Source organism: Platichthys flesus, chromosome 13 (genome assembly GCF_949316205.1).
Source record: "Platichthys flesus chromosome 13, fPlaFle2.1, whole genome shotgun sequence".
NCBI lineage: Eukaryota > Metazoa > Chordata > Actinopteri > Pleuronectiformes > Pleuronectidae > Platichthys > Platichthys flesus.
In genome coordinates, this window is record NC_084957.1 from 17,910,188 (window position 1) to 17,982,276 (window position 72,089).

The window sequence follows — 72,089 nt, forward strand, 5'->3', positions numbered from 1 at the left end:
TGAAACAACCTTTAAACATGTTCATTAAAGACATGCTTTCTTTAAAAAAAAAAAAGAAAAAGAAATGAGCTCATAAATATTTCTCTCAAGCAAATCTCGACACAACTACCGCCCCCCCCCCCCCCCCCCCATCCCACCCATCTGCATTCTCTTCTCCCAGTCAAGTGGTGCGTGTGAGGGGAAGGAGAGAGACAGTGCCTCAGCAACCTTGACTGGAGACAAGCAGGATCGACTTCGCCTGTGATGGCTGTTAGCTAGCTTTCCTCCAGAAGCCGAGCCACCCGCCTGCCTGCCTGCCTGCCTGCCTGCCTGCCTGCTGATGTGCTATTACTCGCTCTGGAAGAGATGCTTGTGTGGAGGATGACACATTATTATCCTTTAATCTCGGTCTCAGCTTGTTGAGCATCAAATTGAAATATCCTGAACAGATGTAAAAACACATGTGAGCCCGGGCGCACAAGCTGTGCTGTGCTTTGTTTCATCTATCCGTGATGTGAGCCTTAAGGAGAAGCTTTTTAAAATTTCATCACTATTCAAAAGGATAATTAATACGTACCCCCAGGCTTTGATTATGCGATACCCAGTGTGTAGTGCTGGTGTTGCCATAATGAGCCACTCATCAGTGCTCTGCCTGTACCTCCCCAACAAACATACAGTTTGCATAAGGTACTTAAGATTCTGCTAAGGTACCATCATGCCTGTGTGTGTGCTTATACGTGAATGCACCTGCATATATTTATATGCAGGTGCTTGTATATGTGCATGCATGGGAGGTGTGGTCACCTTCTAATTTGCAGTGCAATGCTATAGTTAGATCCCACTGGTTGTTGCAGTTTGTTTACAAGCGGACCCCTGTCAGATTGTCAGCCGAAAGCATGGGCTCTTTCTACAACGCCTGCCAGTGCCCCCACCTGCACCTGCACGTGCACACACATACACACACGCACGCTTCCTCTCTGCGGCTCGTTCCAAGCCCAAAAGTCGGTTAGGAGATGGTTGTCAGTGAGCGGGTGCCGGGGTGTTGCAGCCGTGAGATGGACAGGCAGGTGGAGACTGACAGGCCGCGGAATCCGAAGGGGAATATTGGGAGTTCACACATAATGAGACCTGTCAATTTGAATGCCTCAAGGCTAAGCAGTGAGCTGGCTGCAGCTGACGACTGAGGCAGCCATTTCTTCTCAGGGAAAATATTTCAGGGTAATCTCTCACCCTTGACCCTCACCAGGCTCCAAACAGCACTCTTACCAGAGCAATTATTCCGTCGTTGTTCGGATGGAACCGCCACTGAGTGGTAAAACAAACCTAACTGAAGCCACCGAGAATACAAAGCTGCGACCTGCTTGATTCAAGGATTCATATCAGTGACAGTTAAGAATCTTCTGAAGCATCTGCTCTTGTCTAATCCTACCCAGGGTGCACTAGTCTCGATCACCTGCCTGACAGATAATAGGATATCACTGTGACAGGGTCATGATCGCCAATGAATTCCCCATTCCCTATACAATGTGCTGATATCTGAGGATCCCGGTCCAAAGTCGTGGGGTATATGGGGAATAGAGAGTGTCATCAGAGATTTGCCCAGGACCTCAGATAGCCTGTGATGGTGCCTGATACCCTGTTAGGAATTTAACATGTTCACCCAGGGATAAAGTGACACACGAGAAGGGCACTGGGACCTGCTGACAGCAGACGGACCTGAGAAACTTCTCCGTCCTTAAATCCAATTCCATGCTTGACACCGAGCGGAATTAACTTTGGACAGGTGAGTGATAAGTTCCTCGAGTGCCTTCGCCCTGAAACACATCTGAGCCATCTTAACAGGAGGAGTGGAGCGGTAGGCTTCAAATGTTAAGTTGTTCTCGCAGGAGCCAATTGAGCTATAGACCATGTGGTAATCACAATCAGTGTAAAGGATCTCTTTGAAACAGCAGACAGGCATCTGTGTCTATTTAAAGAGATGATCTTATCAATTACTAATCAATATGTCTCCTTCCGCTTAAAGAGGATAAAAAATAAATTTGCCCCTGTAGAGTATGGTGCTGAGAAGATCATTAAATTTGGCTGTGCTGCTTGTTTTCACGGTCAGTGCTTTATTGATTTGTGTAAATGATCATTTACCAGGGAGAAAGTTGGGTTTTGAAAAGGATAAATAATGAAAGAGGAAACAATCATGACAGGAGCAGGATAATTGAACTAACATACCGTATAAATCGTGATTATCGTGGTTTTTTTTTTCCTTTTCTCTTCCCCCTCACCTTCCCATTACCCTCATCTCTCCTGCACTTCATATCTTTGATTGACAATCGTGGCGATACTCAAGGCCTTCCAAACCGCTCTCCCTCCATCCCCTGGTCTCTCTGGTCAGTGGGTGTCAATCAGATCTTGGCCCTCACGCAGATTGGCAACAAGTATCCTCGTGCTCGCAGAACAATTATGACTGGGCTGCATCGAAAATGGATTCCCGCGTTGACGCTCCACAACGCGCTCCTCCTCTCCCGGCCGACGGGGTCCTGCCATGGGAAGCAATTATCGCCAGATGCCAGCTGACAGCCCGATTCCATTGCCAGCGCGATCGGCCCTCGTCCTCGGGCTTTCTCTGGGCAAATAACATCCTCAACACTCAAATCAAACCTCTTACCAGCCATTGGCTTCTATCACAGAATCAGATGGTTCCCTTTGTTCCCCTGGACAATGCGCCGGGAGTAAGGAGGATACAGAGGAGGCCAAATAAAGAAGGGTTTCAAATTTTTTTCCAAGCACTCAACTCAATCTGCTCCATCTCCCTCGTGTTCAAACCTCAGAGACGTCTTCGCTGGTGGAGAGAATGAGGCGTAGAGTTGTGGACACTGACCTGTGTTCCTGAGTTAGAAAGCAGGAAGAGAAAGGAGAAGACAAAGAAAACTGTGGCACATGGGATGGTGACTTGTACAGAGACTCCTTATGCCCTCCGGATGAGCTGCTGCATTAATTGTTTTTGGCATCATCCTACTACTTGTTTAACACTTTTGACATTTTACAAAAATATATATGAGTCATTTTTTGACATGCTGAAGAACTTTTTAAAGATGACTTTGTGGAGGCAATTTATTTTTTTGTACATTTCCAGTAAATTAAAATAGTAAATAATCGAATCTAAATTATTTGATATATTAGTGTAAAAAGTCATCCACTAGAATAAACAGAATTGAAGAGTGTAAGATTCTTTTGGAAATGGGTTAAGATTGATGTGAACTCTTAAGAGGATGTGTGTAAGATAAATGAGCCCAAATTAACGAAAACGAGTCAATTAATCGTTATAAAAGTCCGACAGTCATCTGCCACTTTGCTTATTAATTGAATAAACACATCAAGGCAAAGTTCAGTCAATCCTTTAATGACTTTAATTAATACACATTGTCCTATTTTTCTCTCGCGCTCCGTCTCTGGCTCACTCCTTCCCTCTCCCTGTGTACCTATATTTGTGAAATAATAAATAAATTAGGACACACACCGCCACCAACTAATTATCATGCAAATAAAGCAGCAACAAAGCGCATTGTGACTGTTAATCTGTGGCAGATCGTGGGTGAAATTCCCCAACGTGCTTGGAGATGTCCGCCGTGCAATTAAGAGAGGAGCGGGACTTGGGATGGGGAATGAGAGGAGAAGAAAGAGCAGCACTAAAGTGGCTGTCACTTATCCACTGTCAAATTAATTCGGTCCTCTCTGCATTTTGCCTTTGTCTGTGGCAAAGTGGCTGCGTGTGTCTCGCAGTTATTTCGTCTTTGTCTCCCTCTGGGTCTTGCTCCATGTCTGTGGAAATGCACCAAACGTCTAAAGCCTCACTAGTGCCCCATAAAGGTTGCTGTGTTTTCATGTTTTCACCAGGCAATACATACATATTACACAGAAGAAGTGTGTTGGTTTAGCTGTTGCTGATCTGTTAGAGTGACAAAGTTACGTTTTGTTCTGAGATGTGTTGTGAGAAAAAGCTATATGACCACTAGGATCAAATGAGTTGACCTCGTGAGAGTGTTAATGAGCTCAGCAAATCTCTTGGCAGACAGCCCAAAGGAATGATTTGCTGCTTATGCTAACATGCATATTGTAAAATGGGGCTCTCCGATTGGTGAGTTTAGAAGCTAAAGAAAAAAAATACATAAGTAGGGCCTGGCTATTTAAGGAAAATATTTTTAAGAAGATGTTCAGCCTAAACTCCCTCCAAAAAAGAGTTTCACCATGAAAGTGATAAAGTTATTATTGAAATATTGAAGCTCTTGCATCAAGCCTCATTTTTTTAATCTTACAATTACAAATCTTCACCAACATTGCATAACCTGGCCCATGTGCAGGCTGGTCGTCCGGACTTGCTGGGTCAAGTCGCAGTGGAGTTTGTGACAGTTCTTCAAATGCGGTTTGGCCCAGCTAGTCCCCATTCTAGCCCCTAACCTGCTGAATGGGCTAGACAACTCATGGTTGAATATAGTTGCCAGGTGCAAACATAGCAATAGTGACCAGTTTTAAAACTAAAACATATTGATGCAGATGTTAAACGTAGTTGCCGTGCAATGGTACTGAGAATGTTAAAAACACAGCTACTGGATTTAAATGATCTCAGGTGTTGATTCAATGACAATTTTCCATTATAAAGTTTCCGACCTTTCTGCCTGTAAACACCAATAACAATAAGGCCTTGTTATTTTCTGTTAATATCTGTCTCTTTCGTCTCTGCTGCGGACACATTCTCCCACCGATACTGCTGCTGATGTTCTGTGTTCATGTAGCATTAAACAAACTCCAACTCCACCCAACCGTCCACCTGAAGGCTCAAGACTTGGTGTATTTGTGCAGGAATTGACAGGGGATTGAAAAGGTCAAAGGTCGGATGCCAAATATTAATTCTGCATACTTTCGACGTGGACTATAAATCAGTTCTACATGAGTTGTCTGGTGGAACTGTTTAAATGCATCCTCTGTAAGCCCCTCACCAAACATTTTAAAACTGGACAAAGCTATCCAAACAGTGACTTTCAGCTGATAGTCGGTGAAGCTCCGAAGCTCAGTATTCTTTGTTCTTTGTTTATGAAGCTTCTCATAAATTAAATATGCGCAGAAACATACACCAAAAGCATCACCTGCTGTGTCAACTGCTGTTAACTTTCAGACGTTAACCTACTTTAGAAAAAACTTCAAATTTCACAGGTAATTACTTCCGTAGACTACCATCCACACAAAGCCAGTGAAACTCCTATAAAATAAGCAGCTAAGAAGACCACGTTTAAATATTCAGGCTCTGTCTTGATTTTATCGCTGGTGAATTGAAAGCGCACATCAAGGGTGCTCTGCTCGGAGAATTAAAATCAAAGAAAAGAACCAATCAGATGCTTCCCTGTTTTTCCCTCAGTGGCAAAGCAGGGTAAATATGCCACAAAATAAGAAAACAAACAAGAGCAAAAGTGCCTTATTATCAGCGGCCACATTATCATAACGACCTGATTTGCCTAAATCGTGTCCTTATTAGGCCCTAGAGTCTCTCTGTCCCCTGTGGGTAATGAGAGGCCAGGCCGGGATTCTTCTCGCAGCCCTGACATGTCTTTTATTACTCTTACACTAAATGGAGGCAATGATGAACATTTCAGTCGTGTGATTACTGGCTGTGTACCCTTGATATCAGAGGGGAAAGTGGTGTGCCCTCTTTTAATATTTGATTGTTTTTTTCTATGTAATTTGGTCCAATTCATCATTTGAGCCTTTCATTTGCCTGCACGGTGCCATTTGTCTAATGTGGATGTCCTGATTACTGGACTCTGATATTGTGTTTGCCTTTGATGCCCAATTTTTTCTTCTTCTCTTCCCAATTTCCGGCCACAGTGAGCGCTGAAAACTTTCCCCTCGCTCCACTCCAACTTTTGCGTAATTCGCAGAGAGCAAATTTGCTGTATCCGGCAAATGACATAGCTGAATTATTCACAAATTATTCACAAAATGATGATAAGGGCATAGCTAAATAATCAAAATATGTGTTTGTTGCTTGTTCGGTTTAGTGCATGTTTTAGAAGGAGTTATAGTTGGGAATGTGTGCTTGAAAAACACAATCTCGGCCGGGCTGTAAGCAGGCCGGGCTCTCAGAGCTATCCCAACGGACAGCACCGCCCAAAAACAAGTATCGTGACAATTAGTGTCGTGTGGAGGATCGAGCCTGGGATGTGAATTGTTCATGAAATAATAAGTTGCTTGTCATGTGCCCCGTGTTTGAGGTATCAGTGGCCGTTTCGAAGAGCAAAACATCAGTCTTGTTATAAATGCTGAAAACAGAACAAATTGGTATGTAAACAGCTACAAAATGCCCAGAAAATCATTTTTCCACATCGAAAGGGAAGAGGGATCAAAAATCTTCAAATCACTCGCTCTCTGTGTCTTTCTCCATCTGTTTTATTATTTCTCCCCCCAAAAAACATCAATTATAAGTTAGAAATGTGAGGGAATCACATTCATTATTTTCATTACAGGCGCCCACCAAATTGCATCAAGCTTATGAAATATTTCTTCCTCCTGTTCAAAGGCTTGTTAGAGCTTGTATTCAATTACAGCTGTGGCTGTAACATGCTGTCAGGTCTCTTTAGCCAATCATTAGTCAGGGACTATTCCTCGCCGCACAGTCGGGCCTGGCAGAGTCGAGCAGGCGAGCGAACGACAGGCCTAATTGTTGTTCGGTGGCTAAAGGTCGACTAATGAACCAAGGGGGCTGACGGAGGCTGTTGGTGGCAGGGTGGGAGGGTGGGGGTGGGCAGGCTGAGGGGCGCTCTCAACACACAAAATTTGTAAAACTTTCTTCTGATCAAATTGGGGAGGGAGGCGGGGGGGGGGGGTGTTTAGGAAAGCAGGGAAGAGAAAATGTACATGTACAAGTAAATCTCCTTCCTGTAAATCACAGAGTATTATTCATGACTGTATGCTGGTACATTCTGCCACAGCAAACAGAAAACAATTAGTCTCTTCAACATTGATCAGATCAAACCTCCAGCTAAGTTTGGTGTTGGGAGGATTAACATCGTTTCTTATCAGAGAACAAAGCTGAAACTGTAATTATTTCCCTCTTTCTCCTTCTCGCTAAATTACTGCATGACTTAAAGTATTTGGTACAGGTGAGCTCTCTCCGCAGCCCTGACCAAGGCCCTTTATTCTGTATGACAGGGCAATGACGTGAGAATGGGCTGCAGTAACATGCGACTACCCAATGAGCCCTATTTTGGCAAAGAAACAAAGGGAAGCTTAAGTTTGCCGAGACAGTCACAATGCTGTTGATTCCTTTTAGGCTTAAGAGGACGGGTAGATGTTGTGAGAACCTGCCATGAATGTTTAAAACTGATGATGCAGAACTACTGTGCGGTACCTAAAGCATTGGCCCAGTGTTGAGGGAAGTCAAAAGACCGAAGGAGTTTTGATTTAAAGCGGTGGTTGTGTGAACTGATTTGAGGAACAGCCACGGTGTTGTGGATTAATCTGGGTCAGTATTTGCCTTTCTTCTAAAAGCTCTCACAGAAGGATTTGAACACACAACATAAACGTTTGGGATCAGTGCTGATTAAGTCACATTGTGTCTGACCAGGGGTGTAGCAGAACAATTTGGGGCCCTTTGCATGTGCCCCCCCCCCCTTTCCTTTAAATACATGCATTCTCTAATGCTTAAAAATAACAGAAGAAAAGCTTTTATTATACATTTTTTGTTTTAAGCAGCAAAACAGTCTCAATGTAGTCTCACATCTCGTCCGGCAAGCGGCTGTTACGATCAGAACAAGGTAGCCTTCATCTGTAGCTTAGTGAAACTCACTGGGAAACTAAAAAGAGAACTAGTTGGTATAACGTATACCTCTGCTAAGGCCCAACAGTCCCCTGATGAAACCACATGCTTTAAATTCAATTCAGACACATATTTATTTCAATCTGTAACAAATTGAACATAAATTTCAAGTAATTTTTGGTTCATGCTTGGCGAATGTCCTTATTAAAATTCAATGGAAATCCGTATGTGTTTCATTATTCAGGTAAATATCGGACAAACAAATGCAGGAAGTGGCTTAAATACCAAGCCGAACGAATGATCAAATTTAAACTAAAAGGCTCAATTGGTGGATTTGATGTGAAAGTTTACACTAGAGCCTTAGGCCTGACCCTGTTTCAAACTCCTGGATCATCTTGTGTGACCTTTCCACAGTGTTGCAGTTTCAAGATCCAGTGCTGGATCCTGCTTCACCTGCCTCCTGCTCATTCTCCTTCTCCTCCAGGCAGTGCCACTGTGTGTCCAGGCCAGGATCCAAGACCCTGAGGACGTCAGGGAGGTGTGTGATGGGATTCACAGCTGGGACAGCAGGAACATGGTATAAGGATTACCAGGAGAAGAAGAACCAGCACTCTACATTTCCGTCTCCTTTGGAGCATGGAGTTTTGAATGAGACTGATTGGGAGACAAACTGAAAAACAATCCAAACACCCCATTCTAAATAAAAGATTGCAGCAGACCAGCATGATGCCTGGCTGAATAAAGTTAAATATAATGACGGTGATTTTCAGATTAAGTAAATATTAAAGTTAGATTTAGTTTTCCCTGGGTTACTACTAAGAAGAACGTGGGTCTTTTATTTTGGAAATGGTTACTATGGGTTTCCAGGGGCCACAAACACAAACACGTACTTTGAAAGTCATTCACAGCAGAACTGATATAAAAGTTGAATGAATGAATCCCGGCTGCCAAGAGCTCCTTTAGGCTCCGAGGCAAACGCTCACTGGGCTTCAAAACTATGCAGCAAAATGTGCATATTTGTGAGGTATATATACTTTTCCCCATTTACCCAGAGAGCAGCCCAAATAGCAGTGCTCCTTGTGAGTTTGACGATGTCACTGCATTTCATCAGAATACCCCAGACTCCCCATCAGTCTGAACCAGTTCAAAAAGCTCAACTCAATCTCTCCGCGGCCGATGCGGAGGCATGAGGCCTAATAAGCACATGCTAAATGTGATAAGCTGCTTTGTGGCTGTGTATTCCCTGTTACTTTTTTTTTCCTACCATTCTTTTCTTCCACCCTGGTGATTTACTCACTCCAGGCGATGTGTGCTTTGTGTTCAGCTTAGACTCATACACACCACAGAGCAGTGCAAATAGATTTCTGTCTCAATTGGTCCCTTGTCGCCACAGTGGAAAGATACTTGGACAGAAGACGGGGCGAAAAGGGATTTTTATGTTAGAAATATTCAAGTGCTAATTCACAGCGTGTACTCTCGAGGAGGTTAAGTTTAGTATTTTTAAGAGGCCCCTGTTGGAAACTGTGACTGGAGGCTGAATCCAAAAGCACAGCGCAGTTCAGAACCACTCATGAAAATTCATCCACAAGTACCTGCACAGAGGTCAAACCAAAGTTTGGGAAATGTTGCCAAAACATGTCCCACACGAATGCCATAGCGAGTCATAGACGAAAGAGATAGGTGCCATTTGGTTTCACTTATAGTCTTAAGAGCAGACATAAACGGAAAAATGTATCTCCCGATGGTTAAAAGATTCTTATGTGTGCACTGTGTGTGTGTGTTTGTGTGTGTCTGTGTGTGTGTATGCATGTGCTCACATCTCACCCGTGCACTCCAGAGCGTCTGAAGACAATGAGCCACTTATGAGCGCAGCACTCTGGCGTCTCTGTCCTTCTTACCGAGGGGCACTTTGACCAGCTGGTGGATTGCACAGCCGAAGAGATGAAAAGCGACTCTCTGCAACTCGCCGGAGTGGTACTGATGGAACCTTTTAAGAGCAGAATTGCTCCAGTGAGTGAAAACACGGCCAACACTCCGGCTGATGTCATATCCCAGCTGTTACCTCAATCAGGGCAGGTCCCACCACGACTAAGTGAGTCTCAGCGCGACGCATTCCGCGCAACACGCAGTTGCTCGATAAAGAGCGGCGAGCCTTTTGAAGCGCCATGTCTCCGCTGGTACTCTTGTGACCCCGCTGCCAGCTACCAGGTCTCCAAAGGCCTGCTGGTTAAAAAGAGCCAGGCTCAATCAGCACATGCTTAGACGGGTGATGACTCCCCTCCCTGTGTTGCTGTTAGTCTATCAGTGTTCCCTTGTATTGCCCTCCATTTTCAGTCCTCCATAACAGACGGCACTCCCATGCAGCTGTTGAGAGGTTGTCCCTGATGTCATCTTAATAGTGCCCTGCCCCCTATGTTTAGCAGCCATCTTTCAGCGTGTGTACCTAAGCATTTTTGTTTGATGACATCTTCTTTGTGGTTTTCACAGTTCAGGCTGCTGATTGACCCCCCCCCCTGCTTTCTACTATCACTATGTGGAATGTTGATTGTGCCGTGTATTGTGATATAATGACATGAGGGACTGAGAGAGTCCAAGTCTGAGCTGTGAGTTTGCTGTTTTCTTATGTCAACAGCCATTTTAGCCTTCTTCTAATTGAGAAGGGCACCACATGGTCGGCGCAACCATGCAACCGACCAGCGGTTATTCAGTTTTGACAACCGGTGCCAGCGAGACCCCAGCCTGACTGTCAGAGTGTGTGCGCGCAAGTGTGTGTGTGCGTCCGTGAGAGTCTGTGCGTGTTATTGTCTGAGGTTTCCAGAGAGACCACCGCGGCAGAATAGCCCAAAATCAGGTAGGCTCTCTTTCTTTCTCGCCCAGGGCAAGGTAAGACATGTTAGCATTCATAGGCACAAAGCACTGGAGGCCAACTAGCTGCAAACAGGAAGGAGAAGTGGACAAATGACATGCACAGCACAGTAAACCTAATTTGGGGGTCAGGGCAGAGGGACAAGTAGGTGGGAAACGGAGGAGGAATAAAGCAAAGAAACATTTTTTTTGCGCATATGTCTCCGTTTGCAGTGTGGGCCGCAGAGGTTGTTGTTTTGCTGTTAAAAGAGTGGCATTGTTGTTTTTCCGTGTCATCAAGTATTCAGCGCTAACACTCAATGGGATGTCACGTCGGAGGAAGAGGCAAGAGAAAACAAAAATGGAGAGAGAGAGAGAGAGAGAGAGAGAGACGGAGCGAGAGAACTCCCGTCAGAGCTGACTTGATTAGGTATCACGGTCTAACAAAGCAGAGTTTACTTATTTACACAAACGCTCCTCGACAGTTCCTGCAAATTCCTCCAACGTTTGCCAAATGTGAAAAAAAAATCAGAACGCTCCCAAACGAGAGGAGACTCCGTTATTATTTTAATTATGCTCTTTTTGTTTCGATTTCCCCACCTGGAAGTCTGCAGAGGAGTGAGTGAGCGAGAGCACGAGCCTGTGCCTGGTGTTGGGGAGCACCCCAGTGATTCTTCAGCAGGTACAAAAGCTGGCGTGTAGGAAAAAAGCTCTTATTAAAGTCAATACATATACATATTCCTGATGCATAATTTATGGCCACTTCTGTAGCATTAGACGTAGCACTGGAGAATTGCTTCACACGCTACTACAGTTTTGGATTTTTCAAAGTGTTTCGAAAAAGTGCACAAAATATGCCGAAATTCAGGGGTGGGGGGGGGGGGGGGGGGGTGAGTAGCTTGTTTAAGAAAAAAAAAATATCAATACTGTTCAGCTGCTCAGGTCACTGCAACCCTATTTAACTTATGAGAAGGCATATGTTGCAATGGATGGAGCTTTTTCTACAGGAAAGACATTTGCAACTAGGTCTCAGAATAACAGACAGAAAACCTCTGCAGAGAAGAACAAATGTCGGACTGTCTCCTTTTTTACGTTCAAGCACAAACATCTCGCTCCGAAACTCACGTGCCCGCCCGAGTCAGACAACAGGTTAATGGGGCAAAACAACTCTATTAAATAAGTCAACAGTTTGCGGTTCCCATCATTAGCGGTGTAGCCGTGCAGGCCAGAATATTGCACATTCCAGACTCAAGTGGGCCATCTGGTCCCTGAGTGCACAAAACATCTCTTTCATATTAAGTGTTTATTGTTTTGTTAGATTGATGCCGTTAATATCAGCCCTTCAGAATGACAGATTAGCATCACCTCCTAATCAGCGCTTTTACGAGATAAATATCAGTAATTTAATCACCCCAGCAATTTCTTTTACAATAATAAGATTTGCGAATGTAAGCGATTAAGTAATTAGCTTACATCTCTGAAGATTACAATCCCCTGGACTTTGGCGCATCTGGTTTTCTGGAGATTACACAGTTTTGGCTTCAGACGGCCGCCTTCGTTTTGTTTTTTTGTGAATGAGATTTGTGCTTGACCAAAGCGTGAAGCAGTTTGCAAATGACCCCCAAAATCCCTCCGGGTGATTTTTTCTTTTCCTTCTTAGTTAAGTGCACCATTTTTTTAAGTGGACATGCAGCAACAAGGACTGCACACAGGGGAGATGAATGTTATACATTTATTTCAATTGAAAAATTATATACACTTGATAAAATAAAGCCGGGCTGCAGGTCGACATATCTAAACAGTTATGAAGGATTTCTTTGTTGCAGTGAGAACACTGGCCCTAGGGCTACTTCTGGTTTTGACATTCTAAAGCTCTACCTTTTTTATTTACAAAGTAATTTGTCGGTTAGTGTTAATTTCCTAAATGCAACATAAAAGGAGCACGGTGTGGTGAGAAAAAAATTTAAGGGGAAAATCTTAAAAACAGCAAAGAATCAGGCAAATTGCTTCCATGTGTTTGTGGCTGCCAGAGCTGAAGGAAGCAGAGCGCTGCCTAAATGCCCCTGACCCGCCGAGACTGGGCCAATTCAGTTTGAAAGGCCCGGCTCTCTAATGAAGCCCTAATTTTTATTGCCACTCCATTGACTTCAAAGCAGTTCGGGTTGCCAAACATAATTTCACTGGAGGTATTTTCAGGTGCACTGCAAATAGTTCATAAATAATTTCCCCATTAGTCCGAGGCGATGCACTTCTTGGGTGAATGTTTCATCTGTTAGGTCCATACCACACCACCTCCTCCCTCCTCCTGGGCTCAACTCCACCACTACCAACAGCACACACCGAGCCAGAGCCCTGCATCCTTTCTCTGTCCCGCACCCCCGTCAGCCCCTAACCTTAGTCCTCCAGGAGCTTAAGGAGTCAAATACCGCTTAGTGGCTCTGTGAATTTTCTGTTGAGGCAAGGAGACAAGCTGGCCATGGCTCTGTGCTGTCAATCCCCAAATAAGAGCCCCCACAAGCAGGGAGACACGGCTCCACCATTACAGGATTAGTGAATTAAAATAAATCCAACCCCAAAGAGGCCCAATCACCGTTGGCTTATTGGTTGTGACCATGCTGCCACTTCGAATGGCTACCTGCTTTTGTGCACAGGAGATGCAAAATTGCCATAATTTGCTCAGCTGACCTCTTCATTTTCATAATATCCACAACATGGAGTTTTAAATATCTGTGTCACATACAAAATAATTTTTTGAAAATGAGTAACATAATTTAATGAGGTTTGTTTTGTGAAAAAAAAGGAGAATTAATGCTGCAGAATAAGAGAGAAGGAAATGTTTTAGTTTGGATGAAAAGTCTTAAAGAAGTCAGTCCAAGTTTGAATGCAGCTTTGGCCCTCACCTCAGTTACACTACAATCTCATAATAGTACTAGTACAGGAAATGAGTGGACTAAAGAGTGTCACAGATGTCACAGGTCAATAAGCCCAGGGAACATTTAACAGTCTCTAAGTTTATTTTAATTTTATTACATGTTCTTTGTCGCTGCAGGCATGCCACTGTGCACCATCCAGTCACAGCGTGTGTGTGTGTGTGAAGAATTCCTGCTGTGTTGTTGCACAACACTGAACTCTGTGTTCCAAAATTAAAGACAGCGTTTGAAACTTTTATGAAGCTGCTAAAACAAGCAAAAATGCCTCTGTGTTAGCTGTTTGCTAAAACTACTTAATTGTTGTTTTTTAATTCTGTTATAATTAGGATATTTGCATTGTATATAAAATTAAACTCAGTAGATATAGTCCTCTAATGAAAATGATCCTGAATGTTGACCCAGTTGTGCAAAGTCATAAATATAAGTCCCCTAAACATGCCTGTTTTTTAAAATCGATAACTGTAAATTATTCCCTGAGAAATCCACCAATGTTAAAGAAAATCGGGAAAAACTCCTGGATCCGCCCCCTGATCTAGAGCCATACTAAAATGTAATGGGTTTCATCTTGGGTCGTGTTCCACTCCCTCTACAAAATATCAGGGAAATCGGTTCAGTAGTTGTTGAGTAATTCTGCTGAAAACCAAAAAACTAACCTCCTTGGCAATGTTAAAAACTGCCTCAGTTTGAGTCTCATTTGGTAAACACTGTTATAAACTTCCTTCTCTGACACACCACGTCTTTGTGAGGCTATAAAACACATTATGAGCCGGATTAGCTTGAGTCGCTACTGTCAACTGTCCAACTCATTTCAGTGGAGACTAATCGAGCAGCTCTGACCGATGCGTTTAAAAAGACACAGGGCGACGGAGAATTCCCCCATAAAGATCAATGTGGTGTCACGCTACTTCACTGTGAACATTATTAACTATAGCTCAGGCCTTCTAAGGTGTGCACAGGCACCTGTCCAAGATGTGGTGTATTACGTCAAATCAGCATTTTAATGGACAGTGAAAGCCTCCTAGGATTCTGCAATCACAAGCCTAATTCAAAACAAACTAATAATAAAAAAGAATGGATGCCATCAAAGCACATGTGTTTCCCATTTCCATTCGCTCTCCGAGAAGTAGTGGAATCTTGTGGGACCGTGCCTTGACTTAGCGAGCCATTAAACTTGTCCCCCCCCCCCCCCCCCCCCCCCTTTGTCCAACGCTCTGTAAAGAACTTCATAAAAACTCTGAACCTTTTGATAGGTAATAATAACCCACAGGAAACTGCATGTGCAGGGCCAAGATGAGCTGGAGAGCTGTGGAATCAACCGGGCACCGAATGTAAAATCTCACAGACAGGAACACAAAGCTGACTGCAGATTACCCCCCCCCCCCCCCCCCCCAACAGTGCACGTTTCTCCTCCTCTTTTGCATTTAGATGTTATTATTGTTCCATAATTACGTTTCCTTCCCTGCAGCAGACCAGATTCTTTGAAGAGGGAGAAATGGAACACTTCTTTATTGTAAGCAGGCAGGTATTTTGCAATAAACCGGGGTGTTGTCATTGTGCACATAACATGTTTAACGTGAAAACAGGCCATAAATCACACTGGTGATAACTGATTATTCTCAACTCCTCTCTCTCTCTCTCGCTCTCTCTCTCTCTGTTAATCCATCCGACACCCTCCATCTCTCGACCCACCAGTTGTGAACGGGTGTACTTTGTTGTGGTGGGGCTGAAATACGACGGTGCAGGCAGAAGTATGACATGAGATGAGTGGATTAGATGAGAACAGATTAATCTTTCAAAGGATCAGTGTTGGATCAGTGTTAACTTGGTGGACGCAGCTCAGGACGACCGGAGCAGTATTAGGATGGACCTTTGGGATCAAAGCAGCATTTTAAGGGTCAAGAGTTGATATAACTGGTAATAACAAGATAATCTTTTAAAAAATTGAATCTGAAAACACACAATGAACTTTCACTTATAAATTAAGATAATATGTGCATAATTAAAAGGTAATGTAATCTGCTTGTGTCTCCGCAAGTTCAAGTCTTGAATGTTTAAGCATCAACACAGCATCACAAACTCCAGCTTACAAAATGTTTCCAACTTTAATATTAATATATACAAAGTATATATATATATATATATATATATATATACACTTTAATATTAATATATACAGAGATGTATGATAAAATAAATAAATAAAACATTTGACAAAATAAAAATGCCTTTTTAAGCAAGTTTTATGTCCCAGTGCAAATTGGTTTTTCATACTGTCAGGAAACAAGTTGAGACCAGCAGCTTTTTGGAAAGTAGAAAATTCCAAGTATAAGTGTAATGATAGCAGTAAAACTAAATCTACATCAATAATAATAATATATTGCCTGTTTGTGAATGTATGATATACGTTATTACCGTCAGAAGCTATTAAAGCCCATCAGTGTAGCACTGGGCTCCATGTTCCGTCTTTGGGATCAACTCAGGCACTGTAGTTTGACCCTAACCCTAACCCCCTGACCCTAATACCACATCTACCCTCAAGTGCTTAAATAATCACAAGGGCTGCAGATGTGCGAATACTTCCCAACTATACTGGACTATTTATGTGTTTGTTATTTGTGACCTGCTTATAAAGACTTGTATTTAATGAGTGGATTAAACGGCGTCACATATGTCACAGGTCAGTTGACAGAAGTTCAGACTCACAAAGTTTTGTTTGTGGTCTTTTCATAGGACTTCTTAATAATGAAAATACACAAGCTAATGCTGTAGCCAATATTATCAATCAATGTATTATCAAATGTATAATGTATAATCTGGTAGAAAGTCAATCGTAATGGCCATTCAACAGTCATTCATAAAAGCCTCTTAATAAATGGACACACGTATATAAGCAGCTGTTGTCTCACATTACTGCCGTGTTTATCTCTGTCAGTCTGCTGATGAGGATCTGATCAATAACACAAGACTGATGTGTCTCATGATTCATGACTACAGCCGCGCTAATTCCCTTACACACACAAACCTTCATTAATGAGTTGTTATTGGAAGAAAGGGAGCCCTTGGTATCTGTTAAACACACATGGGTCCTCTTAATGAGCTCAGTCTCAGCACACACACACACACACACACACACACAGTCGTGTCTCTGTCAGCTCTTGGGCACAGTCCGGCCCCGAGGTTCAGGCTAACCCACACTCCGAAAACACGGTGGACGAGTGCCATTGTTCCGCTCCTCCACTGTGTGCGGTGAAAAAGTTCTCGCAGCTGGAATCCGTAACCTTAACCTCATCTCAACTGCTGTGCTCGTGTTCCTTGAAGAAAAATAAAAAGCACCTGCTTTGGCTGAAGGGACATTATTCCACTCTGCTGTTGGGATTGAATGGATCCTTGAGTCAGTTGGATTTTTTGATGGATGGAGATGTGTCCAGATCGGCTCTCTGTGCTCTAGCAGGCCCTAATCCTGGCCCCCAGAGGCCCCGAGCCGTGTCCTTTATCCAATTCCACCGACTCCCAACAGGAAATGAGGGCTTCAGGGGGCAGCGGTAAAGAGACGGGAGACCGAGTCACATGTCGGGTACAGACACTCTGCACACCCAGAGCAGATGTGGGAAAAAAGGGGAGCCAATGATAATATTCTATGGATCACTGATAGAAAGCAGGGCAGTTGCCAAGAAACACAGCGTCTTTTTCATACGATTTCTTCTATTCTCGGACATAAATCAGTTTGTCTGAAGCCAGAATTTACACCCAGGAATTATTCAGCTCTCTTAAAAAACCATTGCAGTTCAAAGAAGGCTTAAAAGTTCGGGGGCTTTTGTGTTTGTGAGACGAGAACCCCTCCCAAGCAGACGCAGCCATTAGACGTTCCGGACATAATTAATCACGAGGAGCGGCACGACACTGATCCGCATCAAACACTCCCCACTTCCAGATATCTCCTCCAGATTTTCCACTTACACTTTTCTAATCATAAATAATCACACACAAAAAAAGACACTCAATTAGATTAGTCTCCAAAGTCCTGGCATTACAGAGGGTAAAAAAGACATTCCTCTGGTCCTTTAGCTAACTATCCAGCTAAAGCATAATTGCTCTCTGGTGACTTCATACCGGTTGCAAGCTTGGGGTTTAACTTGCCTTATTAGGGGGTTTTCAGAGTGGCATGGATTGAGTGTATTGAGTTTAGACTGACTAGTAGGAAAGAAAAGATTAGAATCGTCCATACACAGTGTACGGAGATTAGATTGGCCCCTGTTTTGATTATTCTGCGACATGTTGTGAAGTTATCGTCTGCAACATAATGATGTCTGGAGTTTTTGCCCGGAGTTTTCCATTAGTTAGTCAGGTTTTCAAAGTGGGGGGGGGGGGGGGGGGGGGGGGAGGGGGCTCCAGTGAATAATAGCAAGTCTTCAGATGCAAAGCGAGAGATTGTTTGATGTTGGAGCTGCATTTGATATTTTCATATTCAACTGGCATTGTTTGAAGCACGTGACTGACCAATGCCGTGTCTGTCATTAGTGTCTACTCAATATGTTAGAATCCAAGAGCTCTCGCCTTCAACACCTCTCCTAGCGTCCTGCTCCAAGAAAAGGAAACTCAAGACTTTTATCAGAAAATTGTAGCTTGAATTAATGATAATAAAATGTCTCTACTTTTAAACATTGTTGGAAACAGTTTGAATAATATAAGCAAACAAGTCAATGAAATATTAACATGTCGTTTTTAGACATTCATATGAAGAAATGTTACATATTATATCGTTAATTAGAGACTTTCCTGCCGTTAGATGAGACAACTGTAATAATGGACAATGGACAATTTGGGTTATGCAGTGAGTTGGGCAGTGGTGGCAAAAGTACCCAAAGATTTTACTTCTGAACCATTTCCGCTCTCTTTATTGATCACTTAAAACTAAAACCATATGAAACAATGAGAACATGTAACGCAATGCTTGTGAAAATGTGGTGGAAAGGAAAGAACAGATATTTACTGATAAATGTTTGTAGAGTAAAAGTGAAATGTACCCGAAAAGATAATCACTACTTAATTATGCTTTTTTTAACTGTTAATGTATCTAGTCACATCAATCCTCTGATCAGTGAAAACGGAAGAGAAAAGAGAATTAGTGTTGTTTATTTTTGATAAAATACAGTTAAGTTTCATTAATTTTTATGTTATTAGTTAGCAATATGATATTTGGAAATTACAATAAATTTATGCCTGCATTTTTCTGAACACTCTTTCATTCACAGTCTAGAAACAATGGTCTTCATTGTGCTTTTCCATTTCCTGAAACTTGCTCCATTATAGTCTTTATTTACATTGTTTTGTTTCTGCGTCACATGACGAGCGGTTTATCTTTTTTCGAGACGCTGCTCCCAGGGAGAGCATGAACACGGACGGGCTGCACAACATCATGTCACCAGATCCAATCAGCGATAATAGGAGTGATTGGAGTGGGTTTGGAAAAAGTGTGGGATTGTTATTGGCTGGTAAAGGAATCAAGAATCACTGCACTGACAGGAATTCCTTTCCCCAAACCCCCGACTTTTGTTTCTTCCTGTGCCAACTGAGATTACTGCACAAGGGTTTTTCTCCCTGTCTCGTCCCCCTGGTGAAAGAAATTGCATTGACCTCTTCCATCTATTGCTTCCATGTGTGAGCAGTTATCTCTCTTGCAAATGGAAATGAGACCCAAAATTGCAACAAATGGGGCCATGCCACTGAATGCAGATGTTCTCTGCTCCTCGCCCAGAGTACACATGCCCGATCAAATTAACTTTAACCCCTCCGCCGACAGAACAGACATCTCTTTTACAAACCCCCCGCTCTGGCAATTTGTTGTGAGTCGAGGCCCGAGCAACAACTGTATGTCCGCACGTGGTAAATAAGAAGTGATGGTATCAAACACCTGGATCAGGCAGGGTTCAGTGTCACCCCCCGCCCCCAGCACCAGGCCTCCATGACTTTCCCTCTTCCCCGTGCATGGGCCCAGTTTGGCCTCCAGTTCAATTCCCTCTCTCTCTGCTGTTTGACGGGGAACACCTGCTTGTGGGGTGAGTCTACGGGGTCGCAGCTAAGAAGCTGAAGTGACTAAGGAAAGAGGGATGAAAGAGTAGTGAGAAAGAGAGAGAGAAAGGGGCAGAGGGGGAAGACCCGTGAGAGGCTAACAGGTGCTTCCTCTATGGGACTCTGGGAAAGGCAGAGCACTGGTAATGTATGTAAATGGGAACAGGGTTTTCATGCCCACATCCCTTCATCAAGCCTCTCTATCTCTCTCTCTCTCTCTTCTCTCTCTCTATTTTCCTACCCCCTCCCTCCTTCTGAATAATAAGAAAGGCCTATAAAAGTGGCCTCACAGATAATTTACCAAATTGGTTAAATGTTGCTGAGAGCCTGGAGTGTTAATATGCTTCCATTCAGAGCAGGCAGGGGTCAGCGGAGTCAGTGGTGAGCAGGAACCAGACAGAAACAACAGGGCTCTGATGATTCCATCCCACACAATGCCCTTTGGGGTTGTTCTGTAATGACCGGCACGTCGGAGCACATTTAGCACAACATGCATCCACACGGGATATAAATAATGTCTGGTTCCCCGAAACCCACACTCACCTGAATGCTCTCCATGTGACTGTCGATGGCCATTTCCTTTATCTCTGGGTCATTCTGCGTTTGTTGTTATGTACGTTCTGATGTACACTGATCAAATTCTTATTTTCTTTCCCCCCTGCCGCCATCTGCTCTCCTTTAGGGACCCTGATTATGGCTAATGAGTGTTTCTGAGCCCGGTCCCTCATCTATCTCCACAGACCCAGCGCACAGAACATGTCCCTGCTATTTCTCCACCCGTGGCCCTTTTTCCTTTTTCTCTTTTTTTTTTGTTGCTGCCACAAATCCATCTCTCTTCATCTGCCTCACAACACGCAGCGGCGGCGGCGGCACCACCGGCTCAAGCCATGCCATCATTTACACGGCTGTCAGCTTAATACACACAAATATTACATACGTGTAGAAGGCATGCGGAATTGGAACATACAGGTGCTAACTTATTTGGCCGGGTCTGTTCCTGGCTAATGAGGAGCAGGTGAGTGGATGTTGCTTTAATCAAGTGGAGAGTGGGCCGCGCGCAGATCTGCAGCTCGTTGAAAGGCCAGCCGTACACATGGGCTTCATTATGGGGTTAGGGGGAAATCAGTCAGGAACAATTGTTTTCCCACTCCTGCTGCTAGACTGGAATAGTTTTCTCTTTTTATGTCTCTCACACACACACACACACACACACACACACACATACACACACACACACACACACTCACTAAGATGATAGATTCAAACTTGTCTGCTTTGGAGAAGAAGAAAAAGAAGAAAAAAAAACTCCTGGAACTCTTGCTGTCTCTTTTCTCAAAACTAAAAGCAGTCGGTGTGATGTCGATGTGAGATTAGTGAGGACAGAATATTTTTAACTTTGCCAGATAACAAAGTTTGAGTGAAGTTAAGCAGGAAATGTGGCCGGATAATTGTTCTTTAATTTTAAATGTTTTAGCCACTCAAGGATTCCATAATGTTGTTCCACTTAGCTAAACTCAGAATTTCCCTTTTAATTAGGAGTAAACTTACTGTATCAGAAAACTACAGTTTTAACCCAAGACTTTACTGTGCACATGGTATACTAATTTGAACACACACACACATACATACAACTTTAGGTACTGCAGAGTCTTAATATGCCTGTATATAATAGGATGATAAGAATGAATATGAATAATAAGAATAAACTTTGTGAAATATGTTTGTCTGAGTCCTGCTTCCTTCTGCTTTGGTGTGTACTTCTCAATTTACATGTTGAGCCCTTTTACAAAAATTTTATTCACGATACTAAATAAAATACTCCTGCCCAGTCCAAAAAACAAGCTAATGTTTCTACTTCAGTACTGGTATTTACTTAATCTGGCTTTAAGTCTAGTTATAGCAATTAGCACTAAATATTTATATTTGGCATTTATTTTTGCATTAGTCCTTTTTTGTGCTGTTCACTACACTGACCAACAGAGATGCATTTTACTTAATCTTACTGGGATAAAAGTATTTTTTTTTTACGATGCATATGTGTCAACACTGGGTAAATGGCAAAGGATGAAATAATATTTCGTGGTAAAGCCAAATTTTTTGAGAATAGCCGTCGTTTCTTTTTTCAGTTTTCTTTTGGTGAGAAACTCAGCAGACCTCCGTCTCGCTGCTCTGTGCTGGGTTGGATGGTTTGTAGTTTACATGGCTGTGGTATAAATTATTTCTTGCCCACCCAGCAGCAGCCGTGCACACACATCAGGTGCTTAGCGGAATTCACTTTCTGAATAAATATTGCTGTAGAGTTTCTCCCTGACCAACACTAGTATATATGTTTCCACGAGGGTTTAGTCGCTCTGTGGCACAGCCGGGATAAAACAGCATCACGGGACTCAGGTCGTCACCACAGTCATCAAGTTACAAATCCGCCTGTTGGTAACCGAGCAACGAGCTTGAAAGGAAATTTACTGCCCAAAATATATTCCGACTGATTACATGACAAACTCTGCGAGCGAGATTTGTCTCACTATGAATCAAGCTTTGAGTGACTTAAGTGGGATAAACAAAAGGAAACAAATTATATCGTTGGGCCACAAAGAGCTGTCTGTGATTTATGGACCACTGGGGACGAATAAAAGCACATTCACACAAATTATTCCAACAATTCAGACAAATGAGCAAATAACTTCATGTGAGTCCTGACAGGAATATATGACGATCTCAGAGAGTTACAGCTTGGAGCCCCCCCTCCCTCCCTCACCCTCATTTCCAGTTTAAATGGAGTGATTCTTAAGAGTTACGATGTTGAGGGACTACCCTGAAACTGAGGAGGCCTGTGTTTAAAAAGTTAACATCTGCACTTGATGAATATGTACAAATACAATATAAATATTTCATAGCTGTAAGTAAATAGTAACTTTGACCAATCAGCATTTGATTCCCAAATTTCTCTGCAAATTTATAAGATGTTTTCCCCGTTTACTAGAAATACGCAGATAAATACAGTAATTCAGCTTAATTTGAGATTTAATGAAATGTTGATGTGTTAAATCATCATATTTCTGAGGCACATTATTTCTCATGTTCCCTTGACAGAGACAGCACTTGAATATTTAATGATTTACCATTGTTTATTTTCTCAAAACAAATACAAAAAATATACATATGAAATCCACAGTGGCAAAATCCATCCTCTCTCTTTCCTCTTTGTGTTGGTTCCTCAAAGACTTTTATTTGTTTTTATCATCCCAACTCCCACAGCCTTGGCGAGGCCAGAGAGCTTTTACCAAAAGATTTTACTCATGCAAACCAAATCGCTTTTCCTGTTTACCTTAACAAACTCACTTTGCATTCAGTGTTTTCAAGTATTTGTATTCACCGGAGGGATGTGTGAAGCTGCGTCTGCTTTTTGACTCCAAACTTTAACGAATACTCAGTACTTAAAAATCATATGCCTTATCCTGTAGCTGAACTTTCTGGGAGGGAAATTCAGTGGAAATGTTTGTCTGTGTCTTAGAGAGTAGGAGAGAGTGTGTGTGTCTGTGAATGTGCGTCTGAAACTCGTCATCCATACTTGCATGCCTGTGTGTGTTAAACTCGACAATTTTCCGCATCCCAAAGTCGAGACATTAAACCCGACCCTGCTCCGCATTGGCAAGACTTGGGCTGAACTTCGGAAGGTCATCTCCAAGTAAACGCAAGGCCCGGGTTTTTGCATAAAAACTCCGTGGCTGATCTATGACAAAGCTGCTTAGCGTGTCGCTCCGCTGACAGGCTCCCATCAGTCCCCATTACGTCCAGCCACGTCAGGGGTGTCAGCCGGAGTCTCTCACCGTTCCCCAACACCCCTGCCATATGAAAGAAGGTGACAGGAGGAGTTACTGTCACGGAAGAGGGACTGTGAACTCGCACCAACCCCTCTGTCAGCCGCTATGACTGAGAAAATACTGCGCAAAGACTCAATAACAAGGGGAGTTCGGGCCGGTGATTGGCACAGGGCAGGGAACAATTAGGTGTCTCCTCGGAGGCAGGAGGCCGTTAAGTCCTTTTCAGAGACACCCCGCACCTGTAGCGCTGCTCTGTGAAGCAGGGGCAGGCGTGGGAGTGTGAAAAGAACCCGTCTTTAACCTCTGAACCCCGACCTCCGCACTGTTTCAAAGTGTAAAACGGGGTGGCGGAGGAAAACATGGCTTCACCGTCTGATGAAGGGAGGAGGAGGAGGGTGTGAAAATCAGGCAAACTCAGCAGTTAAGTTTATGCTTGTTAGCTGCACTGGAAGAAACGTGATAGCTGTGTGATACCCGATGCCTTCTGTGTCGGAGAGGTGCCGTTTTATTTGTTTTTTTTTTTACGACTGTTTTAATATGCACGGGGGATGGTTTCTTGAAAGTGAAACATTTATTGCCACGGCACTGTATTTCTCATTGCTCCGTTGCGTAGCTACCTCGGGTCAAACCCTCCAGTTGGTGATGCGGCTGCAGTCAGAACGTGCCTCTCCGTTGCCAGTAGGTGCAGCTGTAGTTCAAGACAGCATCACAGCGAATGACACAGGGAAGAGGAGGGGGGGGGGGGGCGGTGATGTATGGTCTGAGTTAAGTTGCAAGTAATTGAAGGATGAGATTAACAGACCGTGAAGATTTTTGGAGAGCTGTTTGAGAGCTGAACCTTCTGCACGGTACGGGGATGGACGGCGCTTGGCAACAGGCATGTAAAGGGGGACATTGGGAAACATTTCCTCCGGTCTCCCATCGAGCCTGATCAGCTTTCCAAGTGCTGAGAGAGAAAACAGACCGCTGGTGGTTCGTCGGAGAGAGCATCCAGAGAGAGAGTTGAGGAGGAGGAGAGCGGAGGATCCTGAGTCGAGTTTGTTTTCATCACTGTAAGTGTAACATCACCCCTACGTTTTGGCTGAAGTGTATCTCCCTGCATGGACATTAAGCAAAAAGGCCTTACGAACGCTGTGCTGGGAGGTGGAGCCAAGACAAGCTCTTGCCAAAATGAAGTTAACTAGGTTGTCGCTATAAGAACAAACACTTTTTTGGCAGAAATGCGGCTTCTCAACTTCGCAGTATCCCGACCCCCGAGACCACGCTCGTCCTGAGGCACTTGAGTCGCTGGCACATGCAGAGGGTGCTGAGACAGCCGGGACTGAAGCAACTGTGTCCGAGGAGCGCGGCGGTCCAGAGCGGATCGAACTGCAGCCATGTTTGAGGACATGGAGGAGGCAGAGAAAGAGTGGGGGTGCGTCTCTGCACGTAGTTGTTTAGAGGCTTCATTTCAGCATGGATTTGAAAATGATCACAGATTTCCAGATTTCCAGATTTCCACCTACGAGAACTTACTTTTATAATATATTGTGTATATAGGTCATGAGGTAGAGACGTCCCAAACGATTGACTCTTTGTAGGCATTTCCCCTAAATGGTCTAAGACTGTTGGAAACACTTGGTGGCGTTATGAGCTATTTTCAACCCATAATATTTTTTAAATATAAATTAGGTTATAAAACTGTGTGTTTAATCATTGAACTCTTATATAAATAAATTTACAGCTCAAAAAACACATTTAAATGTAAAGTAACTCTTTAACTATAGAAGGTCATAGATTGACATTCTCATAGCCTTCATTCGTGTATGTCAGGTGGATTTCTTTGAGACCTTTGACCTCCCCAGAGTAGGAAGTTCCAGCGGCGAGGTCTGCGAGTCGTCCGAGCCGCTTCACTTCCTGTGGGTACCACCATGTTTCCTGTTTGGCTGGTGGCCCTCTCGGTACAGTCCCGTATGATGTATAACGGTCTCAGCGGCCGAGTGTCTGCATATGCTCCTAGGTTTGAGTGTGCCTGCCCCAGCAGACCATAAAGCTGTCTTAACTTAAGCTGTGATTAATACACCCATCACTTTCTAAACGCTGCCTGCCTGTTCTCCAGCGTCGACCTCCACAGAGCAGGCCAATGTTTGCCTTTCCCAGAGAGCCCTCCCTCTTCAGACAGCGCGGGGTCAGAGGGAGAAAAGAAGCATTCTTTAATTTGATAATTAGTCCGAGGACTCTTCGGGGTGAAAGAAAAGGATTGCCCTCATTAGCTGTAATTGTCTAATTGCCTTTCATCTAAATAGTGCACAATTTTCACTTCATGGATTATACAAATACCATAAATGCACCTCTGTGTTATTTGTGTATCTTGGAACTCGCCTCAGATCGAAAAAGCAAATTCTGCTGTCAGGGCCGGCAGCAGTGAGAGATGAGTGTGTTTAAATAGGGAGACGGATGGAGGGATTGGAAAACGGACTGAAGGAGGTTACAGTGACAAGGGTGAATCGAGGGGTCAATCTGTCGAAAACAGAAGACTCTGATTCTGGATTTGCTTTTCCACATTCATTTGTCTAATTTCAATTCTTTTCTCAAGATCTCTTCTATGATACTTAACGTAGGCACTGCTTTTAATTATTTTATTATTTAATGTAGTTTCAGAGAAGACATAGTTTTTCAACCAGTTGGGCTCTGCACACGCATCTAAATACTACAATACCCATGAGTTCATTGCTACAGCGATCAAAAAAAAAAAAAGCTGATCTCTGTGAGAACTTGATTCTGAATAGAGAATGTTTAGTTTTCACCCAGTTTGCAGTATGTGTGAGAGGATATAATCTCAATGATCCGAAGCCCCTTACAGGAATACAAGCTTGATTTTTACATATAAAGAAATTATCAAAACATTTTTTAATTTGTTTATTTTGCAAGCGATAAAGAGTTCCCCCCATTTAACGCTCCAACCGTCAGTCATGTTTCTATGGGAATGGTATTTTAACGTCTGGATCCAGTCGCACCCCAAAATAACTCCTCTCACTTTACAGCTCTATTAGGTGACTGTTCCCTAAACTCCTCCCCCAAACAGCCCTTCTCTATGAACAGCTGAGCCACTGGTCTGTCAATCTGTTGCATTCTGTGGCCGTGTGCACGGAGAAGTGCAGCGACAGTCTGAAACACTGAGCAGGCACAAGAGCACAAGGGCAAAAGTGCAGCGGTTGCAGGCTTTGTTTAAAAAAAGTCAAGACTAAAACACTTTGGCTAGAAGATGGTGCAACACTTGTTCCAGGTACCACAACATTAGAATGTGAAGTAACACAGTGCTCTTTATTGGATTAGGAGTATTTTCCTGTGGACCAAAATGATCATTTAACACATTGTATGAAATCATTTACATTAAATCAGCAATCTAACCTCTGTGTTTTGCTGCATGGATACGGCTAACTGGCTGTAATCAACAATACAAGAACAATGACATGTCCAAATCCATCATCAGCTTATGTATTGTTGTGTGTATTTGTAGGATATGTAGCTACTAAATTTATATTCAAGGGTCCTTTGCAGTATCAAAGTCACCTTGAGGACCGCCTCACAAGCCAACTGGATTTTGGATCTTTCTGATGAATTTTTATTTCAGAAGGAATAATTATTTTAGAAGATCGCCAACATTTTTCAGTAAATAAATTTGCTACCATCAACTTTACAGATTGATCTACAGCTTGACAGGTTTAACAGCTTAATGGGAAACTGCTCATGTAGAGGAGTGTGTGTGTGTGTGTGTGTGTGTGTGTGTGTGTGTGTGTGTGTGTGCCTGCGTGTGTGTGCCTGCGTGTGTGTGTGTATGTGTGTTGTTACTCATGCAGTAACAGAGACATAAACAGATCGGCATGTCTACAGTACACTGTACTCACTTGTGTGTGTTACGCCCACAGGAGGCATCATCCTTCAGAAGAGAAACAGGCGCAGTTAAGTGAGCAGGCTCTCCTTCATTCACCCCCCCCCCCCCCCCCCCCTCCCTCTTCTGCACCAGTAAACAGAAAACACACTTATCTGTGCCGGGGCCACCTGCCAGCGATCGCAGGCCTGCCCTTTGTGTGGATGTCTGTATAAGCCTGGGATTCTGTGGCCCTGCTCCCCGGGGAGAGCAGACGCCTCTGAACAAGCTGCTGGTGGAACCTTGAGCAGGATGCTTGAGCAGGATGACACACTGGCTGGTCAGTGACAAGAAGAGCTGCTTCACTTATTATCTGTGCAGGTACATAGTACAGCCTGTAAGTCCCTCAACTCCGCAGACTGTGTATAAAGATGGATGACATGACAGCTCCCAAAACGTTAGGCCAAAGCGACTCGATGCCCCCTGGTGGCTGCGTGCAGTATAGCTCATAAACCCAGCCTCCTCCATGTTAGTGGAATCTGAGCCAACATAAAAGGTTAGCGTAAACTTAGATTACATTGATCTCAAAGATGGATTATCTCATTTTAGGTTGTTCTTATCACACTGACACTTCATGCATAAATTATCCAGATACTGCTATCCTACTACTACTTTACTATTTTAAGTCCTCGTTATATTAATGTTTAATTACAAATTATTGTCTCAGACTATGTCTTGGCATTCAGCAACAGATAAAACACAACAACTTACTGCGCTGTTGCTGTAAATTCAAAATCTGTAAAGCATTTACATTTACATGATTCATATCAACATGCCAATCTTGAATACATACATGCAAGATCATTGGGTAACCACGGTAACGTATACGTGTCTACGAATACAAATACAATTTGAAAAAAGGTGTTGAAACGCCGGTGTTGAGTCTTTGATACTCTGATAAAATCAGTAGAATGTAGGGAACTGACACAGCAAGTAAATCCTCTTAGATTCAGATCATCATCATCATCATCATCATCATCATGTTACAGGAACATATACATTTGAAACCAGCTGTGCTGTTGCATTACAGAATCCTGAAAGAGCTAAAACAGCATATATAGCTCTCACTCAGTGAGTCACTGACTGAGAGCTGCCCGTGGGGATTGGTATCTGCTCTCTGCTGCCTGCTGATGAATAGTGACCTGTCAAATGAACATGATGTTTGGAACCAGGAAACGTTGTACAAGCTGTGCAGCAGGACGATTGTGAAATCCAATAAACTGTGTCCCTCACAAACTCTGCTGAATAATTACTGAGAGGAATGTGGACCAGTGATGTGACTGGTAGTCAGTGGAGAGGTGCCCTGGTTTAAACTGATGTAGCCTCAGAAGACCCGACTCTGTCACTTCAGTAACAAATACCCACATACATCTGAGGAGACGCTGGAGGAATTTGCTGTTGGCTGAAAGGATAAGGCAACTTGAAAGAAAGCCGAAACATTTCTCTGCCAATATTAAAAGAGGTTCAAAATAAAAATCAACTTCTCTTAGAGGACGGATGTATTCCTCCATGTTAGAGACATCTTGGGTCTGCAGGGCCCAAAATTAAAGTCATCAAGCTTTTGAAATGTCTTGTAAAGCCAGCTTTGCGGATCTAAGTCACAAACAATAATTAATGTCAGGAGCTTGTTAGTGGTTCGTGTTACTGGGTCGCTCCGTGATGTTGTGGTTAATTCTGTTTACCCAGTTGTTATAGTGCAAAGCGATAAAGAGCACTGATGTAACTCGGTTCAAACGGCTGTAATTCAATGTGCACATACTTTATCTCCGAAGACGGAGACGAGCATAAGCTGAGGCTTCACGTTCGGGACCAACTGTCAAATGTGATTGTAGGAAAGTATTTCGGGGGCTATTTTCCTTAAATCAAATGGAATTATGTAATCATTGTGGATCTGCAGCAGGAGCATATACATAAGAAGCATAATGACTTTTGCATGTCTGTGTTAAGGAGCTCTCAATCTCCGAGGCCTGAATGGGAAATACAGCCCATCTGCTGAACAAGGCAGCGGGGTTAGAGATGATTGCATCACAGGATCCTCCATTAGTGCTTGTCATCTGGAATCCGCCGTGGGACCACAGTGCAGCGAGCGGCTCGCCTCGAACCAGTTCATGTAGGAGCAGCAACAGTCTGTCAGCAGGTCAGACAGGTGTGAGGGTGGCAGTCGTCTCACGGTTACTTTATAACTGGGGGTGCAATATCTAATACCAACACATCTCTTTATTTTCAAGTTCCTGATTGGGATCCTCCTCAGCTGCTGCTCGAAGTAATGATCCTGCAGAGAACTATCTCCTGTCTATAGTTTTTTTCTGCAGCTCAGAGCTTCATTTGTTCTTCTCATTGTTTTGGTCGTCTGGCCCAAATTACACATCATTTCTTGAAAGATGTATATCATGCTTCTTCAGTTTTTAAAACCAAGTGTTTCAGACAAATTATGAAAATAGGAGCTGCAGCAATGGACAGTATAGAGCAGGGGTGTCCAAATTTGTTGTCCCAAAGGCCCCATACAGAAAACAAATCCAAAGGACTGGGCCACTCATGGGGACTGTTGACAGTGCGACCTAACCGCCTCGCTCAGGGTGGGGGGGCGTGGCAGCGTGGCGGCGTTCTGAGGGACGTGGGGGCGTTCTGAGGAACAGCTGGCAAGTCAGGGCTTAGAAGTGCAATACAGTGGGCCATAATCCATTATTTTACATTACATTTAATTTAGCTGACGCCTTTATCCAAAGCGACTTACAATAAAGCACTGCGCATGATTCTGCAACTGCGGCTGCAACTTTTCGACTCGTTTTATATTTATGGTTCTCCAAGGGTTGTCCGTGTTGCAAAGCAATTCACCGCCAGACCACTAAGTGGAGTAATGTTTTTTGTCAAAGACGACCTTAGAGACGCCTTCTTTGTGTGTGGTAGTCGTCGTCGACTGTTTATTACTTTATTACTTTTTCTGTAGGACAAATTTGTCCCTGATCTTTCTCCACAGCTTCGTACACTCGTCGACCTACAAACAAACGTTAGCCGAGATGTCCTTCCAGGAATTGCAGGCCACCTGCGTGTCCTTGTATTCTGATCAATGAAGAGTTATACAAGTGGTCCTACTTTCGGACCTCTTCTGCCAAACGCTTTTCTATTTGGTCCATATTCGTTCTTCTAAATCATTTGTGGTTTCTGCCGGTATTATGTGGACTGAAACCGGAAATGTGACTATATATTTTTTATAAATTTTTTATATATTATATTTTAAGACATTGATGCGGGCCAATTAAAAATGGATGGCGGGCCTTAGTTGGACACCCCAGGTATAGAGCATATAAACCTTTTCAAGTAATATCAAAAAACAAACAAAAACACTTATATGGTAAAAAAGCACTGCTATTGTTTAATAACTGTAGTGATGGTGTGACTGATTCAAATAAAAAGATCATATAATCCATATAATCAACATATATATGGATCCTGGATTTAAATGTATTGATTTATTCATTCATCATCTACACTGCTGTTCCTGTGATGGTCTTAGGAAGCTGGGGACACTGTGCGAGAGGTGGGGTGCACCCTGGACAGGTGGCCAGTCTGCAGGGTCAACACAGAGAGACAGGCAACCACTCAGACTCACATTCACATCTATGGATATCTTAGAGTTGCAGGTTAACCTAACCTGCAAGTCAAAGAGAAACCCCACCGACACGGGGAGAACACACCCCACAAGGAGAGACCTTGCCAATTAAAACGAGAGTGCCACATGTCAATAAAAGGAGGCGACAACAGACACGGCATCCAGCTGCTTCCCGTTATTGGTCCCATTGAGACAGACTTTGAAGAAAACTAATTTAAATTACCTCAACATAAAAGTATAACATAAGAAAATGAGCTTGTCTGTGTTTCATGGATCATTATACAATTTTCTGCTCTTGTATCCTCAATTATTCATGGCTCGAAGGCCAGTGCCCTTTTTTTTACTATACGACATTATTATCTATAATAATAATAATGATCAAGAAAATTACTCATAGCCCAAAAAGTCCTAGCTGTATGTCATGTGTCCCTTCACATGTGTTGTTTCGTGAATTCAACATCGTGGCACAAAGGTCCACGCGCTACATTTACTCCGTTTCTTGTCAATGAATTTCACCCCTTTGTCAGCTAACGAGCATTAAGCGGCGTGGCCCGTTAACGAGGTTCTAGTGGCTGTTGACTTGAATAACAACATGTTAGTTACTAAGTGGAGGGAAGAACAAAGAGCTTCTTCTTGTTACTGCCGCTGCCTGATTGTTCTCAGCCTCTCTCTGAAGACAGCTCCTAATATCATCCCCTAATCTGCCATCCTCTCCTCCCGATGCCCCCGCCACCACTCGCTTTCATGTCTGCCTGTCGTTCAAAGCCCAATCATTAATGTGATTTATTTCTCGCTGTGTATTATTTTGCTCCCTCTAATTTGTTTGGCTTTTTTTTTTTTTCCAGCGCGGGTGTGAATCGGAATCAAAGCCGTTGCCACTGCTTCTCCCCGCCACCTCTGTTAATGGCCTGTCGGCTGGAGGTTCGCGCTGAGAAGAAGCAGACCCCGCTTGTCTTCCTAAATCACCTCTCCATCCTCTCGCCTCGTCACAAACACAAAGAGCCCATTGGCCTGCTCGCACAAACACCTTCTCTGACCGACCCCGAGCTTTAAACCAGCAGCTCTGAGCGACGGCAGGGCCAGAAACATAGAAAAATCGGCGATGGTGGAAAATAAAACACCACAATTAATCATCATTAAGTTCCTGGAAGTTTTGCTACATGAGATATTAAAGCTTGACACTTTTATTTTGCACACAATATGTTTTGACACTTTTTAAGATATAAATGGGAGCAAAATCCCAGAAACACATGTATCCCGGAGATGAGGAGACGAAGAGAAACACAGAGCGGGGATGATTGTCATCTGTCCATCATGTGAGGACGGCGAGCGGCTTCTCAGGCGGCGTGACGTGTAATGTGATTGGACAGTGCTGTGACAGCGAGCTGTGACCTTCAGCTGCCTGACTACCCCAGCCCACCTTCGCAGGTTCGGGGAGGGATGTCAATGCCGCTGATCAATGGGGGCGTTGGCACTCATCCTGTCAAACCCACTCCATGTGCATTTCCCGTCTCTTTTGTCATCAGCCCTGCACCCTCCTTCCGCTAGTCAATCACTCAGAGACATGAACCGCACGGCTCACACGTCGGGTAGGGAAGCGGTGATGTTGCATAAAATCACCCTCATTTTTCTGGTGTTTAGTTTTAGTTTTTAAGGCTGTTTTTCATCATCCCCCAAAAAACGCTCCACTAACTACACACGCCACTGTGGCGTGTAACGCGGCCAGGAGAGAGTTATTCGTGGGGCGCACGCAGCCACAGCAGCCCTAAATGAGAATTTCACCAAACAAACACAATCAGGCCCCGATTACATTTCTCTTTCATGATGCTGAAAGGAAATGCAAACGAGATTAGATAACACAAAGGCCACTGGGCTCATTTCTCTCCTGTGTCTAGAGATGGCTAAATGCTCTAATTCCCCTCTCCACTCGGCTCCTCAGGCCAAGTCCCCCTTTTGTTGAACCCAAACCAACTGCATTAATGTAATGTAAAATTGCCTTTCGCTGGAAAGTTTTTTTTTCTTGCACTTTTTTTCTCCCCCCCGTCCCCGACCCTCTTGTTACTCCCAGACTGTAAATTAACTGAGCACAAGCCACTCTGGCTTTAAGTGGGCATGGCATTGTTTTCAACCGTGCAATTATGGAGGGAATCTGTCTGTCCGCCAGAGGTTTTGATTCATGGTGCACGGCTTGACGGTTGGAACAATCAGAGGAGTCCGAGCAGGATCTAATGGATAAGCTCGCACTGAGAACGGGCAGCGAGGGGGGAAAAGGCGGCTCCTTAACATCACAGCTGTAAACGGCAACTACATAACTTCCCTTAATCAGATTGGAGCAATCGGGCTAGAAAAAGTTTCCCACATGTCGTCGTAGCCTGGCTGAGAGGGTTTGGAGTGAAGTGGGTTGAGGAGGAGGGGGCTACTTCAGAATAGGCTGATAAAACAGCAAGAGAGAGAGAGAGAGGAGTGAGAGGCTGAATTTTAAAGAAAGAGGAGTGCCAGGGTTACAGCCAGGACACAGGCCACAGAGGGGTTAGTGTGTCTGGCTACAATTAGTCAGCCGTAGGAGAGATTGAGATGATGCTTCAGGGAGCTATTGGCGCTCAGTCATTAGTGATTATTCGGTGAGAAATTACCGACTCTGAAGGCAACGTGTGGCTCTGCGCACGCTCGTTTACAAACACATGTTTCCTTCCTCCACCAGCAGCCGTTCAGCCAGATCCAAATCAGAAACTACTTCATACAGGAAGCGTTTTGATCGACACGTTTATGTGGTTTTCTCCCTCTCAATAATATCGCTAGCCTAAAGTGATGCCTGACATCAGTGACACGCTAACTTACCAGGCACCCGTATAAAATGTGAGTTTGTTACATTTAATTTGCAGAAAAAAATTCTATCTTGGTTTGCCAAAGGCCATCTCAAGAATGACGATTTTCTAAAGCATGGCAGCGGCCTGTGTTAATGTGGGTTTGCATGGGAAGCTGTATTAACTCCGAGCACTTTATGAGATGTGGTTACGATTGTTTGATTAAATAAGCATTAAGGGTGTTTTCAAACTCATAAAGAAGTTATTCAATTTCCTTTGCTTTTAACGATCCCAGAAAATTGTGCGATAATTAAAACCCTTTAAGTGTTTCGTTGCAGAGAGCACATGTAAGGCTCGTCACTGACTCTTAAAGAGCTCGCATGATGGTTCAAATTCAATCTCTGCAAGTTATTTTTGGGTGAATGGGCTCCCGTGTTACTGAAGTGAACAGTTAACTGATTTACCTGTAACTATCAGAAGCACAAATACACCGACCCCATGAAGCATTCATTTATTTACTGTATATATCCCAAAACTCGGAGGCTGATTTCAGACATGCACTGAAGTTCGGCCATTTCCCTAAAATTTCCGGAGCTGCTGTATGTGTGAACGCTGATATCAGAGTCCAATGCTCTGAATGTTTTCCAGGACTTAACCTGCCAGTCCCTCTCTGGAAAATGTCAGAGTGAGCCCGTGTGAGAATACCACAGGTAATTAGAAGTGGCCATTTTGATGACATCTTTTTCTCAGCCCCAAAATGAGCCATATTTGTTTGTTTTTATTGTTGATGCAAAACGTGGTGAACAAATACAACAAGTTGCAGCACTTCCAAAAGCCTCAATCATCAACCATGTTTAGTGATTATGCACAAACACTTGAATTCAGGTATACATATGCATGCCACAAATGTAGTACAAACTGTGTAAGTCGCTGCAAAATCGCAGGAAGAGTCGAATGCGAGCACTGATGATCGTACCATAACAGTAATAATTGGAAATGATCCTGTGGTTTTCGAGCCTCGTGTGTTTGCCTACAGATCGCCTCTGCTCCACTCGACATCTGAAGGACCCGGACTGAACTCCAGATGTGGCTGCATTACTCACGCCTGCATGCTCTCCCACACCTGATTTATATCCTGCTCTGCAGCGCTGCACATGTGATCACACCCACAAACGGTTCGAACACAAACACATATGCACACTGTATGTGTAACAGTGCACTCACATACAGTGCACGAGTGAGACAAATCCCCTAACACACAGCCCTGCATTAGAACGTGCACACACACTCACAAGCCCTCACAAATAAAAACAAGAAATCAATGTAACCTGTAATTTTTACAGGGCTGATTTGAGTGTGTGTGACAGGCCAAATCCAATAGCTGCAGCAGGGCTGACAGGCCTGACATGAGTCTTGCCTGGCTGGCCCCTCAATTATGCATGGCCCAATGTTTCCCCGGATCTTAATTGAATCACACTGTCTCAAACTTGTTATTTCTAATTTGTTGCATTTGATTTCTGACATCAGCGCTGCTGTGTCATGAATTATGCAAACAGGAGGACCTTTAATTGTGAGTGTTATTAAAACAAAACTAATTGCAGATGATTAAAATGTGACTAGGAAGCAGGATGTTGGGGCCTTCACCCTGACATGGTTTTGCTACTGCTGCCAACTAATGATTAGGTCTCACGGCTGTCTGAGCTGTTGGTGTTTTGTGGTTGTGACTGTAACCTTGGGTGGAACATGGTTTAATGGAGGGACATGATAGAGTCTGCTGCTGGACTGCCTGCTGTAGTGATAGCATGCACGATGATGAGACACTGCATATGCTCATTTAACAACACATTCTGTATGTGCATGATGGAAGGTGGAAATACACACACTGGATTATGCAGTATCCACACAATGGGAGAAAACAGAATTGGTATAATTTGTCATTCTGGTCGTATCACACAACTTCTCTGTTTTTTATTGATTAAAGCCCATGCATTTTGATTAGTTCTTCTTCCAGAAATCGGTTGACTGGCCCCTAAATACAAGGAAAATTGCTTTCAATATTGCCATCTTTAAAGCTGACACCATACAGGCATTGGCATAAAATGAGAACCGCTTGGAATTCATTCTTTTAAGTGTATTTTCGGGTAAAAGTAAAAAGGCATTTTGATTTGATACATGAACGAGTAATGGAAAAGCCACATAAAAGTCAAAAAAGTAAATAAGGCGTTTGCCTGTAGCATTTCTATATGATTACCAAATAATGAGAACTCGGTGTAAACAAACAAAGAATTTAAAATAGTCAGCTACCTTCTCCGGGGCGAGCAAGAACCTTTTTTTTTCTTACAACAAAATAATCTTCCTCGTTTATCCCCTGTTTATGCAACTATGAGCGGTTAAGCAGAGCGTGATTACAAAGTAAGACGCCGTGTAAAATAATTGTGCAATTATTCCAATAAAGTCAAAAACATGCATGTGTGAGATTGTAAGTGGTAAGTCGAACCCTCCTGCTCGACTCATAAGAGATTTAACAATTGAATTGTGCCTGCAGGGCAACAGCTCAGCACCTGACTGTAAGGTAGGGATCCTCACGGCTGTGTTCCACACGGGACGCTGCAGATGTCTGGAAGTCATTTCCACATGTGAGGAGGTGGGAGGAAGGGCACACTTTAGTTTCATGAATGTTCAATCAATTCAATAGGACAGCTTAACTTTCTCTTTCCCTCTCAGAGCACATTTACAGGGCCACAGGCGTTCACAGGCTGAATTCAAAGGCTGACTGTGCCTCATACAAAAGAAGGGTAGTTTCACCTCTGGGGGGGGCAACAGCTGAAATCTGTAGTAAAGGGAGAGGAATGAAAGCAGCAAGGCGAGTCAAAAGGCGCAGTATAACTACAGTGATCGTACTTCATTTTGATAGGTGAGCCATACATCACATAGGTTTTATCCAAAGCTGTTTTAGGAGATCAGTGTCGGTCTCTCCAACACAATTTTATTCACAAATTCGTTGTCCCCAGAGGATGGAGCCCCCCGAGTGGTACTCTGACTTTTCCCCTGAGTGCCACCATGAGTTTGACATTTTATGTTCTTAATGAAATATCTCATCAACTATATAATGGATTGCTATGAAATTTAGTTGACGTTCATGTTCTCCGCAGGATGAATCTCATTCACTTTGGCGATTACCTGTATTTTTCGCTTCATCAGGTAAATATGTTGTATTTGTATATTATCTAGGATATCTGTGCAATACCATACAACCTGTAAAGCTAATTCCCGTCAGATGGGATTTCTTTCTTGTTATTATCACCAAATGTTGGCGCCATGGCTGGGTGTACCCAGCCTCTCGCCCAAGGTCAGCTGGGACTGGCTGTAGCCGCCCTTTGACCCTCAAGTGGCAACCCACCTTGATGTCACTCATTGGTTTTGATTTAGTTTTAAAGCCCCGAGTTTGATATTTGGTCAAGTGTTATCATTTTTTGAAACCATTAGTAACCATATTTGGATGAGCAGGCGGGTGAGCCTGACTAAGAGCTTGAGGACACAACACACATGTCATATTGAAAAAGATTGAAACCATAAACTTCTTTGGAAAATATTAACTGAAGTAGTAAACTGAGACGTTGGGTCATTTTCTCAGAGTTCTTTACCGACTTCTTTTTGCAACAAATGTAGTGGCCCTCTACTGGTCATATGAGAGAACACAGGTTTCGGGCACGTCTGGCTTCACTTTACGGTACTGGGGTCTACGTCCATTTTTATATACAGTCTATAACCGCAACAGATAAATGTTATTAATAATAGATAGATGAATGGTAACTTGCTTTACATCGAGAAATTAAATGTATTTTGCGTATGTTAGCATTCCTTATTAGATACCCTGTCATGGTTTGCTCAAAACGCCTTCTTTTCCGTGACAAAACAGACATTTAGCTGCGATAGGTTCCATTAGCAGAAAATTGTGTACAATACCATTAAAATGACAAAGCATCAGCCTTAAACTTATGCTATCCAGCACCGAACATTTGGTAAAAAGCTCCACTCCGAGCTCACACAATAATCTCTAACCAGCCCAGGTTCAGAAGATGAGGCAGGGAATACACACTTTTCCTTGAACTCTCCAAACCCTACCTGTCAGATGCTTGCGTCTCAGCCTGGGCCTAAAAAGCTTTGCTCTCATTATGTATGCATGCTAAGCAGCGGGTGACGCGACCTGCCAATTCAAAAATTCTATCTTTGCATAAAAGTCTATGTCAATAAGCTGCCTCCGTGGTTGGGATCTGTCTATATGATAAAGTAGCTAAGTATATTTTGCCCGTGCCTCCAGGATGGCTGCAGAACCTTGTCTGTGGAGATGACAATTAGAGTCACTTTCCACCCAGGTTAGGCCAGACAGGCCCTGTCAACCACCAGAGGAGGAGAATGGAGGGAGACAGAGAGTAATATGTGTACCACTCTGATTCTGCTTCACCTCTGCTTCATCCTTGCGCTGACCACCGAGGGGAGGGCGGAGGCTGAGTCTGGGAGACGGGAGGAAAACACAGGAAAATAGAAGCAAATACACCTCAGCAGTTACTATGGATCTATTTCTAGTTTTAAAATGGTTATGAGCTGTCAGTGAGTCATTCTTATATTTCTCAGTTGCCATGTTTCTCATATCAGCTTTCATGGACTCTCAACGTTCTCTGACCAATAAAAGTCCCACAGGAATCATCTCTGAGATTTTAAGGACCCCTAATATATGATACACTAGAAAATGATCTGGTGCGGTGTGTGAGAGACACACTATGATGCACGCTGTGTAAATTAAACATCCAACGGGCAAAAGAGCTTTTTGCTGCCGTGCAGTCCAGCCAATCAGCCTCTGCAGTTGATGTGCAAGACACATGGCAAAGATCTCAGATCGGCTTTTGACTACAACTCACACTCACCCCAATGTCTCCTTAACAAATCTTAAGTAGAGCAGGCTGTCAAACGTTTTGGCACAGCAGTACAACTGTCAGGTTGGAGTGTGTACGAGATGTGCTGCATGCCTCTGTGTAGCAACTTCCCCCTGAAAGAATTAATAATTTACATGGGATTGCTCTAAAATTCCACCATTTGCCACAAACCTGTGTAACATTGATTTGTTGAACTGTCATAATAGCACATCACTCAAAGTAAACAATCATCTCCTCGCCAAGAGCTGGATGTAAATGTCTCTTTCTCAGAGAGTGCGATAGAAGAGGGGCGGTTTTCATTCCTTTCTGGTGGTTTTTCCCATCAAGTGGCTCTCTCCTCTCGCTGAGAGGGAGAGAGGGGGAAAGAGAGAGGAAGCTGTAATTGCTGTCAGTCTCTCCTGAGCACAGCCTTAAAGGCAGCTGCTGTTTCACAGCTGAGGAGTGAAAGGAGTTTGGGCTGTGTGGCATCCAGGCCTCTGGAGGATTTGGTGAGTTCGCTCCCCCTTCTTGTTTACCTCTCATTGTCAACAGCGTCACACCGGTTGTTTCGGGTGCGGGGGAATCAGAAGGCTAAGAGCCGATCACGCTCCGAAACACAGAGACGGGTAATTGAAAAGATTATCCTCAACGTGCCAGCTGTGATTTAGGACGTTTTCAAGTGGTGAAAGTTTCCTTCCAAAATACTGCACACAAATATCAAAACACAAAAGGCTTTCCCAAAAACATCAGTGCTCCGAGTTTGACATGTCTGTGTTTACTCCAGATGCCTTGTCAACCACTTTGGCAGATATGTATTCATCCAAGCTCCTCCACTCTTCCAGAAAGAAGCTTCCCACCTGACAGACAGTATCATCACTTTATGTGCATTTAGAACATGTCCCATATACGAGGACTGAGCCGTCCCAACCTCCCAACTGCACCCTGCTGCATGTCAACACCAAACACTTCCATAAATGCTTTTATATCTCTCGTTTTATCTATTAATACATTTCTCTATAAGTAATGAGCTTCTACATAATAATGACTTATTCATTAACAACCATGTTTATGGTTGTTAATTCAAAAAGAACACATTCACATTCTCTCCTGCCCTCTTTGGCTGACTTAATCCCTCCTTATTGGCAAACATTAGAATTCGTTTTAAGTGTTGCCCACAGAGGTCAAATCCCCTCTTAAGGTGAAAAGCTGCAGGAAATTGCCTGCATTAGGGAGATGTATTGGTGTGAAAAGATCCCATGACATGCTGCCGAACAGGTCAGCCCTGTGCTATTTGTTCCGCCCTGCATTCCCCTGCATGCGTTTGGTCTGCTATGGAAGAATAGAATATTGTCTAATTTGTATTTTTATATGAAACCATTCTTTTTATCGATTGGGGACGTTTACCAAGCTCCTACAAGATGCTGTCTCAGATCAGGGTGTTAGTGCTGTCATGGTGTGGAGATACCTGAAAGAGGATGGATCTATGGGTCATCCATATTTTACAGCAGATTACAATTATTTCAAGCATTGACCAGATAGTAGTAATAACTTTGCTGTGATGGTTTGTCTGTGGCTGACGTCCTGCACGTTTTAACATGATGCTATGACATTTACGTTTAGAGTATCTATGGTATAGTTATGCACCTTTACATGTCCACTGTTCTCCTCTGACTAGATTATCCCACAGTACCTTCTCATCAGTATCTGAGCTGGTGTCTGCACCAAAGTTGAATGGGTTCCTTCCTAACCCATAAGGCATCCTCTCCACCAAGTTTCATGGTAATCAGTCAAGTGGTGTTTGCATAATCCTGCCAACCAACAAACAAACTGAGGTCATCAAGTTATTAACTCACTTAGGATATATTGACAAATTGTACTATTGTAAATAACTATTACATATGAATAGTTATTTTCTCCAGGGTCTAATTAGCTCTGGGTTTGTTACTTTACGTTTTCATGGCTTTGTGTTTCAAAACAAATCTATAAAGCACTGTAACACACTGTTGGCGCTCAGTGATGCCAATATCCTCGGTGATGTGCACTTTATATGATAAATAACTAAATATCTTTATGTCAAAGTGAAATTGCTGATGTTATATTGTTATATATAGTTACTGCACTTCAATGCAGAGATTATTCATCCTTCCCTTTCTTACAAATACACAATAAACATTATTATAACCAGTATTAATGTGATTTTGTGTTTGACATTCATGCAAAGCAAAAATCCTATAACAATCCTATACTACTCACTAATCCTGTACAGCTGTACATTTCAGGTGAGTTGGTGTGATTTTGACCATGGGCTTGCATTCTAGATACTAAATCCCTCTGATGTGTGGGAAATGGATGATTTGGCAGAGCTGTGTAACCAAGACAACTGGTTCTGTTCTACCTGTTTGTGTTTCTGAGCCACGCATCATTCTGCCGAGCCCCGGATCCATCCAGCATAACCTGCACCCGTATTTAGAGTAACTCTGTGCAGCAGAATGTTAAGGTGTACTCGTCTGACAATTCAAAGAAACATTGATTTTTTTAATCTGAAAATGGGAGGACTAGAAAGATACAGCAGGATACAGTTGAATATCTGTGTCTTTGGCGAATATCGTGCAAGACGTCTCCTTAATTTGACATTTTAGACAGCTCATATACAGAGGTTGTGATGTGGCAAATCAAAATCATATTTAAAACATATTTTTCTAAGCAGACAGTACGTCTGCAAATCCAAAAACACTGGACCAAAAAAAAAAAATCATTAATAGACAGTAAGAACTCCTCAGATGTTAATCAGAGCGTTTGAATTAGTTTTGAAAGTTAATGAGTTTTTAAGGCGCCTCTGGGACTTCCCGTCAATAAACTACAAACTCATTTCATTTTCTCTTTCAAATTCCAATAAAGAGTACTTCCCCTCCAACGCCGCAACGCTTAACTTTGAAATGCCTTCACTTTGATAAGAAATGAATTAACGCTCTGGAGAAAGGCACAGTGGTAGCGGGATGTGATGGGCTCCTCTGCCTCCTCGTCTGATACATATTCTAATTGCTGAGTGCTGACCCCTACTCCCGCTGATGAGCAGCCGGAGAGATTTTGACCTTGTGGTGTGTGTGAATCGATGGGAAGTTGATAAAGCCAAGTTCATTGCTGCCTAACATAAAACAAAGCTGATTTGTTTACCTAGCTAAGCCTGCGCGTGTCAATCCCATTACGGAATGATTTATAGACCAGCACCCGATGAAATTGTTTAAAGCAGATTAGGTAGAGCCAACGATCACCACTAATATGACAAGCTGATATGCTGTGACAGGTAACCAAGCAAACAAGTTCCTGAAATTCAGATTGAATTAGAAATCTAATAATCCTACAGGGAGCAGCAGATTTAATCAGGAGAGGAGGAGGAGGAGGAGGAAGAAGAAAAGAAAAGAGAAGAGGTGTGGTATGAAGAATGCCGGTTCTTCAGCCACATGGGGCAACACCACCTCTTATGTGATTTACTTGTCAGGCAGCATCATTCAGCACGTGTGAAGGGAGCGAGCGAGTGGAAAGCGGGAGATATTAAGTGAGGAAGAGCTGCCTCCATATCGATAAAGGAGATTATTACCTTAAATTCCCATAATCCCTCACTCCCACTGTATATATCCATCTGTTTGAGTGCGTTTCAGAAATTAATTCAGTTAAAGATTGTATCACGCGATCAAATATCCCGAGAGAAGATATGTGTTTTTAAGCGTTATGCATGTGCTCTATTGTGTTACATACGAACGTGGTGCCATAAATAGAGATATTCATGTAATTCAATGTACCGAGGCTCCACTCAGGGATCCGAGGAGCCGGTGTCCCTCTCAGAATGATAAAAGACTCCCTTAATGGTATGGATATTGTGCTCCAATAAAATCCCGTTTAAGGTCACAGTACAACTGGAGCGTCAAGTATTTACAAGCAGAAAAGTAATCACAGGATGTAGTTTAAACCCCACTAATATCCCTGAGAGTTTCTGCATATTCATCATGTGTCGGGCTGCAGTCCCTCCTCTCCACACACACTGTCCTGCTTATTTGAAAATAATGAGAGCAAAATGAGGAATAATGCATCTTTTCCTGGACACATTAAACTGATTGTATCTGGATTACGGTATTAATGTTTAACTAAGGTGTATTGTTTGGACTTTTGAATATTCATGATAATCATTACAATTTGGGGGGACAGAGATTCTCCAGATCTTGCCGCAAATATATATATTATGCATGTTTAATAATATCCGGTTCCGCGCAGAACGCAATTAAAAACTTTTGATAGATATTATTCTCTCAGTTGAATATTGGTTACCAGAACGCAGCCGGTTTAATGTGCTCTGCAGCTCCTGTGTGTTTTAATGCGAGTGTGCACATAATGATTGCAGAGCGAGAAGAGGGAGGAATCAAATGGATGATTCCTGCAGCTGAGTTGTTGAGACATTTTCATGAAGCGCAAAATCTGGACGGGACAAAAGAGGCATCGCTCAATCTCTTTCAGAAGTGCTAAAAGGGATGTGTTTCCTTTGCACAGACATATCACAGACACAACGTGTTATCCAAACTTTCCCTTATATCCGCCGCCACATACAGCTGATTAAACTTGCTTCCATAAATGTCATCATTCGCTTTTTTCTCCCCTGTGATGAAGGGACACGGAGGTGGGGAGGGGGAGATGGAGGGAAAGATGGGAAAGTTTCAGATTGGGACCTAATTAGGGAGCGCATAGCCCAGTTCTCTCCCCACTCCTAATGAGGGGATGAGGGGTTTGTTATGGCGCGGGTGAGCACTTCGTGTCACAGCAAGGCCGAAGAGGAAGAGTGCGGAAGAGGGCGGCGCGACCGGCAAGTAGATTCCCCCCGCGCGCGCCGTGATTCTACACCTGCAAATCCCCAACACATTGAAACCAGGCCTCGTTTGATGTGCTATTCTTTTCATGTTTAGAAACAGGAGGGACCGAGGAGCCGGGACCTAGTTGAAAAGAGGCAGGGGGCCTGTGAGGAGTGCCGGGGTCTATTAGACGTTTTAATAATGTTAATTAATGAATAATAGGGTTTGTAATGAGCTACCGGCTGCATTTTATTCATGTGATTATCTCACCCGCTCTCTAATTCTCTCTATGAGCACTGTCAAGGGAAGGCAGCGATCAAGCGTAACACGAACAGACACGCACACTTTTTTTCAACACACATACAAAGTTGTGCGGGAAATACCCAAGAGTTCACCAACAAAAATCCACATTTTAACACATGGGCCAAGGCAAAACTCTTTTCACGCAGAGGTGTAGAGGTTTGGTACAGATTAGGAGGCAGTCAGAGAGGTAGTGGTTTGGTCAAGCGGTGTTTGAAGCCCCAGAGGGAGCCAGCCGCTCCCCAGTGACTTATGGACCTCCTCCACAGGAAATGAGAGCATTATCAGCCACCAATTAGGCCAAGGGGGTGATTTACACACACACACACACACACACACACTATCGAACACACACTATCAAATGTACACACACACCAGCCCACACATGCATGCAGAGATACAAATACATGCAGATGCTCACAACACCCACAGATTGACACGTGTGATTTATAGGAGTTAAACAGGTGGGTCTGATTTTTTTCACCATTATCTCTCCTCCCTGTGGTGTGAGATTTGTCCAGAGTGAGGGAGGAAGCACTGTGAGCATGTGGATCTACTCTCTCTCTCTCTCCCCCTCTCTCTCTCTCTTTCTCTCTCTCTCTCTCTCTCTCTCTCTTCCTCTCTCTCTCACCGAGTCTTTAATCTTTCTTTACTCCTTGTGGTTGTTCTTGGCCTCATCCGTCAGCCAGAGTGGCTGAAGAGGCGAGGAGCAACCACTAGTGGGCCCCGCAAAGTAATTTTCACTCCTCCCCATTATCTCACCAGCACATCCACAGATCTCCTGCCACCTCAACATCCCTCTCTCTTGGTGTTGGAAGGTCTAGAGACATTTGAATACAAACGCAAACGGACGACAAGTCAGAAATTAAAAAGATTTGGGAAAACATAACGAAGGTTTTGGACCGAATCAATATTTATTGATCTTTAAGTCCGGAGGAATGAATCTAAGGAAATAAAAGAGAAGAATACGTTGAGATTTCAGAAATAAGTAAATATTTCATCCATGAAAACTCAAAATGTTTATGATCATAAAACTTTGACATTGACATTTGACACAAAACATGATACACACACAAACACAGACACACACTCACACACACACACACCTGCAGCACCTGACACTTTCCTGGCCGACCCAATTCCAAGCCATTTCCACTCCATCTCCTTTAACTTTCTATTGATTTTAAAATCAATAGCTGCTCCACCGGAGCTGTCTGTATGAAATAGCGTTGCACGGGAGCTTCTTTTTGTGGTGGAAAGAATCTCAAACTACACCTGGGCTGCTGGATCCTTATTCTTCGAGCTATGCAATGATGGAAATAAATTAATGAGGTGAGTCTGGAAACATCATCTGCGGTGACTAAGAAAGGAAATCAAGTGCGAACTAAAAGCAATCACAGAGCTCTTCCTTCAGATGGAAGATTCCCAACGCCGGCTCCATCTGTTTTCTCGTGGTCGTAATGAACTTATCAGTGGGCGTCGGACTTCTATAAACCCCCATCCAGGTCTGTAAAGATTCTCATTAGGCCCATCCTCATTGTCAGCTACAACACAGAGTCGGCCAACATTGTTTCCGCTCCTTTCTTCCTCGTCTACTCTTTCCCTCTCCTCCTCTTTCTGGGACAGTAGAACAAAAGGCAGCCCGGGTCCCAATCAGTGCCTCATGAAGGGGGATCCCACTCAGGTCTTAATCAGTGCTCCGCTTAATAGAGCAACACTTCCCAAATATTATTAACCTCATCTGTCTGCATTAGGCCCTAATGGCCTCCCTCTCTGTGTATTGTCTTTGCAGCAGCTGGTAATGTACATATATATTAATCCACTTTCTCCTCTCCTCCGCCGAGAGATTGCGCGGCGCTCTCAGAACAAACGGTGCCCTTCAGAGAGCGAGGCAGACACAGGTTAGGAAGCCACTAATTAAATGTCAGACTTGACAGATTAAAATTATGAAATTTAAAATCTGCAAGTGGCTCTTTGTCATTGTCAAATTAAGGGGTGCACTGTGTGATGAAGGGGAAGGGGACGGTGAGCTCTAATGGATTGAAAGGGAATGTGCTTTAGCAGCAAGCAGCTCCCAGTGAATAAAGATTTGCCGCTTTTGCCTTAGGTAGCATGGCTGCATGTTCAATTCCTCCATATTCTCCAAAGTGTGGCGGTGGAGAGGTCAGTGCAATGCTGCCAAGCCCATCCTGACCACTCCATTTAGATTTTTCATTCCTCTGGCAACACAAATAACTGGCCGCGAAGCCAACGCTCCAGAAAAAGCTATTCCACCTTTAGCTTCACCGCATCACAGCTTTAAGCACAACGTATGGGGACGTCAGCGCTCATTGTTATCTCCTTCATGACCCATCAAATCAAAGAGTTTTGTGAGAAAATAGCCAAGAGGAAGTGGAAAACATGCTTTTAAAAAGGCATTAAAGCCAGACCTCAGGGATTCATACGCAGCAGCAACAAAAAAAATAGAAGTTATCGAAATGCAACGTATTTGTCAAAAGCAATGATAATGCAGATGCTCACAGACAAAGTGCACCATTGATTTGATAATGCCTTTATTTCAACCTGTTTCATACTCCTCGACTCTGAAGCCCAGCACATGATCGGGCAGCAGTATTTACAGATATGAACGAGACACGCTGACGAATTAGAAGTAATGATCTACTGTCAAATTACTTTTTCACACCGATCAGGGTTCAAAGCATTTTCAGCTTTGACCGGGTCTGAAAGAATTTGGTCTGGAAGAGGCTGAGGCCACGGACTGCAATAAAGCTTGGTACAAAGCGGAGGCAGCAACCACTCAACGAGGATCAAAACACCGCCAGCACACGAAGTGACAAGATCCAATTAAATTTAATTACTCAAGCTGTAGTTTCATTTTAAGTGACAATTTTGATTAAGGTAGCTACGCGCACTTAAAACTAAAAGCAGAGGCCTAATTGTATCAGAGTAACAGTATTTGTGTGCACACAACCTTGACTAGCTAATTGGATTTAATTAAAGCAGGGCCGAGATGACGAGGACAAGTTCGACAAGACAGGAGAACAGGTCAGAGTCATGGCTCAGTTCTGGTTTGAGTTGGTGGTCGTCGTCAACTAACAAACTAAGTAAACCATTAATAACTTAATATTTAACTTTACACATAAGTTTCAGTTTTTAATTTGAACTTAAATTCTCTTTTCTTTGTACGTTTGCCGTATACTTTCCTCCTGTCTGGCAAGAGATATGTTTGAGATATAATATGATTATTAACACTATGTGTAATCATGTTTTACGTTAATCGCTTCCAAAAATTAGTAGAGATTCAATTATATCAGTTAATCGACAGAAGTAGATTCATTATAATAACACTAAATAAGTCTGCATCATCTGATGCACCTGGCTTTATAAACATACTCCTTAGATACAAACCTCCGCTGCTCAGAAATGGGATCTTGAATGAGACCAATCCAGATTTAGCTCAGGTCAAACAGAGTCAGATTACAAAGCTCTGGATGCACCTGAAACGTTTCTCAAGTGAGCGTTCATGATCAGATTTTCCTTGCCACTAATTTGATTTATTCTGTTGCGAAACTACGACCACTTCCAAACAGGAAAAATAAAGATTTGTTTTCAACCACATGCCTGAGAACTGGATTGTGGCGGCTGTTTGGTTTAGGTACCTCAAGTATTAAACATGGTCCCATGACCTCAAATAAATTGGATCCTGGTGTTCTCCCGTCTTGTACGGTGGCCCTGAGAGTAGAATTGATCGCACTACAATTTAAGAAAGCACATGCAAATAGACTAAACACGTGCAAATGGAGAAAACATCAATTTTACATCACGTGCACGGAACATCAATGAAAAGGCCAATGTACACCTTCAGAAATACGGTGGACAGGTGCAAAGGAGAAAAAGCACATGAAGGTGAGAGGAATACCGCACACTGTCCTGTACAGGATAATACACAAAACCTGCACGGAAATAGTTAACGCAGCTAGATACTCTCTACACAACGAAATTCCAACAAATGGAAGTGTTTACAGGGGGTACTAAAAAATAATAAACACAGCAAAATACACTTTTACATAAATATATATATTTAATTTAGACTTTATGTAGAATCTGATAAACAGGTATTAAAAACAGCCATTAGGACAAAATTGAAGTCTTGATAAACAGGTGATATATTAACAATGTAAACGTTAAATATCTCATTAAAAAATAAGTCTTATTTAAAAGGTTCAAATTAATGATAAAATGTCAAATAAATGATTTATAGAGTTAAAAAGCTTAAAAATAAAATACCTGTGAAGAATTGCCTCTGATCTGTGATCTACCTTTTCAGCCTTTGCTTGTGGTTGATTGGTGATGCCTGCAGGGTCCGGAAGGGGGAGCTCTCGCTAACAATCTTTCTCGGTGAGACCACAGAGGAAGTGTCGTGTTTTCAGGTACGTTACGAAGATATTAGCGGTTGAACTTGTGAACATATCCTCCATGTTGTTTAATCTGCGTTGTATTGACACATTGACTGAGGGTTAGAGTTTGTTTTGAGGCGGTACTTTGTTATTTGTTAAATAGCATTTTGTTAAGCAGCTAGCTACAACTCCTCCCTAAGTAGCTTGCACTGAAAGTTAGCATGTTCTGTGTATTTTGATCGTGTCCATCCAAGTAAGAGACACACACGCAATATACTCATGCTGTGTTTATGCGTTTAATAACAGCCGATGACAAGAAACAGGTAGTAGGAAATGTTTTAAACCGTATTGTTGATTATTTACATCACATGTTACCTTCTCAATTTGAGTTTATTAATTAATTGATTTTTTGAGAAAAAGTGAGAAATGACACTGTTTACTCACCTGTGAAAGAAGTAGATCTGAAATTGGACATTTATATTTATTGTGTATACTGTATCCTGAAGGAACCTTGCAACTATTTAAATACTTTTAAAAGTAATGTTTTTTCTGTGACGCGACTGCAGAGGAAGTATCGTGAGTGAGGTATAACAGGCTAATGCCACATTGTCTGGCAGTGTAACATGTGAACTACATTATTATCAGATCAGCACGTGTGGTCGTTACAGTTGCGTTCTTTTTGTCGTCCTAATTTGTGTTCCATTGTCCAAGGCACCTTTCACACATGTTTCCGTTCAGGTGTGGAAGTGCACCTCCACTAAAAAGTTGAACCCCCTAGCAGCCGCAAAAGAAAATCTCTGGCCCCTCCACTAACTGAGTTATTCTGCACTAACACCCTGTGACTCTGCTTGTTTGTTTTGGGGTTAGAGGTTTTGCCCCTGCTTCTACACTACTTCAACATACCATAATAGAAACATATGTACTGTGGTGGGGTTCTACATTGGCGTCTGTGCTACGAGGCTCTTTAGTGCAACTTGCTACTTGATCGTGCAATGCTACTTCATTGCTTTTCTAATTTTAAAAAAGTACAGGAGACATCACCAAGAGACTTTCAAACTGGCGTGACATGGTAATTATTTTAGATTGCGTTTCAAATTTCATAAATTATTCATTTGTAAAGCTTAACCTGTGGTATGGAATGAGGTAACCTGTGAGGTTAAAGGGAAATCAAAAGAAAACGTGTTCTCTCTTTGTTGACCGTACGCCCTAAGCCTCTCATATCAAAGATTCTTCAAAAGGTATCAACATACTCAGTGTGAGTTTTCATCACCATGAGGTTTTTTTAATGGTGGATTCCCCGGCATGTCACGAAATTCTTATTCCAAATATAATTTAACCCAAAAAATACATACCATCTGCATTTACAATAGGATGTTTTCGTGAATAATTTTGAAAAAACTGCTTTTTGAAAGCAACAGTGTAAAAACAGATTTCTTCTTTCTTCCTGCAAACTTTTTTCAGATCTACAGTGCAGTGAAATTGTTTGCTGTTTTAAGACATGAATTCTCCCGACATGTTACTGTTGTATTCTCACATGGGATAAACCAAATATTTCCCGAACCTTTAAGGATAGATCTAGCCGGAGAGTTTGAGAGAACATATTATTATTAGAAAATTAGAATTATTGTAATATTAGAAATTAGAATTATGCTGTATTGCTTGTCATCAAGCTGAATTACCCCCAAATGTGAGATGACACCTTTAAGACTGGATGGTGTGTGTGTTTGAGGGGTTAGTTCGGAGTGTGAGTGGCAGGAACAGTAGTTAGCCTAGGGTGCTTCACTTTTATAGTCACATGCTCTGCTCTAAGCGCAGACGTGCACTCTCACCTTTACACAAAGAGAGACACGTCCTCCTCGGGGATGAGGCTCATCTGCCTGCCCTCTGGTGCTGCACACAGTTTTCAAAGCACCCGCAGCATTTGTTTTCTTACTGTGTGTCTGTCAATGAAAGATGCTCCAGCCTATTTGTCAACTTACCCGTGAGCGGGTTTGTTCTTCTGGTTGAGAGTTTTCCTGTCATAAAGCTTCCTGAAATGAAGACGACTGGCTCCGCTCGAACATTAAAGACTCTTACTCAAGGAAATAATCATGTCCATAAGTCTTAAAAGGTATAATATGTAACAATTCTTTATTTAAATGTCTAGAACGACTTGACCCATGTTATATTTATTTCCTTGACTCGTGTACTTACATCATGCAAAGCCTTAACAACCATTATACAGACCTAGAGAAAAACACAATTCATCCAAGGTAGCAGGGCGTTTCGGTTTTTTGGTTTCCCATGTCTTTGCCCATCTCTACAATTAATTCTGGGCTAAACTCTGTATTGCGACGGAGAAACACGCTGCTAGCCAGTTAGCCCGTCGGCTGTTTTCCCCTCTACTGTTTGTATTGGTCAATCAAAATGCAACATGATTCCACATTGCTGTTTTCTACATAACGTGAATGAAACTTTAATACATGACTCCATCCATGAACACAATTTGCACCGGAGTCGCATGTTGTAGATGAAAAATCTACCCGAAGTCTTTAATGTTCGAGTGGAGCCAGTTTTTTTTTATTGTTTTGTTTGAGAGACCCCTAGTGGCCAAAGTTACAGATTGTACATTTATATCTTCTGTAACAGAAGGAGGAGCTGGGAGGTCAAAGATAATATTGTTCATTTCTTTGCATGGGCACAACCTCTACTCGCAGAAATGAAGTATTTTAGTATTGAAAGGCCAGATTTACTGACACTGATGTTTGTACATCATATAAGTGAGTCTGAATGTGTCTATCAGAGAATCCTTGCTCGTATGTGTGAATGTAGATGTTGTTAATCTATGTGTTAATCCCTTCCCATCTGTGCAAGCTCCACTACTGCTCGGTTGCAGTGGTGTGTGTCTGTGTGTGCGTGTGTGTTTGTGTGTGTGTGTGTGTGTGTGTAGGAGGGTCAGCCAGGTCAGGCCTGACACCATCTTTAACTGTTATTTACTGTGATTCCACGACAAGACAGATACCAGCTCCTACGACTCCACTGATGTATGTTAAGCGCGCTCCAAATTACCCGCCTGATGGATCTATTGATGGCCCATTCCAACCTGTCACCTAGTCTCCATCAGCCTCTCAGTTATCCCCCTGTTCCTCCTCCCTCCCCCCCTCCCTCTCCCTCACCCTCCTCACCCTCTGTCCCTGTGGGTCGGAATAAGAAATGAGGAAGCAGGCAGATAGAGACCTTTGTAACCCATCGTGCAGCCCGCTACAAGACAATGGCCGCCACTGACGCTATAGCAAAAGTTAAGCGTGGTCTGTGTGAGAGCACAGCTGGAGCACACACACACACATACATTGATGCATGCACAAAGACACGCGCATGCTCGCGTCCCTGGAGAGACAAGAGGGGCAATGTAGACCATGACCATGCCTGCTAACAGCCTCGTCTTATCACTCCCTGTCATTTATTATTCTCTGTACAGGCTCCTGCTCCAGATAGCAGATCCTGTCATAGGGGAGATGAAGATCCCAGAGGTATCTGTTACAGGTCCTGTAATATGCTGTCACCTGCGTGCTACACTGATAATATCCTGCCAGCATTGATTGAGGCAAATCCAGATTAACTCGCTCATAACATGACAAACTGAAATGATCAGGGCAGGAAAAAATTGACTCTTAAAAGACTTGTTAGTTGTGCAAATCAACAGCTACTCAATTTCAAAACTCCCTACAGGCTTTTCAAAAAAAAAAGAAAAGATAGTAACGCTGTATTATAGAGCGGAGTTGATGATGGGCCCTGTGGTCCCATTAGGCGAAAGATAAGATGAAGATGGTCAATATGGTGTGTGTGTGTGTGTGTGTGTGTGTGTGTTCTGGTGTGTGTGTTCTGGTGTGTGTAGTTGCTCTATCAGATAAATACCACACTGAATCTAGTTGCGCTAATTGACTCTCGCAGGCATTACTGGGATTAAGTTAGCTAGCGTCCAAAGTTCATTACACAGATAAATGCATCTCTTAGTCTGCTAAAGAGCCTGCATGCAAACTAAACTCCCACACAATGCAGGCTACAGAGAACAGGTTTGTGATGCCGAGGTATTTTATTCAAATAAAGTACTTTAATATAGCATTGCCATTTGGATTGGGGTTATCTTATAAAATATGATTCATCACAAATATTATTATTATTAGTATAAGTAGTAGTAGTATTATTATTATATATAGCACCTTTCATAACATAGTTCCACGGTGCTTTACAAGTTAATAATGGAGTATTAAAGGTTACCAATAGTAAAAAAGTGTAAAACAATCACAATCAGGTTTACAAGTAAACCAACAGAAACTAAAAAACTATTTTAAATTACATCACAGTATAAGTGTGTGCTAATAATACTGTATTTCCACCACGGAAAAGCATATAGAATTCCCACTTGTGTATTCTAAATCACAATGTACACTTGCTAAATGCACAGAATGTGGTGGGAAAGAATCAGAGATGTCTCACTCCCCTTTATAGCTGTTGATTATCTTGATGTTATTATACATCCATGACAAAAGCCCCTGCAATGACATCTTAGTTTATTATGGCAAAGCAGTTTAGCATGTGATCCTCCATAGTAGGTGAAACACTTGCTCTCTCTCTCGCTCGCTCTCCCTCCGTCTCGCTCTCAGTATCTGCAGTGATGAGTGACACAACAGCAGGTGCTCAGAGAACCGTGGAGAGTGCTTTCATTTTGCCACTTATACGACAAATTACCCAGACAATGGACCTGGCGAGCCGGGACCCTAATTCAATTCCAACTGTTGACTCTGGGCATTCGTCTGCACGCATTCACCATCCTTGGGAAAGGAGATTCCCCCTTTACAGAAAGAAAGAAGGAAAGAGGGGGGGGGGGTGGAGCCAGCGTGAACACAGTCAAAGAAAATTAAAGGTAATATTCTTTATCTGGCCAAAGATAGCAGCAGATGAACTGCCCTAATATGAGCACAAATATGATTTAGGGATTCCATGCTTCAGACAGCCTTCAACTCAAAGTGATTTGGATCGATAGTGTTTGCTAGGCACAGCAGAAACCGAGAGAGTGAGGACAAGAGAAAGGTAGAAAACGGATGGAAAGAGGAGAAGCAGATGCAGTTCACGACGGAGGGGAGCAGGAGTGCAGGGAACCAGGGCTGTAGTCAAATTTCGCTGGTGTCAAATTAATTTCCGTGTTATCTGGGAATTCAATTAGAACGGGCCCCCCTCTCCCTCCTCCCTCCTCTCCTCCTTTGTGAGTAAGAGAGTGTCGGACATCCCGGCGTGACAGATTACACTGCTCAGAGTGCATATCAGGCCGAAGTGTTGAGGCCCACTAATCCGCCCTCTAATTCTCAATTAGTGTAAAATGAGGCCATAAATCACGCAGACAGGCCGATCGATGGAAACGTTGTTTTAGGAGTGATTGGCAGCCTCCCCAAAGGTTACTGTTTAAGTTGGTTTAAGGTTACAGCTCTCTCCAGGCTGAAGGCGGGCTGGGCGTGTGTGTGTGTGTATGTGGGTGGGTGTGTGCACGTGTTGGCTTGGCTTGTGGTTGGGAGGGCTGGGGGGGTCGAACTCAATCTATATGATGCAGGGCCTTGGTCCTCTGGGGATACAGCAGAGGGACAGCACCAATTTTTTGCCCATCAGCCGTCCAATTTTTCTCCTTTTCATACCTGCTGTAGTAAATGAGAAACAAATTAAATTTCACCCCACTATCTCCACAGAAACCATTTAAATCCTTTATGGAAACCAAATTGTCCCCAGACAAATCGCCCCTGGTTCTGTGGAAATACACTATGGCGCTGCAACCGAAATAAATTTGTGTCACTCTGGATATGGCATTGTCTGTAATGCCATTCATTGGAAGATACTGTTGAAAGAGAGAGGGGAATAAAATAAGGGGCACTTTTGGAGGAACAAAAAGGTTGAAAAGGGCCCCAGCTCTGCATTCTCTTTCTTACTCTCCTCTCCATCTCTCTGTCTTTCCATCCCTCTCCCTTGCGCCCACTTTTCCCTCGCGCGGTGTTATTAATTTTCGGCCAGAGTTTTTGCATTCATGAGGTTGAGATTGAAATGGAAATGAGGGCTGGCTGAGTGAGCAGCCTCAGCAGTGGCCACAGCCAAACGAGGCCCCCAGCGCGGCACGGCGCCCCAGCACTCAGCCGACACGTGTCAGAGACAGAGGGGACTCGACTGCCACCAACCAGCCTCTCATTCCCCCAGATTACCAGCCCCTGACATCAATCACTGCATCAGGGAAACAATGCATAAAACGGCCCCAACAAGGGCGATGAAAAATCACTGACAGTGCAGGAGTGGAGCGTGTGGAGGAAGGGAGGGAGGGAGGGAGGGAGGAGATCAAGTGCCATTTTACCTTCACCAAGCGAGATGATTAGTCACATTCACAAGGGAGAAAGGAAAGAAAGACGCAGAGAATGGAACAGCGAAAACGGACATTAAGCTATAATGATAACTCAAAAATTATAAAAAGCAGTGGAAAACAAATATGAGGGAGAATTTTTTTGGTAAATAAATGCCTCATATGGTTAAAATTTCTGAAATGTAGAGATTTAGATTTGTTGCTTCTTAGCAATGGTTAATCTCATTTATGCAATAGAGGGAAACATTGTTGGAAAGGATGACGGTTTTTTTTCAAAAATATATAGTTCCAGATAGATTAATTTGAGAGCATTTCGTTGTTAATCCTGCATTTTCCATGTGTAATATACATATAAAATTTTGGAAAACATTTTTCTCAAAAAATGTATTTTAACCCCAAAATGCACACATTACCTTGAACCTTTAAAGAGTTGTTGCAGCGGTTTATCGCTTACCTTGTAGAGCTGCTGCCCCATCGAGGCTATGCCTCACCCGTTTAGACCCAGGTTGGATCAGGACCCGTGGCACTGTGCTGCTTGTCTTCCTCCACTCTCTGTCTGCCCCCATCACATCTTGCTCTCTGTCCTTTCCAGTAAAAACTATTTAAAAAAAAGACCAAAAATATATATTTAACAAAAAAATTGCTATACTAAAATGTTTTGTGAATTATTAGTTACCAATCCACTTCTTAACTGTGACGTCGCTCATGATGTTGTTAACGTTTGCATATACCTGCAAAAGACAAACTTTGTTTCCACCATCTGAGATCCACAATGACAGTTGTGCGGCATCTTGAAAATAGCAGAGCTAGGACCCAGAAACGGACAAATCAAGTCACAACTTAACAAGCCCATTTACTGTCACAAGCACTCTTCATTATTGTCATTAGTTTAAAGTAATATTTCTGGCCACCAAACTAATATTAATCTAATTTTACCCCTGTTTGGTCTCTACCTGCTCCTGAGGGAAAGATCCGGCTCCGCTCTGTTCAACTACTGGTTACAAACCTTCCCAACATTTGTGCAGTGTGTTAAACTGATTTATTTAACTTTAAACAACATCCTATAGCTAAACATTCTGCAAGACTCAGCCAAATCGTTAAAGCTGTGGCCCAGAAATCCAAAGCAGTGATCTGAAAGACAATATAATACTTCATAAGGCTGTAGGGAACTTCAAAGAACTTTTGTTGTCTGTTCAACATCACAGACAACATCTTCGCATTGTTGTTGGGTCTATTGTGAATATAAAAATGAATTTCAGTAATTTTAACAAATCAAAAATTTGAGACCAGTTGAAAACATCAGAAACTTCATTGAAAACTGTATTAAAAGATCATTTAATTGGGGTTAGGTTGTCAGCAGGGTTCATGTCTTTGAATATTGGTAATAAGAGGAGACTGGAAATCTGTTTGTTTACATTTGGATCCTGGATTTTGGTTTTACACAAAGCTTTAAGGCTGCCCTGTCACATGTGTGTTGACTTAATCCAGATAACTCTTTTCATGGCTTTTTCTGAAAGGCCAAGACTCTGGCTTTGCCACGGAGGGTCACCTCTTTACGACAGCATCACCTCAGGTTCACGTCTAACCCAATCAGGGCCATTATTGATGACATCACCACTTCAGGGGCCATTTTGGGGCCAGTGGAATTCCATTTCAGCGGTGCCAGACTGGTCTATTATTATGATCCTTATTAACTGTGTGTTCTTTTCTTTCTGTCTCTCCCCCCGCAGTGGCTCGGTGTCTGCTTTGTGTCCTCTGCAGCAAAAAGCTAATGTGCTGAAAGGCTGGTTCTTGTCTCCCTGAGCTTATTGAAATCATGTGAATGCCATTTGTGCTTAATCCTTCTGGGTGTGCCATAAAGAGAAGAGAGTCGGCAGCTCCTGAAGAGAGATGAGAGGACCTCAGGGGATTCACTTTGCTTCGCCTCGTCTGCTGAGGAAGAGGGAGAGAGGTAGACAGAGCCTTAGACAACTGACAGCCCAACCAAAATACGTCTCATAATTTGATTAGGGTACAATGACAATTTTCAATTTATTTATAGTCGGTCTCAGATGCAGGAAGGGGGGTGTTTTTTTTTGTGGCGTCAAATTCGTAGTCACTGGTGCTGGTTTCATGGCGGCAATCTAAATAAAAAACAAGCAATGCTCATGTAGCTAGAGGCTATTACCAGACAATAGTGTGTCCATCTGACGCCTGCTCCGAATGCCAGTTTGCCTCATTAGGTTTGTGATAACTCATTTTATTTAGTGAGCGGTTGGGTCACCTTCTCCTCAAAACCAGGGAATCAAGTCACTCACTGGAACACCTTCCATATGCATGAGAATTACATCAGAGACGGAGCCGTTGTCAGAGCTTTTGAAATAATAATGCGGCAAATGATAACGCCTCAGGACGCTACAACACCTCATTACGGCTCAGAGTCGTTCCTGTGAAAGAGAAAACAGGCTGGAAATGAATAGGAAACATGGCGGCGCTTGAACAACAGTGGTATTTATATTCATCCGTTTACATCAAATTGTTGCTTCCCCACAAAAGCCTGAAACAGCAGCGGGGTTTGAACTCAGGGTTAATGAAAAAGTCCCCGGCGTCAAGTTACCTGCTCGTCTGCAGGCGAACCCGTCTGTCGAAACAAACATTTCATTTGTGCGCCACATGTTTCTCAGACAAGACCCTAGTAAAAGTTGTTCAATACATTTTACCGTCTGTTTTACAGACCTCCCCTTTCCCCCTTGTGTCATTTTTTAATTGAAAGTAGATTCTAACTCGGCTATAAACATCATTCCACCCAATCAGAGCTGGTTTAGATCAAATGGTTGTTTCAGTGGGCCGCGTGCTTACAGATGCCTTCAACCTCGCCTTGTCTCCCAGGCTCTCATACTGTTAAACACTCTGGCACTCTTTTAAGGCTGGGAGATGGCTGTCACTGTATTTTGTCAGCAAAGCATAATATTTCTTCAGGAGTTCTGAACCTGGCACTCAGCGGGGTGGAAATGAAAATAAGGCAGTACATAAACGGAGGGAGTCAGCCGTAAATCACCTAACACGCCGAGGAGGCAGCAGGTAGAGGCGCTGCTGGCTGTCACAGCGCTCCCCTGGAAAGCAGATTGGACACCAGCCATCATGCTTTAATCAAACCGCACATAATAGACATGTCCCTGCTCTTTATGACACCCACAATGCGGCACACCCACACACAGACACACACACACTGAGCGAGCTTTCAGATTTTTCCAGCTTGTGCTATTTAAATGTGGCTTATGTTTATTTGTTTGGGGGTCAGAGGTTATTCTTTTGTGGTATCCTAAAAGCAATCTTTGAAGCTTTAAAATCAGCAGTTGACACACACATGCACGCAAACACACAGAGACACACACATTCTTCAAAGGTCGGTTCCCTTTACTGTGATATGAAGCTGGCGTTTTTTTGACATGCTGCGTGTCAAACGATAATGTTATTGTTGGCAAAACTCTTTTATAGCAGCATAATTTTATTCTGACTTTTCTTTTCTTTTTCCTTTTTTTTAATTAAACAGTAGATGTCTCGCATGGCTGTGGGTTTGTAGCTAAGTGCGGTTTGCAAGCTAACACCAAACAGATGGGGATGTATTCATATTCTTATGAGAGCACAATTACGCCGACCACTGAAACAACAGAGAAGCTTATCATAAACTGAATTATAAATTGTCCCATGGAGCCGAGACACTGTGGAGGAGGACAGATGAAAGTCTGCTGGACTCCTTTCAGGTCATAATGCTGCTCTAAATTATTTTTTAGTTACGTGTTTCAAAAGAGTCTAAATTTACATCCCAAAATCATGAGCATTATTGGTATTATTATAAAAATCTGCTTTTTAGATTAAACCAGTGCTTGTATTCCTCCACTGGATGATGTGATTTAAAACTATTGGTTTGAAATCATGGTGCGACATTTCAGCCAAGTCAAACCAGGTTATATTTAAGACAGGATTCGAAAAGGGGCTCGGTTCAGTTACATGTCTCATAACAGATAGGGTTTCAAAATCATCACCCATTATGTGCATTATTATATCCAAAAAATCTGCTTTTAACTTGAATCACTGTTCATATTCTTCCACTGAATGACACAACTTTATAAATGTCAAAATAAATTGCAGCCTATGACAAGGTATGGCATTTCTCATGTAAAGTCTAATTCGGTAATATTTTAGATGAGAAAAATTATTCAACGAAGGTTATAAAGGGTTAGGTTAGGTTAGGAGGTTATGGGGGGGCTAGGTGGGTTTGGGTTAGTTTCATGTTTCATTATGGATAAGGTTTTAAAGTCATCACACATCTTGTTTACCCTTATAATTATCATAGAATCAGGTTTTCAGCTCCTAAACCAGAGCTCTTGTTCCTCTACTAAAAGATAGGAAAGAAATATCAAGGAACCAGCAGCTGATGAAAAGAAATATGTGCATTATTATATCCAAAAAATCTGCTTTTAACTTGAATCACTGTTCATATTCTTCCACTGAATGACACAACTTTATAAATGTCAAAATAAATTGCAGCCTATGACAAGGTATGGCATTTCTCATGTAAAGTCTAATTCGGTCATATTTTAGATGAGAAAAATTATTCAACGAAGGTTATAAAGGGTTAGGTTAGGTTAGGAGGTTATGGGGGGGCTAGGTGGGATTGGGTTAGTTTTTGGGTTAGTTTCATGTTTCATTATAGAATCAGGTTTTCAGCTCCTAAACCAGAGCTCTTGTTCCTCTACTAAAAGATAGGAAAGAAATATCAAGGAACCAGCAGCTGATGAAAAGAAATATGTGCATTATTATATCCAAAAAATCTGCTTTTAACTTGAATCACTGTTCATATTCTTCCACTGAATGACACAATTTTATAAATGTCAAAATAAATTGCAGCCTATGACAAGGTATGGCATTTCTCATGTAAAGTCTAATTCGGTAATATTTTAGATGAGAAAAATTATTCAACGAAGGTTATAAAGGGTTAGGTTAGGTTAGGAGGTTATGGGGGGGCTAGGTGGGTTTGGGTTAGTTTCATGTTTCATTATGGATAAGGTTTTAAAGTCATCACACATCTTGTTTACCCTTATAATTATCATAGAATCAGGTTTTCAGCTCCTAAACCAGAGCTCTTGTTCCTCTACTAAAAGATAGGAAAGAAATATCAAGAAACCAGCAGCTGATGAAAAGAAATGTTATTTTAGACAAAAATAGGTGAAGGGTTTGTTATGAGTTACCTGTTTCAAAACCGATCTCACAGCATGTGCGTTGTTATTATTGTTATATATTGAATCTGCATTTCAGCTTCTAAACCTCATATATTCCTTCACTGGATGATATGACTTTAAAGATGTCAAAAAAACTAGCAGCCTATAAAAAGGTCTGACATCTCCCTTGTAAAGTCAAACAAGGTAATATCATTTTAGTCAAAAATAGGATTCAAAAAAATTCCTGATCTGCGACACCTCCTGACTTTTCCGACTTCGGCAAATCATGTAGGGATGTGACTAATGATGCGCTCATTAGGTGGGCGGTTCACTCCAAGGCACTCGAAGGTTGTCAAGCAAATGATTATTGTATTCACTTCAAAAGCAGCGTTGATTGTGCGGCGGCTCTTCAGGAACGAGTGTGCTCAGAGGCCCCACAGGTCAAACCATCACGTCTGACTTTGAACCGCCTTGTTTTGTTCTTCCTTGTTTCAATCCTCCACCTGCTTCCAATTTGGCACTGCATCTACTTGACTGTAAGAGCCCAGGATCAGATTGAGAGGACAGCACAATTACGAGGGAAAGGCGAAGGACACCAAATGAAATCAGATCAACTAATCCAGCTTTTTTTCTTTCTTTTTTTTTCTCCCGACGCTTGTTAATGAAGTGCTATTGTGATGTCGCGTCACCTGAAAAGTGACAATGGCTCCGCGGCGATGCACTCGTCCCCGAGGGGAGGGAGACAGATGCAAGCCGATTTGAGAGCAGGCACCGGGGGGACGGCAAACCAAAGCCAATTGAATTACAGCTTCATTACATAAAGCCGGCGAAGGTGGTTTAAAGTGTATGAATGATAACCCAATATATTGGACATTAGCGGCACAGATTGACATGTGACAGAGGGAGCGTGGTGAAGAGAGGAGCAGATGGCTCGCCCTGTCTGTGTCTCTGCTGTAACATGGTATATCTTGTCGAGGGTTGAACTTTATTGATTGAATTCCTCCCCTCAGACGCGGGTCCTATAGCGGAACGTCCCAGTGCTGCTACTGGCTGTCGGAAACCCAACACCGGAGCACAGGTTGTGCAGCAGGGCCGGGAGTGGCCCATTACAACAGTCACACAGTTAGTCCCATCTGTCATCTGAAATAGTGCTTTCCTGTTGTCAGGGTCCTGCGGAATAGGCCCTCATTATCGCTTACAAATAAGGGTGGGGGGAGGATATTAGCAAAAACAAAACAAAAATCCTCTCCCCAAATCGTCTTTGTACTTGTGATTTTGTTTGAATTTTGTTTTGTAGCTTTCATCAAATTACAATTGAGATTTATTTATTTATTTTTATGATTCGGCGTCTTAAAAAGAAAAAAGGGGATTCAAAGCCTCGTCGTGCCGCAGAAGATGAAGAGGTGATCGTGTTGTTTGTGTTTGTGTTTTGTTTTCCTGATAGGAGGGTAATTGCTGCGGTTGCAATAGATTAAGGCGGCACGAGAGAACAGGAGCACCGAGTGGACGCAGTTATGCAGCTGGCCGCGGTTTAATCACACGCTGACCCCCCCCCCCCACTCGCTGCAAACACGCCACTTAATTGCATACAGAAGGCAGCAGCAGCAAACGGCTCGTCACTCGGTGCAAACTATGAAATGATGTTATATAATGATAACCATCGTCGGTGATCCAGTGCACCCAAAGACCTTTCTCATCAATTATCTGTTATTGGAGCCTCTGTATCCTGTGTATTGTGATATTCGTTTACGTTTGATGAATGTTGCGCTCGGCGGGTGTTTTGGTCCCCAGGATATCTTTCTCCCACTGATGTACTTATTAATAATAAATTGAGCGAGGAATGTGTGAGTTCTGCCTCCCTCCTCTGTGATTATAGAGACAAAAGAGCGTTTGAAGTATCCATCTTAATACAAAGACACTTTATTAGATAAAGCTAACTCGCCCAAGACAAATAGTGACGCCTAGACACTGGAGTAACAGCGGTGCTCTCATTCTTTCTTTGCCCCCCCCCCCCCCGACAAATGATTTTTTTCAGCAGTAATTTCCTCATAGAGTGATCGTTGTGAGGCGGACATGAAGGTGGGATGTGGTCTGAGGTGGGATAAATACGTTTCTGGCTGTGGTTGTCCATGCAGTCATATATGTCATTCATTCATATTACCACGTTTGCCACCGCCCGTCACTAATTCCTTCCCCCCCCTGCCGCTCTAACACTAACAATACATAATCTTCATGTGTCACACGTTCAAATGAAAATACAGAGAGTTTTATTTATGCCTTCATCGCACCTCTCGGATACGTGTTTTTTCTCTCCCGCTCTATCAAAGAGCAGTCAGTCACCTCGGCCTTATAAATCACCCTCGACCTGCACTTTGTGAAAACATGCCGATTAAGTTTGTGCAGCGTGGTCGGCCGGGGAGGCAGTAAATTTCCCTGGTAACAAAGTTAACATTGATTCAGATATAAGCACTTGTCCGCGTGTAACAACGATAACCTTTTAGTAGATTTGGAAAACATATTTGACACCCATTAAAATAACGAATGATTTTTCTCCTCCCCAGAGGAAAGCAGAGAAGGTGTGTTTGGACAGGAATGGAGGTGGGGGGTGTAACAGGCGGACTTCTACGTTCGCCGCAGCAGCCCGGAGTAAACTGCCCGTTAAATTGAAAAATCGTGTTGGTATTTCACGTTATTGGGAAGCAATTAGGTAGACAAAGTGATCCCTCTCGTTAACTTGCAAATAAACATCTGCTTCTCAGTTTATGATGCATGTAGCAGAGCAATTACTCAACAGAGTTCAAACTTTGAACATTAGTTACCTCTGCCGAGGAGGTTGTGTTTTCATTGCTGTTTGTCTGTTTGTTTGTGTACAGCACGTTGACACTGACCTTAGCTCTTTGGTGGTTTCTTCCTCTGTGGCTACTAATTTTCATCCTGAGATATTTGTATTATTTTTGTTTCTTTCAGTTTTGTATCCCTCACGTGATAGAAACATCACCAACCGGACATGTTTGTGCTACATTCTCACTTGGACTCAGTCAGACCTTATCCTGACAATATACTCGGGGTGGAGATTTTGTAAATTTGGGGGGAAATGAAGGACTTCATTACACGTCTATGGGCGGCTTTTTGTTTGTCTGTCTTTTAGCAGGATTAAGCAACTGACCGTATTTTATTGAAACTCTGTTGAAGTGTTGGGTTATGGGCCAAAGAAGTACACATTGACTTTTGTAGCAGAATCTATTTAAGGGGGCAGATACAGAAAAGAGGAAAAAGTTCCACTTTCTTTAAATTAAGCCATGACAGAATTCATTAGCTTTCCAAGTTCTCTTCTAGATGTATTTTTTTCTGCGTTCCTATAGGTATGTGTAATACAGGAAAATGTTCAACCTATAAAAGATAGTAGGATACAAAATCCCAGTTGAACAACAAAAATGAATTCCATCAGACTTGTCATGTTGGTTTCATTACTCAGTTTCTTCATGGTGCCTTCAGACAACTGCAATGCTGCAAATGTTTTGTCTTCTGTATTTAACACAGACAAATATAAAATTATACATGCAGCAGCCAAATAACTGTTAAAAGATATTTACTGACCATCATTGACTAGTTTAACATGAATCTTGCTGATAATTAAGGTTGGGGTTACCGTGACATTCATTTCTCCTCTGCTCTGACTCCACCGAGAGCCTCTGGCAGGAAAGCACCAAATACGTAAACAAGGAAAACAGATGTTTATCTCTCAATCAAACTTCATGTGAAAACCAAAGAAGCTGATCTTCCATCTGACAGCTGCAGTATTTACTACAGAAGCACAGTTGTGAGTACTGCATTACTGTGTGTGGTTCTACTTCCACACTGATAAAATGCACTGTTGCTTCCCAAGTTGCAGCAACATGCAGCCCAACCTTCTGCGAGGCTCCTCACCACCATGATTTATGGCAGCTTCAAAATAAATCTAAATAAAGCCCTGATTAACAGGAACCTTAATAACCGCAGCAATTTACACTTCATGGGTTTAACTAGACAAACCTGAGCTCTGTGTTTTCACACTGCACTGCCTTTGTGTGTGTGTGTGTGTGTGTGTGTGTGTGTGTGTGTGTGTGTGTGTGTGTGTGTGTGTGTGTGTGTGTGTGTGTGTGTATGTGTGTGTGTGTGTGTGTCTGACGTAGCTTTAAACATTTTTTAATTATTTCCCCGAGCAGAGAAACCAAACTCGATTGAAACTTCTTTTCATGATTCAGGTATTCAGTCAGTAGTTTTCCATTTTAAGTGTATACATAAGAGAATATGTACGCGTGTCCATTCTTTTAGAGTTGATTTAGTAAGGAATGTATTTTCATAATGTCACATTCAGGTTAGTTTCGACTTCAATGAGTTATGACAAGTAAAGCTCATAGTCTTGAATTTGTAAAAGTATCAAAGAACAAAAGAAAGAACAAGTATGCCTCTCTTATTTTCTCTCTCCCAAAAAGCAGGAACACATGTCAGTTGGTTGTGTGTTCTTCCCAAGGTAAAATATTTTTCTTAGCAAAAGCACCAAAGTGACAACTCCATCACTGAAAGTAGTTTGTCCTCTGCAGTTCAGTGAAAATATTATGAGAAGCTGAAGAAGCAGAACTAAGGAGGAGGGGGCTGGGATGAGTGACGGACAGCTTTGACACACCGGAGCACTTAGACAATTACTAACAGTTTCTGCCAGTCACCACATCTGACACAACACAAACACGGCGAGGATAATTTTACATTACACTCCCAGGCATGGGTCACTTTAAAGGAACACAGGGAAGCCCGTTTCAGCTTGCATTTCAAGGCCAATCATCCAAATTGGCCCCACAACAGAACCGGCTGCCCGAGACTCTCTCTACCCACCCCACACAACTCCCATAACAGATGATAACCAGGAGGAGGGGGCAGATCTTTGAAGTGCAGCTGTCAGTCAACGGCTTTCCAGAGTGGGAACCAGGAGGGTGAAATGGTGTACAGGTGTGGGAGCAGACACAGCTGGACCCCACCGGGTCAAACCCCCGCAGAGAGGAGGGACCAGGGAGCTGGTGGTTATGGTGGGAACAAGATTGTAGAGCAAGAGAGGAATCATATTACATAAAAATATATATTGCATAGTGAGATAAGAAAATTACAGTGCAAACTTTGACTAGAATGGCACTCCAAGCACATATCTCCATAATTTTATTTCTTTTTTCATCAACATCCTTAAATTATCCCTTGGGAAAATTATGAAAAACATCCTGACTCACAATGTGAAAGAAAGTGAAAAAAATTATCCTGACCCATCCTTCTACCAAGTTTGGTGGGAATCCATTCAGTTGTTATTGTGTGATCGTGCTTGCAAACAAACAAACCAACAAACAAACAGACGGGGGTAAGTATTCCCCTGAACCAATCAGGTTAAAACAACAGTTTGACGTTTAGGGAAAAATAGCCCACACCAGATGCTTTACATGAGAAGATTGATACGGTAACTTCCAACAACTACTTAGCTTTTTTAATCTGCTGTAATGTGTTAATTAAGGAGCTTTAGATGTGTTATAAGGGGATTATTAGCTCTGAAAAGAGCCAGACTAGCTTATTTCCACCATATCCACTCCGTATGCTAAGTTAAGATGCTTAGGGCCACATCTTTATATTTACTGGTCAGATATGAATGTAGTATCAATCTACTCAGCTGACTCCTGGCAACAAAGAAAATAAGAAAATAATCCAATTTGTCAAACTATTGCTTAAAATTGTCGTCACTATGGACAGTTTTGTAAACGCTGACTTGTTTTTTTGCAACGGGCTGGTGAGCAAATATTTATTTTGTTCATAACCCCAGAGCTAAGAGACTAAAACATCTGTCTCTTCAGCCCGTCTCTAACTGTCTGCCTGTGGTCTGCTGCTGAGCCGATGGTGTACACAGGGTTCATCACAGCGTTTTCCTTTAAACAAAGTGATTGAAATGAATGAAAAGAGAACAGTTGCTGGTTCTAAAACCAAAACAATGAGCTATAGTAAACACATCACTAAACAGCTTTTGTAGAGCTAAAGGGAGCAGCTGAGTTTGGTGGATTTGTTTTTCCAAGTGACCACTTTCACATGAACTAATTTCCTCCATTGTCAAATGAAACGTCTTTAATATAGCCGCCTCATTTCCATCTTAGAGAAGGTTCTGCTGACAAAAACTATGTGGACAGAAATAGAGTTGAGGAGTCACATATGTTAATTATTATTGTTGGATGTGCCTGAAAGACAATACTGGCATTTTCTCTTCTTTCATTATTTCACTATCTCTCATCCACGGCATGGCGTGAAGTAACGCACTTCAAAGAGTGTTTGCTTTCCAGCGCTCGCGGCCCTTCATTCAGTTTGAGCCCCCATCAAACGTCCAATTGACAGACGTCCTCGTCATTTCATCACTGGCATTTCACCGGTGTCCACTTTCTGCAAAGCAACGATTTCCTTTCAGTTTGCACACTACAGCTACAACAAGCAGTAAGTCTTAACAAAGAGAGGCCATTAAATCAGTGTATGCAACAGAAGCCATATCATTTCTGGAGGATATTTTAGCCCAGTAGGAACTGGTGCACATGATGCCTGGGGTTTCAGGTGAACATTTTTATGCCAGTCCCCTCAGTAAATGTCAACCCCTATTGGAAGATGTCACGAAAAGTCACAGTGAGCGAGAAGTCGTGCTGATGACCTCTCTAGCTGTTGTACTGGAAGAACAGGAGGTGCCGTGAACATAGAGGAAGCCAACGACTATGAGATTCTAAAGTTGATGGTGAAACAGACCGACGCTGTAAACAAGAAACACAGTGGAAGTTATATGTGGTGTCCTGCTTCCTGCTGCTCTTTCCAGGTGACATCCCTCTCCTGAGTGTTCTGGAAATGTTCCTGCACTTATGAACGAGTCTGACCAGAACAATCTCCTTCTTCACTCTTCATATGTGAAAGGCAAACTGGAAAAGGACTCGAGTCCACCTTCCCCAGGCCTTTTCAGACTGAGCGCAATGCAAGTGCTGTACATCTAGAATTACTGTAAGCATTTCCTTTAACTACACAGGGGTTGCATAAGGGTCACACCAACTGGAAACTATGGAATCAGCATCCTCCTACAGTTTATGACAAATTTGTGAGTTTCATCGTTCAATAGTCATGTATTGGCAAAATTCTGACCAACCAGGAGCTTTCTTGAATAGGCACAGTGTCCAAACGAGAATGTGATTTACATTCATTACAGCTCGTTTACGTGTGTTTGTGAGGTGACCGAGGTTCCAAAGACACAGTGACCCTCTTCACTATGCATTTCTCTGACCCCATTTCACCCCTGTGTAACTTCAATGGCTCTAAATTTGGAACAACTCAAGTCACTTGTCAAAAGCCGACAACACTGTCACTTTTGTTCACTACAGCTTGGCCGTGCATCCGGGCTAATCGTTCCCCAGATGTGAACATCCGCCGCCATCTAATCACACTCCATTCCGATGTGTGTGTCGGAGTCCAGGTTAATCTGAACTGAGCGTGAATCTCATGAAAAATCAAAAACATCCTGATTGGCTGACAGTCCTGGTTAGCTGTGTGATTTCAGAGTGACTACGCCATCTCCAATGGACCTGGACCTCCTACTGATGACTGCTCAATGGAAATTTGTTTGAAAGACACTCCTGAGAGATCTTAGACACACACAAACACACACACACACACACACACACACACACACACAAATGCATGCACAGAGAGAGAGAGAGTCCAAACTCATAACTGTCAATGATGGACAGGTTGATGCTGAGACTTTTTGAAGTGACAGAACGGGCTAGGTTTCCGCAGCAGACCCCTTCAGGTTGTTTTGCATTTTCCTCTGTTTGGATAAACTTGGATGTTCACTGGGAAATCACAATATTTCTATTGTTGGTATTTTTACACAGTGTCTGTCTGGATTGTGTGGCTGGGCAAATTAACAGATCTGATGGTTGGAATAATTAGGAGGGCAATGTTTTGTTCCAACAAGCACTCTGCCAAACAGCTGAAAGGAAAAGGTAAGAAGCAATTCCCTCCCCGTGTACACATGCCAACACATGAAAGTCATTTAGCTGCACTTATCTGTCGAAAAACAATTAGGGCAAAGCATAACAACATCTGCACGCTCGACTCCTGTAACACGTTCCCTGCATCCTCCCTCTTGCCGGCAGAACAAGTATTGGCAATCCTCAAATGCTAGGTACACTTCATGAATTTTACATTACTCCCGATCATTACCATAACGATGCTATCAAAGATATTAGGAGCCTTCATCGCTGTTTTCTCTTACACAGGGATCTCTCTCAGATCTCTTGTCAAGAAGGTATCATCCAGCATCATCGAGCGCGCGCCGCGCACGAGCCCCCGCCGCTAATGAGCGTGCGTGCATGTCTGAGTGTAAAGTATGTAAATCCTTGCATTGAGTGATAGAGAGGAGGATTGACACCGTCTGTGGGTGTGCGAGCATGTGTGTCATAAATCTTTATAAAAGAGGCAGCATTGTCTCCGCCGCCGTGTTGTCTGATTTATCTTGAAATCAGCGAGTGCTTTTCTTGCTATTACCACTTATTTTTCCCAACGCTGTTCAGTCTAACAAAAAATCTGCTTCTTATTTCATTTTTTTATTAGTTTGGACAAAACACATCATTCGAGGTGTGGGGAGCAAGAAACTCTGAGATGTAACGTGCCTGTGTGAGGCCCACATGTGAAGTGTGTGTTACAGTAAGAACAGAACATTTGGATTTATTATGAGAAGTGGGCGGTGTGACAGGCGTGCAAAAGGAGGAGTAATTAGCATTCTCATGTTATGGTCTCCTCTCTCTCTCTCTCTCTGTCTCTCTCTCTCTCTCTCTCTCTCTCTCTCTCTCTCTCCTGCTATTGTCTCCCCCTCTCCTCGCCCCTTCCTGGGCGACGTGGCGTCCTCTGAAGCAGTGAAACGAGGCAGGTCTCTGTGTTGTCCCTCCACCGTCGCAGCGGCTCACAAACACGACTGTAATTATTTTCTGCCGGGGACAGGATCAGTGTGGAGAACAAAGTGCACGCAAAACACCCTTGTGACAATTGGACTGGTTTGTTCAAAATATGAGCCACACACACACACACACACGCGCACACACACGCCGATGGATAAACAAACACATGATCACAAGCGGACAGGCATGTTTCCTCAGACACGTACGCACACACAGAAATAGCAGATGAACACACACGTTGAACAAGCCCAACATTTCCCCCTAGTTGTCTTTTTATGCTGTGATTTTTTTCCCAGAGAGAAACCGATTTGCTTATTAATCAAACAAATGCCACCGGTTTCCTTGTGATATTCAAAATGTTGTTTACATCGAACCACATGATCTGCTGATATTAACAACCGCAGAGCGAGACACACACACACACACACACACACACATGCACAGAAACCAGCTATCTAACAATCGCTCGGTGCACGGCGGGTCCCTTCCTTCTATCTGCTGGCAGTAAATTGGATGATCTCCTATACATATTTTCATATGCTGATGGTCACACTCCTGGTGCAGGCATCCCGCTGAAGTGATTTGTGGTGCTCATTTGAAAGTGATAGGACGCAGGCAGCCACTGAACTCCTACTCAGCGGTGGCTCGGATCAGGCTGTCTTTATTGCTTTACAGCCAGCGCAGTAACCTGGGCACACTGATAATGGGCTGTTGTGCTAATAGGCAGATAACACATCCAATCCATCACCAACTTCTCGGGAATGTGTGTGTTGTTTGCTTTTAAGTAACAAACACGGGCCTGTAGCCACTGAAATAGACCCGGCCATTTGTAAGGAGCCGTCCGTAAGTGAACAATGGATCCATTAGATTGTGCCAAGTTCGTTTTAACTACGGGTTACAGTCGTTTTAAAAAAGCAAGAGCACACAGCTGCTAGTGACAAATGATGTAGCCCATAAAGTCATGAGTACTATGCACAAAGTTGCTCATTATTCACTCTGAACTCTTTCTCTTATCGAACTGTCAGACTCTGTGGTTGTTATACAATGTGATTACCTCCCTGTCTCTCCTTACCCCCCATATCCCCCTATGCTGCCTTTCCCCGCTCTCCTCCATGATTACCACACCGCCTCGAGCTAGTGAATTTGAATTGGGGCCACCTATTATTCCCCCCCCCCACCCCCATGTGATAGTAATTATTTACAAATTTGTGAGTGTTCATTTGAAATACAGGATGTTCTATTAGAAGTTGTGTGTAACGGTGGGGGAAGGTGCCACGGTCCTGATATATTTTTTTTGAATATGCTATTAGTGCAATCGGATTAAAACACAGCCACAGGTAGTTGAGGAGTCAGGGTGGAGGAGCCCTGAGACACAGTTAACCCAATCAGATTAATATTACAGATTGTCATGACTGCCTTTGTTTTCCATTTGGGAGAAGCTCACGGTCTCAGGGGCTGGAACTTGGTGAATGTGATTAGCCGCAACATACAATAGGGTACAAAGAGCGCATCGCTTTGGGGCGCTGCTGTATTCAATAACCAGGAGAACGGGCCGGATTCTCGGCCATTATATTTCTCAATTTGGCGAATCTTCACGCAAATTACTCAGGCTGGTCTCATTTGGGTGGAAGTACAGATTACAGAGGGAGGATGTAATTGCAGGAGACGTGGGGCCGCTCTCTGGGAAAGTAGAGAGGCTGATTGCACAGGAAGAAGTATTATTGGCCATGCATAAGGAGCTGCACTAATGTGGGACTGCTGACGTTTCTGCAGGACTCAACCAATGAATCTTCACAGATCTAATCTCATCAATAAATACTGTCAAGCATGTGAACGTTTGAGGGATGCACCACTTCAATGTATGTCGTATAAACCTATGTAGCTCAATGGAACCGAGCAGTCAAGATTGTGGCCTGAAGGAGGTCACACAACAAACACACAACACTTATTCTTGGATTTATTTTCTTAATGTTGGACACTGTACTAGCAATATTGAAGAAAGTGATAGAATAAATTCCTCGATCTGCCCCTTTGTCCAGATCCAGATCAGAGGTCAATGGAGGTAAGAATAATGGCAGATGCATAGGATCAAACAATGGAGAAACCAAAAGCCAAAAATATCCATCACTGACTCTGGCACCATGCTGGATGGATTGATAGAGATCAGGAGTCTTTGACGCTCTTCACAGAAATCCATTCCTGGTCAGTATTTACGTGGATTGATGTTGAGCGTCCTCTGATCACACCGAGCTCCATCCATCCTTCATCTAAACCGCTTCTCTGCCACTTCTCCTTTGAGGGTCGCAGGGGAGTTAGCTGGAGTCAATCCCAGCTGACATTCGGCCAGCATAGAGAGACAATCAAGTGTCACTCACATTGTCGAATTAATCTAACCTCAATCTGCATGTCATGGGACTGTGGGAGGAAGCCGGGGTCGCTGCAGAAAACCCACTTACTTACTTCAAAAATGCTCAAACTACTCCTTTAATCATCCTTTGGGAGAACATTTTTTTAGGATTTAAAAGCACAAAGTTCCCAGCCTTCCATTTGGCCCCTTCTTATTACATCTCTAAAATCTCTCTGCCCTCTCTGTCGCTTTCTCTCATATACAGTAATAAATGCATATTTACACAATTGAAACATGGCTTTGTCATTTGGACATTTTTTAATTGAACTGTACCCAATCCACTATAAGGAAGAAACACTACTTTGCTCTGAATGAAAGTTGTGATTCAGGCCGGCATATCCTCCTCTTTCTGACTCTTATTTATCCATCTCTTTTTCCTCCAGCGTGTGTAAGCAGCAGTTGCTGTGGCCAACATGCTGAAGGGTGTAGAAAGGGCTTGTGTGAAGTCGATACAATATCACACATTCTACACCTTAAAACAAAGACCAAAAAAAAAAACGCATTGCTATTGCCTGAAAACATCCAATAATAGCCAATTAGATCTTCAAAAATCCTATTCCCAGCAACACAACCTCACAAATACACACAGCCAGGGATAGAGAGAGAAAACAACGCAGAGGAACCCTACGGCTGTTCAACTTTCAAGCTCCTGCTTCAAAAAGTACATAAAATAAATAATCTGACTAAAACCATAACCCTGGGAGACCTCGCTCACTGCCTGATAATTGTCTCCTTTCATGACACCATCCATCCAGAACATTAGGCCTCTGTTCTCAGGCCTGCTGGGTGCTATCACATAGGGCAATCGCAAATGATGGAGGGGGGGGCTTCAGCGAGGCCGACCTCCGCAGGGAGCTCCACAGCCCCGTGCTTATCCGACCGTAGGGATGTGGGCCCACATA